Below are 65,262 nucleotides of genomic sequence, written 5' to 3' on the forward strand. Positions count from 1 at the left end.
CCATCTCACCTCCCATCACCCCCCTTCTCTCTCCATCATTGTACACTTGTCAGTGTGTCCCTACACTGGTGTACACAGTAAGATTGTCTGTATCAATACCTCTGTACACATAGTTTTACATAAATGAAATGTCTTGTTTGGAAAAATTAATAAAATGAATTAACTGAGATGATGCACATGATAATAAGCCCTGCATTCTTTCTATGCACACAAGCATTCACGGCACATGGGTTGAAAAAACAAATCCTTTTGTGTATACATTTTATGGATCTAATTATGCATCTGTTATCAACATAAAGTCATATTGGTTTACATACTTAATGCATCTTTGATCACAGTTTTTACAAACATTAGAGGTTGCTGAGGATTTATTTTTTCCCTGGAATTTGGGATTTTCAGATTTCAAAGAAGATGAGTGGAAAGTGGAATGATGGGGAAACTAATATGAAGATTCAGTTAGGTTTCATGAAACTAATATGAAGATTCAGTTAGGTTTCATGAAACTAATATGAAGATTCAGTTAGGTTTCATGAAACTAATATGGAGGTTCAGTTAGGTTTCATGAAACTAATATGGAGGTTCAATTAGGTTTGATGAAACTAAAGTGGAGGTTCAGTTAGGTTTGATGAAACTAATATGGAGACTCAGTTAGGTTTGATGAAACTAATATGAAGATTCAGTTAGGTTTGATGAAACTAATATGGAGGTTCAGTTAGGTTTGATGAAACTAATATGGAGGTTCAGTTAGGTTTGATGAAACTAATGTGGGGGTTCAGTTATGTCTGGGATTATTTCACAAGGCTGTTGGTATTCTACACTGGAATTCCTTCCACATGTATCAGTGTCAACCAGGCCTGACAGACACAGACACCTGCAGTGTTGGTCTTGAAATTTCAGCAACACTCCAAAACATGCATCCATGGAGTGGATGACCCTTGACTGAATGCTCCCAGTCTTCCCATTGGAGCCCCTAGCACATTCAACCCTGGGCAAGATATGGCCATGGGCCGAAAAATCCCACATCTGAAAAGGATTGAACCTCCTATTAGTCAGTCCACAAAGCTAACCACTTCACCACTTGTCAGTTCTTCATATTCATAGAAAACAAGATAATGTAAACTGTAAGCCAGATATATATGATCATATAAATTGAATGGTGTAAGTTTGGTATGTATTACAGAAGATGCACTATGATTATTGAATGTTTGAATATTAGGGGTTTTTTTTTCCCTTTTTGCAAGTGCATCTTTTTTTGTTTTTATCTGTATGTGTTTTTATTTTCAGCAAGAAAAATAAAGTATTCACTATGCATTGTTCATGTATTTAAGTTGCTAATAACTTTGATTGGTTTATTTGTCTCTTCTCCATCATCATCATCATCATCTTCTCTCTCTCTCTCTCTCTCTCTCTCTCTCTCTCTCTCCCTCTATGTATGTATGTATGCAAACAGGCATGCATGCATGTGTGTGTGTGTGTGTCACTGGGGTGCTGCACAGAACTGTTAACAAGTTTCCTCCAAGAATGTCGGTTGTGTTTCAAAGTCTTGATCTCTGATTTCAAAGACAGCATATCTTGCTTGTCAGGACTCATCGAGTCCGCTGAGTTCTTGCTCACTGTCAGGCCATCAGAGTCATCAGTGGTGATGGTTCATGATGGTTCTCTGAAAAAAATGTATGCATTCTATGGATTTCTACTGAACACAATACTTAAAGTATTTGAATTTGTTAAATCTCCAGTCTTTGATTTCAATCATAGAATAAATCAGGTGAATTCTTCTTATAACAAGAGAGGCAAGGCCTTCAAGACTCACTTGTGATACAATTTTTAAAAAATCCAAGCTTTTTATGTATTGAGTATAATTTCAAAATGTAATGTTTAAGATGAGAAAGATCAGTTTAAAGCAAATTAACTCCCCTAACATTAATTACAGAGTAATTTCCCTTATATACTATCTGCACCAAAACGTTTGCAAAATAAATAAAACTTCCATGCTTAGCAAAAGAAGTTCCTGTTTGAACAAAAAAAATGATAATAATGACTGCTCTTGTTGTTGGATCAGAATATCAGATCAAAGTGCCAAGTTTAGAGAATACAAAAAATATAAATATAACAGTAAATGCAGTTTGCATATAATTAGGCTTCGTTTTTTTTTTTTGGGGGGGGGGGGGGGTTGTGGGGTTTTTTTTTGTGCCCATCCCAGAGGTGCAATATTGTTTTAAACAAGATGACTGGAAAGAACTGTATTTTTCCTATTTTTATGCCTAATTTGGTGTCAACTGACAAAGTATTTGCAGAGAAAATGTCAATGTTAAAGTTTACCACGGACACACACACACACACACACACACACACACACACACACACAGACGACCGAACACCGGGTTAAAACATAGACTCACTTTGTTTACACAAGTGAGTCAAAAAAGCAACAAATGATTTAATTCAAGTCTCCATTCTGTATTATTTAATGCTTGTTAGGTGTCAAACTTTCTTCCATAAAGAAGGGATATCTCCTTGAGAAATATGCAAAATACACAAGTATGAATGGACATAATCAATGTTTCCAGTTCTGGCAGGTTAAATTTAAGTGAACACTTGTCAATTATCATACTGTCCAATGGCATTGCAGATTGTTGGAATACATGTGAAATATTTTATTCCAATCTCAGAGGAGGGTGAACGAATAAATAAAAAGGGGAAGAATTATGGAAAAGAAAAAATTATCTGTTCACTCCAGATTCTAACATATACGTTCTGGTATCGAGCAACATTTGCGGCATCAACCACTGGCCACTAGCAACCAAAGCAACTTGAACATTAGAAACACACAATGCAAGGTGGCGCCTGGTCACATGACAAAAGCGCATCACTTAAAATCTGGTTATATCTTTTCACACATGCACAAAATTGCTGGTAAAACAGGTTCCCGAATCTAGGATGCTGAAAAACTTAATAGAACTGAAAATGCGCAAAAGTCATTCGATCCTAAATGTTTTGATCTATTGCTCTCACAAACACATGCGATGCTACATATATGATTTTTTATTATCGATAACAATTAAAACGTACGTTTGTTACAGTATGAAAACATTCTGTAAACCACGTGATGTAAAATCGGGTTTTCATTCCATTCTCTTCCTGTCATAGCCATTGTTCAACATGCCCTTCAGTCTTCTCCTCACCCTTCGATCCTTCATCATCATGATCATCATCGAGTCATCCTCGATATACATCCTCTTTCCCTTTATCCTTCCACTGACGTTGAACGATATTTGTCAGATTCTGCCATCGTCCTGAAAAATCCTTTCGTCTCAGTGGCAGTGTAAAATATTTGAGGAACCTGTTGAGCAACCCTGTATCAAGAGCCCAGTACCAAGGAAACGCCCACCCACCCCCATTTTGAGTTTAAAATTGTTTGCTTATGAAATCAATATACTTTGTACCCCCCACCCCACCCCACACCCCTCTTTCACTATACAAAATAAAGAAAGAAAGAAAGAAAAAGGAGGAAAAATAATTGCCATGAGTTAAGTAATGGTAATTGCGTGTGCTATCTATAGCTGTGATTGTGTTGCATAAAATAAATAAATAAATAAATAATAATGCAGGTCTTTAGATCTAGAGAAACTGAATTTGGAAATGCCTGCAATGAGATGGTGAAAAATCAAGAGAGAATAATTATGTGTGTTTTGTTTCAGTAACTATTGACGGAGCTAGCGTTGTCCTCACTCACTCGATCTCAAACACAGAAACTTGTTTGTGGACATTTCCCACGTATCGCCGGAAAGGCCCGGGTGACTATTATCTTGATGCACACCATATATATGTGACCAACACAGTTATGAACAATCAACTTCGAAGTTATTGCAGCATCGAGGTCTTTATAACTGCCAAAAGCCCACGATCAATCATCATCACCACGAACCTGGACCTGACAAGACACAATTTAAAGCTACCTTCTGCTGTGTTCATTGTTTTCATGCGAAGCAACTTTCTGTAATTTATTATTATTTTTTTTTTTAATCATCAATCATTTCGCGAAATGTGTGTGTGTGAACAGAAAATGTACAAATACAATTCCCATTTCAAGTTTTAGGAATACGTGAAATCTAGATTTAATCTGGATTATAATACACACACACACACACACACACACACACACACACACACACACACATATATATATATATATATATATATATATATATATATATATATATATAAAAGGAACAACACATAAACTATGGGAAATGTTCATGTAAAGAATATTTTGGATCAGCGGTTCCCACTGCCATGCCGCGACTTTCTCAGTGAACATGAAAAGAACCAAGCAAAAGATCAGCTGCTCGCTGGAAACTTGAGGCTTGAGAGAGTCCAACGCCAGGCCGCCATATTCATTACCAGGGACTACAGAGCAAGGGATCCAGGCTGCGTGACCAAATGCTACAAAACCAAAATTTACCACTTTTAGAGGATTGTCGCAAAAATCATACGACTTACTTGTTGACAACCACAAGGAAAGTTCTTGACACCTGCAAGCAAGACCAGCAGAAGATTCAAGCCCACATCTTTTAAAGACCATAATACTGACAATATGGAAGAAAGAAGAAATTTCAACAACAGCAAGGGCTATGTCATTCCATTCTGCAGGACAGACCAGCCGTAAAGAACTCATTCGTGAAAACAATAGCGGAATGGAATCAGCTGGAGGACTGAAGGAGTTGTGACCGCAGGGACGACCGCAGCATTCAAGGCGGCCATCAAAAGACCCCTGCCAGCTCCTGTTTTCCATCGCAGATCGGATAATAGTAGTAGTAGTAGTAGTTTCGTTTGTTTGTTTTTCTGCTGTTGTTTTTTGTTGTTGTTGTTTGTTTGTTTGTTGTTGTGGTTTTTGTTGTTGTTGTTTTGTTTGTTTGTTTTGTTTTGCTATGTTTTGCATGCGCTCTCCCAAGTTCCGTTGCGGCGATGGCCATACTGGCCTCTGCGACGTATATATCCTGATCCTCGCTGTTACCACTTCGATCAATGTCCACTGCTTCTGAACTGGGAGCACAAAAGATCGGCATTCTTCGGGTTAGGAGTTGACTTACATCCTTAGACAGATTGATAAAATGAATCATGCGAGGAACTGTTTTCAGACTGGCTCTGAAAGAACAACAGATCGCCTGGCGGACAGAGTAGCCATGACAGCACTGTACCCCAGACCCCCCCCCCCTCCCCCGTCCCCACTCGATCCCCTTCCCTTTCCCTTCCGAAATTCGGCTGGCGTTCTCTCTCTCTCTCTCTCCCTCTCTAATCGGTTGTTTCCGCGTGTTTGTGTGCAGTGTGCGCGTGAGTGTGAGACCTTTTGAATATGTTTGAGGGGGTGGGTGTGCGTGTGCGCCGGTGCGTGCGTGCGTGATTGAGAGAGAGAAAGAGAGAGAGAGAGAACTGAATTGAATTGATTTGGTTTTATTTCTGAGGGCAGTAGAGTTAGCAAGACAATGTTTTCTTTTGTTTTTATTTTACTTTATTATTTTATTTTATAACCAGAGTTCGAAGGGGAAACACAGAGAGAGACACAGAGAGAATATTTCGGTTTCAGTGTAAAAATTAAGTTAATGTATTCCGGCATGATGAATGCATGATCTTTGAAGCCTATAGTAAAGAATACTCCATGATATATACACGGTAACAATATGCAGTATTCAGTGTGTCGGCTTGATTATAATCGACACAAATTTTCAATTATAACTGACAAACTGAATTGGAACGAAGCAGTTAACTTTATCTTAAAAAATACATTTAAAGAAAAGTTGTGGGCACCAACGAAATGAAGTGGAGTTAGCTGATATTTTCAATGTTTCGGTGCCGCTGTCGGAAACTTTACCGTTGGTCCAGTCACAATACAGAGAATCCAAGGACATCTCGATCTACCGTGGCATACAATTTATTCAGCAAAGCTATTTTCCCCTTCAAGACCTGACTAAGCGCGTTGGGTTACGCTGCTGGTCAGGCATCTGCTTAAGTAGCAGATGCGGTGTAACGTATATAGGTAGGTATATATATGGTTTTCTCCGAAGGCAGTGATGCCTCATTGAATAACTGAACTGAACTAACTTAAAACCCATTTCAGCTGGAAGCCTCCTTTACTTCTGCAGGATTCATTGACAAAACTATACAAGCATGTCCGAAACACGCAGAATGCGACAAGCTGAAACACTGGGTCGGTCTTTGCCACGGTGAAAATTGTCTGGATTTTTCTGCATTGTGCTGTGCTGTGTTGTGTTGTGTTGCGTTGCGTCACTGAGTTGCATTGCGTTGCACTGTTAACTTTCGCCACAACAGATTAATTTTAGCCTATCTATGTGAAATTCGGGTGCTCTCCCCAGAAAGAGTGCGTCGCCTCAGTGCTGGGACATCTTTTTTTCTTCTTTTTTTCTTTCTTTCTTTTTTAATTTTTTTTTTCTGCAGGCGTATTTGTTTTACTAATATCAAAGTTGATTTTCTACATAATTTTGCAAGTCAGAAGTGTTGTTTCCTGGCGTGGGTTCTTTTTTTTCTTCCCTATTATTTGCACCGTTTCAGTAGCATTACTCCCACGCTGCTCATTTAGATTCCTCCATACACGGCCACACCCGGGTTCGTCCGTCACAGTTCCAGCGTCGGCAGTCCGCAGGGAACCATTGATGTTAGGTCGCCAGGAGGCCACAAACCAGAGGAGACCCTGCACTGCTCCTGAGTCACTTCGGTGGTGTTCAGTGGTGCCTGTTCTGATTTAACTTACTTAGGACACCACCTACTAAGCCCCTACTAACGACCGAATAATGGCTTAGTCGCGGAGCCGGACTGAGTGAGCGTCCCTCCCAGAGTGGAGACTGGCGTGGGTTCTTTTTACCGATGCACTAAGTCAGTGCATGCTACACACCTCGTTTATGATGATTGCCTTTGACCTCTTTTTCTATTCTCCCATTTTTGTTATTTCCCCTTATTTGCTTGGTTGTTGTCACTATTGTTATTTATATTGTTTTGCTCTGCCTCTGTACCCGTCATCCTGTCATTGACATGTTTGGTTGTTTTTCTGTGACTCAAAAGAGTTAATAGGAATAAACTGATTCAATTGTTCATTGTTTGTTAGTGAACATCAGTTCAGAAGAAAACGAAAATTCAGACGCTGCACTTACGCCTGTGACTTTCATCTAGAGTTGTGTACAGCTGATGTACCGGCCTTAATTCCGGCAATGAAAACGTGACCAAGGTTTAAAAAACAAATCTTGCAGCAGTAGCTTCGAAAATAGGGAAAGCAGTAAAGGAGAAAACACATACACACGCACGGCACGCACGCACGCATGACACTCACGCGCACACACACACACACACACACACACTGTTAGAATGAATTAAACATAAGGCTTCAAGGTATGCTAGTGACACAATCGGTCCCCGAGTCCTTAAGCTCATCATCCCATGAAATATATGCATACCTCGATTCTTGTACATGCAGTAATTTCTCAATTTATTTTACGTTCACTCTGAAAATTATCATGTTCTTTGAAACATATATAGATTATTTTTTAGTGCGCGAAAATATATGATACAAAAAAACAAACAACGACAACAACAAAAATTACCTGTATACCTACTGCACCAACACTATTTGAGCGGATCCTTTGTTATTTGACTGTACAAATCTCACAACTCAACAGGGGGGGGTGTATCTGAGCACAAGATACAGCCATATTCACGCTGTTTTGTATGATTCCCAGCAAATTGTAACATCAGTTGCTGATGTGACATGCAACTATGTGGTATCTGGCTTGTGTATATATGGTGTACTGTCAATTAATATATATATATATATATATATATATATATATATATATATTTAATTGACAGTACACCATCACTCCACGGTTAGGTGTGTGTGTGTGTGTGTGTGTGTGTGCGCGCGCGCGCGCGCGCGCGCCGAGTTCCGGCGCGCGTGCGCGCTTTTTCTCAGTACACCCCCCCCCACCCTCACACATCCATTGTATATGTATGTATACACGTTATGAAAAAAATGAATGTGTACGTGTGTAAATCACCTTATAAATAACAAATCAGTGAGAATACTGTGTGTGTGTGTGTGTGTGTGTGTGTGTGTGTGTGTGTGTGTGTTGTTGTTTATTAATGTAATGTCTGTTCACTTAAGTGATCAGACGGAAAAAGGAGTGTGCAGTGTACTAGTGTTTATGTGTGTGGGAACGTATTCGGACTGTATACAATTACAAGTGTGACAAGAAATAGAAATTTAGAATGGAGAATGAAATTGGGGGATGGAAACAAACTAAGGAATCCAGCTAATTAGCCACAAAATCGTCCATCTGACCATAAAATCAACTAACTTGTAAAAACAGGTAAGAGCCAAATGTCAGAATACTTTATAAAGAGAGCCAGGTGGATATTATTGACAGAAATACATACACGACAGGTAAAATACAGTTCAAGAGGCCCAAGGTATATGTGGAGGTGGGGATAGGGGAGTCGGGGGAGGGGGGAGGGGCGGTGAGCGAATAATGAACGAGAAAGAGAAGTGAGAGAGAGAGAGAGAGAGAGAGAGAGAGAGAGAGAGAGAGAGAGACTCGGACAGACAGACGGGCAGAGGGAGAAAGAGATACAGACGGGTACTGTAGACTGACAGACAGAGGAAGAGACAAAGAGGCACACAGAGAGGGAGAGACAGTGAGAAACAGTCAGCGACACCAGAGAGAGACAAGACAAACTGTTTCATTTTGGATGCCAATAGTGTTTTTGTTTTCATCCAGTGTCCGCCCTATATAGGGCCCGTACTGCAAATAATAAAGGACAAAACCAAGGGTACGAAAACACGAGAGACAGACAGACAGTTGGAGATCAAGAGAAGGACAGACAGAGAGACAGACATAGACAGAGAGTAGAAAGACAGAGAGTTGGAAAGAGATAGGGTGAGACAAACAGAAGATTTGAGAGGGAGAGACAGAGAGACAGACAGAAACATAGACATAGATGCAGAAAGAGACAGAGAGAGATGGATAAAAGAGAGAGAAACAGAGAGAGAGAGACAAACTGAGGGTTGGAAAGAGAGAGAGGGTGGCAGACAGACAAGCAGACAGTCAGACAGACAGACAGACAAACAGACAGACAGAGGGTCAGAGAGATACGGATAGTTTATTCAATAAAGGCCATGGCCCCTCGTGAAGGGGGTATAGTGAACCAACATTCCAAAAAGAAAATCAACAATGACAACAGTAAATGATGAATTGCAAATGATCAACTATTAACTGGACAATACATAACTAATAATGATTAACTACATAATACTGCACTATTAATCCTGAAAGTAATGATATGGTTTTTACCAGATGGCAGCTGGGTCTCACATTCGTGTTCCGTTAGAGAAGCTGGTGTGTGGAAAGGTGAAAGGAGGGGCTATGGGTGGAGGGAGCTGAGGGAGGAGACAGAGTGGGTCAGAAATAGAAGTGAAGGAAGAATAAAAGTGATGGGAGAGGGAAAACTAAGCAGATGAGACAGCCAGGGAAGAGTTGCATCAGTGATACTCTCGCACTTTATTTCACACCGCTTGATGTCTTTTATTCTGTTACTGATTTTGATCGTTCAGGTTACACATTGTAAAGGTCATGACAAAACACTGTTCACTTCGGACAGAGACAGAACAGAGTATCTGAGTCTGAATGGTTTACTGATTAGACAAACCAACAGATAGACTTACAGACAGAGACAGGCAAACATAGACTTTCAAAAGATAATTTTGCTATAACTGAGGCCTTCAGACAAAAAACAACAACATCGAATACATACAAAATACATTTAAAAAAGGAAGGAAAAAAACAACAACAAAACAAAACAAAACAAACAAACAAACAACAACTACAACAATAACAAAACACACACACAAAAACACAAAACAAACAAACAAGCAAAATACAAAACAAACAAAAAACAAAACAAAAAAACAACAACAAAAAACAAACAAACAAACAACAACAAAAACACCCCGAAACTCGACTTCTTTCAACAGTCGACTCTGTTGATTCCGAATAATTATTTCATTCATTCACGGGACGCAACTCTGCCAGTCCTAATGTCGTTTGCCAACGGGACACAACTGTGTGTGTGTGTGTGTGTGTGTGTGTGTGTGTGTGTGTGTGTGTGTGTGTGTGTGTGTGTGTGTGTGTGAGAGAGAGAGAGAGAGAGAGAGAGAGAGAGAGAGAGAAAAGATTCATTCGCTTTTTTTTTTTTAACGCGCACGGTGCAGACACCCGAACATACTGATATCACAACTGAATTTGATTATGAATCAATTGAAATATTGCATGCTAGCGATAATTTTGTGTTTTTGGAACACATAATGTATATTATAAAGAAGGGGAAGGTGGTTTATAAGTATATGCTTTGATATGAAAGCGTGCTTCAGATGAGAAAATTGGTACTAACATTTTGACAGCATCCATATATGTAATCTGTGATTGTCAGCAGTTTCAAAACTTGCCGTTTCCATAAATTCCATGGAACTTTGAGATTCATAGATATTATGGCAATGATACTCGATCCTTCATATAGATTGAATGAATCAGATAAATGAAACCTCAATGAATGAAAGTGGGAGTGCAATTAACTATATAAAAATAAATATAACTTTATGAGTGGAAACGAAATCGGTCAGTTCATCACAAGCAGTATAAGTAGAAAGACCACTGGCCAGCTATATAAACATCGTGTGAATGAAAGCCGAGCACGCAATTCTTGTCAGTTCTTTCAATTCTTGTCATGAGTAACAAAAAAAGATATATTCTTAATACACACACACACACACACACACACACACACACACACACACACACACACAATATATCATACGTGTTCCTGTTTATTTGGAATTTGGAATTAGCCTTTGCTCCCACTTTAACGGCATACAGTAATATAGAATACAGAACTCACCATAAATGTTGACCTTGCCTGTAGACTTCTTTTCGAGTGCATGAAACATAAGACTTAGAAAGACCATCAAAACATGCATCTGTATTCAGCTGTGCTTGATTTTTTTTTTCCCCTGTGAGAAACGTGACCTTTAATTCAAAAACATCTTACAAGTTTTTGCCATGTTTGCGTAATTTCCAAAATCAGGAAACGGTGTTTCATTTTCATCAGAGCAGATTCAAAAGCAAGCAAGGAGCATATTAGGGTGTAAGTTTTGGCAAAAAATGGCCAAATGAGACAAGAAAAACACTGTTGCTAGGGTAACATGCCTACGCTCGGGTGCAAATTCCATGAATAGATGCTACAGCCTCGCTTGGGAAAAACGAGTTCGCCATGTTGGAATCCGAAGTTTGCCGAAAATTTCATGGCCTCTTCGTTTCAACTTGGTGAAGGAGTACTACGGGGTGGATTCTGTTCTTTGAATTTGAACTCCTGGAATAGTGTGTGACATAATCTGTGTGGATTTCTACTTCTGGTGGTGAAAATAGAGTTTTTATCGGAGGAAGACTCGGTTCAAACCAATCGTTTGCGCGCCATTCGTGTGTCCCAAAGCCATTTGGGTCAAGTTGACTCATGTTATCCATGTAAACTTTGGATTTTACACTGTTTCTTTGGATTATTTACCAAATTAACGTTCAAGACAAGATGCTTTTGAGGTGAGTTTGATCAACATTTTGTTTGGAAGCTTTGAATTCCGCTATCTTCTGTGAAATCGTTTCTTCTTTCCTCTCCTGATGACAAGGATTGGTCCTTTCGCACTCAATGGCATGAGTGATAACCGACCGCCCACTTAACAAGTTCGTCATGAATAATCTACTGTCGATGTTTCATTGTACTTACTAACACAAATACACTGATAGGGGAGGCTGTGTGTATAAGTGCTTTGCATTGAAAGTTTGAAAAATCTTTAATTCTTGTAAATAAGATTTACCTAACTGGTTTTGGCATTCGACTCGGTTCAGACTTGTCAGACCGTGCTACAGCACGATCGATTGAGTGGAAAGGGGATAAAACCAGAATGATCTCATACACATATCGTTTAATCACCATTGGGGAGTAAAATAGAGGGATGCGTATTGTTAAGAAAAATGCGATTGTGGCATTTGAATTAAGTGTAAGGTTAATGGGGTTTTGTAGAATAATTAGGCCTAATCGTCTGTGCTGTTGCGAAGCGTTTTCCATTTTGACGTTACATGCATGCGCAGAGCGCCATTCTTGGCCGCTTCCGTGTTTACTGGGTCACACGTCAGTGTTCTCGCAGTGCTGTTCCCATGCTGTCTTGACCCAAGACAAAAGGATGCGGCAACAACGCATGCGGTTTTCTTTTTCTGTCGTGTGTGTGTGTGTGTGTGTGTGTTTTGCTTTTGTACTGTTTTGTTTTATTGTTTATTTTTTTGTTTTTCTCGAAGAATGGAGAAAGGGCGTCCATCATTTGAAAAGACCGTCTAAATGAAATCTGAAAGCAAATAGATCTAGTATTTTCTTGTTTGGTTTAGTTTCGCGTGACTTTAATTCCGTGCATAAAGCCTAGTCTCTTAATGCACAGGTATCTGTTTACATCAATCTTTTTGTGTAATTTGGGACAAACAAACTATAGACACATCCAAGGACAGCAGTGTCTTGTTTCATAAGTCAAACTCAGAAACTTGTCACAGCACAAGTAATTGCTTATGTTTCAGTTATGACTTGGGTTTGTTAATACATAAGTCAAATTGTTTGTACCACTAACTCCTGTAAACACAGGTCAACAGGCATATATGCATACACACCAAATTGCCATTGTGAACAGAGGGAAAAGATTTTTACTGTCAATAAGATGGACAGCAGAAGTACAGTTCATGCATTTGCAAAACAAAATTTATCATATTTTTTAAAATATATTTATGGTATTTGGATCATTCTTTACAGCTGGTCAGTGATATAAATTACTCATTTCAGTGACAAAATAAAGGTAAACATCAGAACTATTTTCTTGCTTTGTGATTGATTGGATTGCTTAATTCATTTGTTGAGTATCAGTATCAGTAGCTCAAGGAGACATCACTGCATTCAGACAAATCCACATCTACACCACATCTGCCAAGCAGATGCCTCACCAGCAGCATAACCCAACATGCTTAGTCAGGCCTTGAGAAGAAAAAAAGTTCATATTTATATGTGAAAGAATGTTTGAATAGTGAATACTGAGCAATCATATCATTTGATTATTAAACACACAGTTTGGGGAAGTCTTTGCTACACAAACTCCTTTGGCAGGCCTCAGACATATTGTGGAGCAAAAAAGAACTCTTTGACTTGAACTTCATTCTTGACCCCATCTCCTTTCCCTACTCATGTGTGCCTCTACCTCAGTCTGTCTCAGACATTTCAGACTCTGTCAGTCTGTCCTCACATGCATGTGCTGCAAGCAAAAGTCTTTCCATTGTATTTCTTTAGTCATTAAACTTCTGAATAGCAGTCTGTATTATTTCGATCACAGATGACATTCCCCACTCAGTCTCAATGCTGTGTTTTGAATTGAATGCATGAATATTGTGTCCAAATTTATTATTGAAAACCAAGAAAACAATTGAAACAAAAAAACACAACAGATTTTGATGTTTGCCCAAGGTCATCAGATTCATCAGGCATATATAATGTATACAGTTTAACAACCACAGAAAGAAAATGGAACAGGTGACAATCTGAACAATGGGTCTCACCTGGGCTTGAAGAGAACTGTGTGTGTGTGTGTGTGTGTGTGTGTGTGTGTGTGTGTGTGTGTGTGTGATATTCACCAAGGTCACCAAGTTTCAAACCAGCCAAACTTGTGACTTTCCCCCAAAATGTAACTTCAGTAAATTGAACACACACACACACACACACACACACACACACACACACACACACACACTTTCTTCTTTCTTTTTTTGAGAAGCATAATTTTCCAAAACTTATGAAACTCTGCTATGTTGATATTTGTAAATCAGTGAGAAAGTGGACATTGCAAACTTAAGTAATTGGTATACATGTACACAGTCAAGTGATAATGATTCACACAAAATAAAAGCTGACCAAGTCACCCTCTTCCTTTTGGTTCACTTTATTGCTAGCAGTGTCAAGAAAGAGGCATGGCAGCTACTCAGTAGAAAATACACAAAATTGTACATCTTATACTTTGCCACTTCTTTTTGACACAAATCTGACAATGGTATTAATTAAAGAAAGAAGAAGACAAATGAAATAAAAGTTTTTCAACATTTTTGGCACACTTAAGATACTTATGATTTTTGAGATTATAATGAGATTCCTTACTCAGTTTTCTTTTAGTTTTTCCATCTGTAATCTATGCATGCATTATTATTAATGTATCACAGTTGTTACATTAGCAATAGATTTCATGTGTGCATGGTTACATAACCAAAATTTTAACATGTGAATTACATCTGTCTTGCAGTCATGAATCTCAGCGTGACTGGGTTTTCTGTTGTGTAGAGATTAGTGTTTCAATTTTTCATACTGTATGAGTCTGTCACTCAATATTTATACTACTTTGATAATTTGATTAGACCATTCTGCACAGTTTTGCATTTAATTGTTAAAATGATTGCAGACATGTTTGGTTATTCAAATTGTGACCACTCATTTTCCTCACCAACTGAAACATCCGTAATTTTTTTTATTATTTTTTTTTTTTTTATAGCATATCCATTTCTAGTAATTCTACAAAAGCAGCATGACATTTCATGAATTCAAAATTAAAGTAAGAATTAATAGTACTCTGTATCAGTTCTCAAGGCAGTGCCCCAGTGTTTGCTGTCATTGCCATTTCAGCCATAAGCAACTTTTTATTATGATTATATAATTGTCTGAAAGTAGTGAAAGCTTTGGTGGCAGTTTCACTTTCAGTTTTAAGAAGAAGTCAAAACATGCTGAGTGATCCGTATAGTCTGCTACACCACAACTTTTTTTCTTCTTTTTTTTCTGTTTCTAATCAGGATCATACACCTGACATGCACATGACAAACCCAAGAAACTGGTTAGACACTTGAGGTGGAACACCATGGTTATTGTTATTGTTAATCCTCTGTCAACAGATAAGATTCTGTTGAAAACCAATGTTTGTCCTGGAATGAAATCAGTCAAGCTGTCAACTGACCTTTCTGCCCAGATTTAAATGGATCAGATCCAAGATCTATGAGACAGTGACTCAGTGCTCATTCATTTAAAACACACCATAATTCTTGAGTGAAGTGTGTGTGTGTGTGTTTGAGGGGGTGGGTGTTGTTATATATATGTGTGTGTGTGTGTGTGTGTGTGTGTTGCTATCTGTAATAGCATATTATAGTGTAAACAATCTGTAAATAATATTGCAACATGATAATGATAATCTGTAATGATAATGAGAAGGAAAAAGCAATTGAGTGGTTAGCTTAAAGTGTTTGACTTTTAATCTGAGTGTCCTGGGTTCAAATCTTGGTAATGGTGCCTGGTAGGTAAAGGGTGGAGATTTTTCCGATCTGTCTCTAGTTTCATGTCAACATATTATATGCAGACCTGCTAGTGCCTGAACCCCTTCATGTGTATAAGTATGCAGAAGATCAAATAAGTAATAAGCACATAAAAGATCCTTGTCAGCGTTTGGTGGGTTATGGAAACAAGAACATACCCAGCATGCACACACCCAAAAATAGACTATGGCTGCCTACATGGTGGGGTAAATAAACAAAACAGTCACACATGTAAAATGTTACATATTTGTATCAGTGTATGAGAATGTTTTGTGTGTGACTGAAACCTGATTGAATGACACAGGATATAATGATGAGTGCCAAGTGGCAGCTGGCAGTCAGCTCTAACCAGGTAGGCAGCCTGTTGTGCAAATGACTCTGTTTATAAAGTGCTTAGTGCTTGGTCACTGGCTGAGGATAGGCTCTATATCATTCATATCATCAATTACCAAACTGCATGGATGAATGATGTTGATCAACTGGTACAAATCACATGTGATAAATTTGCCATTGAATTTGAAATAACAGTTATAAACAAAATTACAGTTATGTAATTCTTCAAAAAAAAATGACCTTTAGTATTGTCCTTCAGCAGACTGTGAGTTTAAAACTAAAAAAAAGAGACTCAGACTGTCTCAAATTTGATGCATTAAATTTAAAAGAACAAAATAATGATAGTTTTAAATCATAAAAAAAGGAGTTTAAAGACAGAAAGGAAGGAAGAACATCAGTCATTCAGTACGTGTACCTGTCTTGTGTACATGTGTGTATTGTATCTTGATGAGTTGATACTTGATCTTTTGTGTCTTGACAGCATGTATTATCACTCACTGACTCAGTGTTGCTAGCCAGTCTTCTGTTTCCTCTTCCTTAATCTGTGAAGAGCTACTGGGATGCTGCACTAAAGAACTGTTCACCAGATTCCTCTAGGCCTGTTGGTTGTGTGTAAGGCTGATATCTCTGAGAAATGGTTTTCCTTTGTCAGTTTTGTTGTTGTTGTTGTTGTCTTCATCTCCGTCATCCCCGGAGGATTCATTTGACAAGACCATTTGATCATGTTACTTGACAATACCACTACCAATGTGGTTTTTGTTTCTTAACCGATGTCAGCAGATCTACACACATGGTCCAGTATGCTGCTTGATGGTTTGGTGCACGTTCATGTGATAGGAACAGTGTTACTGTTAGGTGTATCTGCTGATTGGTATCATACGAAAACAGCACATTTCCATGGCTTGGATTCTTCTAAGTTGGTGAGTTCTTGCTTATTCAGTTATTGCCTGCTAGCTATTGATGTCATTGGTAAAGCAAAGGTTTTGGATGGTTCTTCCATGAATGTGTTGAAAGTGTGTAAGACTGGATCAGAGCAGTCCTGATAAACTCCAGATGGAACCACTCTTCAGTAGCACTGCTATTAGCATTATCAGTTGTGAGTACATGTTGCTTTTGAGTATGGTTTGTGGATAACTAGTGATTTCCTTATGTACCATGCCAGCATGATGTGTGGACCTCTTTAATTACATTCTTGTGTATTCACAGAAAAAAAGAGATAAAATGCACTTTAATTATGCTAATGTTATCTATGTCAGTACTTGTAAGTTGGGTTATATACTTATAAAAACATTATATACCCTGAAAACGAAGTACGGCTGCTCAAATGACAAAATTAAAATGGTCATGAATGTAAAAGTGTTTTTGTTAATTGTAGAACTTTGTATTTGGATGTATTTTGATGAGATATCAATTCTTCTTGAAAGGGTCACACTCTTGCATTTATAATGTAAGTGAAATAAACACAGAAATTGCCTAAGAATGGTGAAGAAACCTCTCAGATTCAAACGTGTGCAAAATGGAAGAGATTGCATTGTTTGTAACTGTTTTGAACACTAAATTCTGTATTTCTTGACATCAGGCAGCTCCGTTAAGCAGATGTTCCATGATGTGGATGATGGTTTCTTATGTACAGTGAAATGTACTGAAGCCATCCTCAGTTTGAAAAAGCCAAACCGGCACTGTATTCTGCAGCAGTTCACATTACAATACAATATTACAAACATTAACGCACATATTCATAAACGCTGATCAGTATCATTGTGTAAATGTACCTCTTTTTTTTTTTCTTGGCTTGTATATAAATTATATTATAAAAATTATGAATATTTATAGAACCTTAAAAGTGAAAGCCCTTTTAGAATGACTGGTTTTACGAAAAATTAATGTCAGGTGACTGATTCACTGCCACATCGGATCGATGGGTTATTTCAAAATTGTATACCTGCGTCAATGGCCAGTGACCGACACGAAACCTAAACCTTGCTCATGAAAAGGCTGTATCAAATAATAGTATTCCCACACAATGCAAAAGATTCTTAATTGTTTGGAGCAATTAGATCTAAGTGTCCTGGGCACAAAGCACTGTCTTGGCATCCTGTACCTGTGGTCTTATGCCATACTGTCATGGTGACATCAGTTTTTATAAATTTCCCCGAAGTTAGTGTGTTGTAAACTGGTGTCCTGTGTGGAACAGGCACAAGTGAAATGGGTGCATTAACATTGAAAAAAACAGCAAATCCTGTAGGACCCACAGGCTGCTGAAACAGGCAACAACATCAAACTGTCAAAGTTGAGCCCAGCAGACATGATCAAGTCAAGAATAGCATGTGCACATGAAAGCAACTTAGGCCAAAAGGCTACAAGACACTGGTACTAGTGGTGCACCACTGGCAAGCTTGATTGAACTAAAACTGAAAGACAGCTTGGGTCAGGGTACTCTCACCTTTGCCAGTAGTATGATTATGTGCATTATGATAAATCATAAAATTTTCGCAACAAATTTAACAATAGTATGTACTCACAATGACCCAAAGGCAAGCACAGATGCAGACCCTGAGACTGCGAACATGTTGCTCCAGGTCCTACAGTTCGTCTTCCAAAAATCAAAGTGCATGTTCTGACTGAGTGGTTGGTGATTCTGGAATATTCAGACTCATATCACTGTCAAATTGGTTAATGGTTATTTAACTTGAATAAGTAGTTAACTTAAATTTTAACAATTTAACTTTTTAAGTATGGGGGGGAAAAAAGAATGCAGAAGTTCTAGTTTTAGTTCTGTTGTTCTTTACTTCTTATTAACATTACTTACATTGTATTAACTTAATTAAGTGAAGAACACAAGAAACCCCAAGGACTTTGTCTCTCAATGCAATGTGAACCCTGGTACAACACCAGAAAGTGAACTTCACATACTATAGGATTGTTAAGTGAATCAGGACAGGGTGCTAATTGCTATACAGTTGGTTACCTAATGATGACTGAATATTTTTTTTTTTTTTTTTCTCAAGGCCTGAGTAAACGCTTTGGGTTACGCTGCTGGTCAGGCATCTGCTTGGCAGATGTGATGTAGCGTATATGGATTTGTCCGAACGCAGTGACGCCTCCTTGAGCTACTGATACTGATACTGATGACTGAACAGTGATCCTAGGCTACAGGTTTGCAGGCTTATCAATACAATAGAGCACAAACTGAAGATAGGACCCCAGCTGATCATTTCAGATACTGTTCACTCACACTCTCATCACTGCTCCAGGTTAAGTCAGTGAGGGAGGGAACAACATGCAAGACTTGCCCGCTTCATATTGGGCCTTTTAATCTCTGGCTGCCCAAGCTGTAAGCAGGTGCTGTTTTGCAGCATTTCTTTTCCTTTTTCTGCACTGTCTAAATGGCCAAACTTTCACACCACTCACCCTCAATGTCCCATCTATACCCACACCCTGGCACATCCTGTTGCAGTCTAGCACCAGTAGTCCACATACCTAGGAATTCATTTGAGTGCAGGACATTGGATGCTTTACTGATAGCTCTTGCAAATGACCGAAACTTTTTCAGTCAAATCAGTTCCTCGTCCAACCTTTTCTTCTTCTTTTTTTCTTTTTTTTTTTTTTTTTTTTTACCAGACACAACAGTCAGTGTATATGACCAAGATGAATCCATTTTTGTGGACTAATAAAAGCACAGCTAAAATTATTTTGAGCCACTCAGCCAGTATGAGTATGCATGCAGCTTATCGCTCATTCTGACAGTGTATTCTGCTCTCTGTTCTGATGTCAATGTCTATTCCAAAATTATGCCACCAAAGATTAAGCCAGTGAAATGAGGTTCTTTTAAATTTCAAATCTAATTAAGTTACAAGCTATTACTTTGGAAAAGTGCACTTGATTTATCTAGCTGGAAATGCAGAAGAAACTAGAGGACACATGTCTTGGCTTAAGGAAAATCAATAGGACATTTTGGAAGTCTGTCCGAAAGTATCTGAAATGAGCAGCTGCGGTTCTCTCTGCAGTCTTTGCTCTATTGCAGTGAGAAGTAAATAAACAAAGCAAACAAAAGTGATTTTTTTAAAAGTATATTTGATAAAATTTGTTAGAAATTTTATGTTGTAGATTAAAAACAACTAAAACTGTTGGTTTCCACCAAAAGAAGTGTGATGATGAGCACTTCTTCTGGGTGGACTGTAGAGCAAAAGTAAATTTAAAGAAAATGTGTCAGAACTTTGTGACAAGGATTCAAGAAGGGAAGCAACACACTTTTGCACAGTACAAAACAGATTGAAAGGAAAAACAAAGCATACCTTTTCTTTAACTTAAATTCAGCTCTGAGATCAATGGAATCCAGTATCCTGCTATCCATGTCCAGCAAAGCTCCACACATAATGACATACCCAGCTTCTTTCCTCCCAGACCTACATACTCAGGTTAGTGAGAACATGGTTTATGATGTTTGGTATCACACACTATCCCCATTTGAAAAGGCAGACTGAGAGACTGTCACACAGTGTCAGAAAGTAACCAGAGAGGAGTGTACAACTAAGTTATTAATAGAGATTAGATTAATGACCATTCTTATAGAATATAAAGATAGGCTGGAAAATGGAATCTTCAAGTGAAATTATAACCAATAGGAGTTAAAAGTGGTGTTTTTTTTTGTTGCAAAAAACCAAGATTGTCACACAAATTAATGGTGTATTATAAAACTTCTTCAGATTAGCTCATTGTCATGATTGTGATTGATGTTATATACAAAATCTGTTGTAAAGAATTTTTTAATAAACTTTATTGAAATTTGTATGCAGCATTTTAACTGACAGTTCAGCTAACTGCAAAAATGCAGAAACTACTATCCCCTTTAACTTAGTTTAAGAATGTTATGAATAACTCATATAATATTAGCAATTATATTTGTATCAGAACTTCGACTTGTGTTAAATTTGAATAAAATGATCACAAAAGTGTGCAAATAAAATATATCTGGAATGGCCAAAGGGGTAAAAAAAACTTTTGTTTCAGTTTCATCCATACACACTCTCAATTCTAATTTTTGGTAATCACCACCTTGAATTTTTATTTAACATGAAATTCAGTTCTATTTGAATAAATTAGAAACTGCTTTCCAGTGTTGGTACTTGGAAATTTTTAGTCTCATTACATGTGAGTGGTCACCTGTGTCAAAAACTGCTAAGATTAAAGTGTCAGGAGACACTGACAAATTAAGCTGCCTTTATCGAATTTTTGGCAACATGCATTCTCTCTCTCTCTCTCTCTCTGTTTGTCTGTCTGTCTCTTATATAAAATGTATTAAATATTGGCTAAAGTTGACTAGAATGAATGGAAACAGATATCCATTTAAAGCATATAAAATGTTATATAGTTTGGATAATAATGGTAAGAAGACTTGGGCAACGAGTGTTCGTCAGTGTTTAAATACATATGGCTTTGCATTTGTATGGGATAATCAAGGGGTGGAAGATATTGCAGGTTTCTTAAAGTGTTTCAGACAACGTATTATTGATTGCAGGTGGCAAGACTGGCATGATCATATACAAACTAGTGATAGATTCGCACAGTTTAGACTTTTTAAAACATCACATGTGATTGAGCCATACATTGAGTTAGGACTGAACAGATATATAAAATGTACACTGACAAAATTTAGATTTGGTATTTCTAGTATTGCTTCTCATAGTTTTAGGTATAGCATTCTAAATGAACCCATGTATACATGCCGATTATGCAGTTCGGGTAAAGAAGATGAATTGCATTTTTTGTTATGTTGCCCTGCTTTGTGTGACCTTAGACAAAAACTTATTCAACCGAAATATTATAGAGATCCGTCTAATTTTAGGTTCAGTTTACTCATGTCTTCAAGACAGGAATGTACTCTGCATAACTTGGCCATATATATATATGAAGGATTGAAGAGACTAAGTACAGTTATCTCGTGAATGTTGTTGAATATTTGTGTTGACTATTTTGGGTGATATAGTTGATATTGTGCTAACAATTTTTGGTTGATTTGAATTGTCTATTTACTGTGTCATGTCATTTTGTAATTATTATTTATCAATGATTCCCCCTTCAGTAAGGGGCTCTGGCCTTATCTGAATAAAACATTCGTTCGTTCGTTCGTTCGTTCGTTCTGTCTGTCTCTGTCTCTCTCTCTCTCTTCATTTGCCCATCGAGTGCCCCTGGATGGGGAAAAAATAGGTCTGTGTCATTGTAGGAATTGTCCTTTCACAGAATCGTAAAATTTGGGCAGCATGATCATTTTCCTTTCAGAAAAGTATTTTACATTCAGTAGTTTTGCTAGTAGATGCTGACCAAAAATCTGGTGACAAATAGTTGTCACAGATCATGAAAGAGGCTTGATACTGAAATGGTTGAAAAATGATATTAATTATTTTGGCATGCAACTAAGCAGCCTATATTAGTATATGAGTCATTATTTCAATATTTGCTTCTGGTAACTAAAAGGGGAACTAGCTGCCCAAATTTCAAATTGACGATATAGATGTTTAGATATATACAATTAGAGTGCTTAAAGGAAAGCAAAATAAATTGCTAAAGAAAAGATATTGACTGCTTCGTTTGTTTTACTGATACATGTCCTGAAAGATCACATGTGCTTAAAATGTAACCAGTGTTACAGAGTGACACCAATGAATCAGGAATTACTTAAATTTTGATGAAATAGAAATTATTGGATTGCCTATTGAGATAGATTGTGACAAGCATACATTAGCATATTTGACCCAGTCATTGCTGCATCTTGTGTTTAAGAGCCCCCTGATTCTTGTGACTCTGTAACACAGTTACACCTCTTTCAGAACATTTTCTTGCTGGTAGTTGGATGAAAAATTTATCATTAACGTGATGTATACTTTCTGCAAGTCCTTTAGAAAGAATACACAATGCTAGAAAGGGTAACTATGACTTTTCAAGTAAATAAATGGGTATGTGCTTGAGGTGAAACTGCGTTACGCATGACAAACACAAAGAAAAAGCAAAAGAAACATAGGAAGATTATATCCACAGGTCATTTATTCCAAGTCATATACAAAAATTCAGTGCAAAGCCTCCCTCTTCATCCCCCACATTTCAAAGCTCTTAAAAAGAAAAAAGAAAATTTTAAGATTTCTGAATTTCAGCTGGTACCATTATACCCAAGGTGACATATTATATTAGCCAGAAATCTGTTACTTATGTATCACACTCTCAAGAAAAGGCTTGCATTCACTCAGTTTACAAAGGAAAAAAAATTAGTGTGCTTTGTTAAATGGAGACAATGAATCTTTTGGAATCATCACATGCACATACACACACACACACACACACACACACACACACACACACACACACACACATTCATACAGAGGAAAATGAAAGTAAACTAAGGATTTACTCATTTAGGACAAGAGACTGATAAGTTTTCCGAACACCTCTCTCTCTCTCTCTCTGTTCCTGAAGTTGGATAACTGATTGTGACTAAAGTCAGATGGGCACGTCATACAATGATCAGTAATATATTGAATAAACTTGTCAGATTATTCTTGATTTAAACGTGGACATGAGTGAATTACTAATTAAATTGAATATGACCTAAAATGTCAAAATATTTAATAAGATAATCACAACATAATTCATATGTATTAATTTTTAGATTGGCAGCCAGTTGTCAGTAGACAGGTTGTGGTCTCAAGTTTGCATCCAGCCTCTTCTCGGTTCTGCCCTCTTACTCATCCCATCTCTCCCCTTTCATTATTACCTACCTGCCCCCATCCCACCTCTCCCCTTTCTTTATTCCATACCTCCCCCTCCTCCATCCTACCTCTGCTTTTTCTTTATAGTTTATTCCACCCCTCCCCCACCCCCTTCATCCACTTGCTCACCTTCTTGTGGTTCTCTTCATGCCCTTCATCATCAGTGGCAGTGGTCCTGGAAACCATGTATTTCCTCATGTTCCTCTCCTGTCTGCACCCTCCTCTTCAGTCTTCTCATTACCAATTACCATGTGTGTGCACTAAGTCCCAAGGTGATTGAAGTGCTTGTTTGTTTAACTGCTGCTGATTCTGAAGGGAAAGGTGACTTCATCAGCCAGGCAGGTGCTGTCAACTACATGACAACATTATGTCACTACGGTCATACAGTCACAGGACTTTATGGCATTCATTCCTAAACGCAGGTGACCTCTGGATCCACTCTGTTTACACATACCCAGATTCAAACGCTCCACTATTGGAAGCCGTTCTTTCTCTGTCTCTGGACCTTGTATTTGGAATGAACTTCCTTTCGCTTCGTCAGGTCTCCGCACTCAGCTCTTTCAAATCTAGCCTGAAAACCCACCTCTTCACAAGATAGCCTCCCTCCCTTGCCTCTTCCTTGTCTTCATTTTCTTCAGTTTTAGAGTTACGCATGCGTGTGAATGACTGGTGTGAAAGCACTTAGATTTGTCTCTGCAAAAGGTTCAGCGCTGTATAAATACTTTTATTATTATTATTATCATTATTATCTGTATCATTTTGTGTCTGTCAGCGTTATTATGAAAGGTGAGACAACTGTGTGTGTGTGTGTGTGTGTCTATGTGGCACAAACCCACCAGAATATGTTGAAAGTATCTGCAGCCTAAACCATCCTAACTAGTTAGGTTTGAGTTTTTGAAGTAGTTTAGGCAGCAGAAAATGTGTGTGTGTGTGTGTGTGTGTGTACAAAAATTAAGAAACCTGTTGTGAATCTTCAGCTGGACCAGAATAATTATTCTTAACTTCTTCTTCTTCTTCTTCTGCGTTCACTCGTATGCACACGAGTGGGCTTTTACGTGTATGACCATTTTTACCCCGCCATGTAGGCAGCCATACTCCGTTTTCGGGGGGGTGCATGCTGGGTATGTTCTTGTTTCCATAACCCACCGAACGCTGACATGGATTACAGGATCTTTAACGTGCGTATTTAATCTTCTGCTTGCATATACACACGAAGGGGGTTCAGGCACTAGCAGGTTTGCACATATGTTGACCTGGGAGATCGTAAAAATCTCCACCCTTTACCCACCAGGCGCCGTCACCGTGATTCGAACCCGGGACCCTCAGATTGACAGTCCAACGCTTTAACCACTCGGCTATTGCGCCCGTCGTTATTCTTAACTGTCTTTGGTTTGTTTTATTTTATTTATTTACTTATTTATGTTATCAAATATTCAAGGCAAAAGAACAAGTTCAGTAACTGGTATTTTTAATTGGTATTTTTTAATTAATAACACTGATTTATTTGCAATATTTTTTGTTTGTATTTTTATTTGTATTTCTTTTTATCACAATAGATTTCTCTGTGTGAAATTCAGGCTGCTCTCCCCAGGGAGAGCGCATCGCTACACTACAGCGCCACCCATTTTTTTGTAGAATTTTGCTAGGAACAATCCTTTTGTTGCCCTGGGTTCTTTTACGTGCGCTTAGTGCATGCTGCACACGGGACCTCGGTTTATCGTCTCATCTGAATGACTAGCGTCCAGACCACCACTCAAGTCTAGTGGAGGGGGAGAAAATATCGGCGGCTGAGCCGTGATTCAAACTAGTGCGTTCAGATTCTCTCGCTTCCTCGGTGGACGTGTTACCTCTTGGCATTGGGATTCTGTTGGTTTCCTGTTGAAGTCATCTGGAACATTCAAACACAGTTTGGAGCCTTTACTTTTGAGCTTTATTAAATAAATAAAAATAAATAAATAAAAATAAAAAAGAATCAGAGAGTCAGTGCTGTTAGTACTAATAACGCCACCTGATGGTTAAAGGGTGCCGATTTTTCCGATCTCCCAGGTCAACATATGTGCAGACTTGCTTGTGCCTGAAACCCCTTCATGTGTATACACATGCAGAAGATCAAATATGCACGTTAAAGATCTGTAAGTGTTATCCATGTCAGCATCCTGTGGGTTATGGAAACAAAAACATACCCCCAAAAACAGAATATGGCTGCCTACATGGCAGAGTAAATAAACAAAATGGTCATACACATAAAATGTAACATGTCTGTCTCAGTGTGTGTGTGTGTGTGTGTGTGTGTGTGTGTGTGACTGAAACCTGATTGAATGACACAGGAAATGAATGATGAGCACCCAGTGGCAGCTGTCAGTCAGCTCTGCCCAGGTAGGCAGCCTACATGCAAATGACCCAGCGTTTATAAAGTGCTTAGAACTCCGTCTCTGACCAAGGATAGGCACTAGTTAAGTATCCAAATCATTCATTCATTCATTTAAAAATGGAATGATTTTTAAAGAATTCATTGGTGGGTAAATGTTTTTTAAACATGGAAAGCCAATATCAGAGTAATTGTAAATTCTTTCTAAATTCTAGCAGTCAATGAAATATAATGAATAAAGTGTACATTTTCTTTCTTTTAACAGTATGGAAAAACATTAAATTGTGATGTGCAAACAAGAAATGGGGTCAGTCTGTAGTCTGTGATGGAGTTTCACTTCACTTTGATTACAGAGATTAGCGCAAAAAAAACATGATCAAATCTTTTTAGCTGTTGTTGATATATGATTGTTTTCTTGTTTTTGTTTTTTTAAAAGCAGTTAATTTCATTATGTTATTTATGAAGAGGTCATCTGCTGCCTTAGTAAGGGAAGAGTGTTTCATTTCCTGAATTCTCATTTATTTTTCAACTCTCCAGATCATCACATCTGAACAGTAACTATGACAGTATGACTATACTATGAGTATAACTCATACTCATAGTAGTACATTTTATTTCATTTTCCTGTGACAGGGATATATTCAAATTCATACTGTGGCTGAGGATACTTTCAAATTCATGCGGTACTGGAAACTGAATGAAAACAACACAAACTGTTGTAGTTTGCTCTTGTCTTGCCCTGTCACAATGACCGTCGTATTATAATTATATATATTTCAAGTGCAGCACACACAGTTGCTCAAATATTCACACATCAGCTCACATTTGTTCAGTAAGTTCATGACTGTGCAGACATCACATCATGAACAAATTATTAAATTATGTTGTGCTTTGCCAGATCTGTTTGGGTACACATTCAGACATTGTTAGACCTGTCTGAGTTCTGACCAATGAACATGTGGATAAGTTCCTCACTTCTTCATTCATTTGTGGTGTAATTGTGGCTGGCTGGTACTGTATTGTATTGCTTTTTATCTCAACAGATTTGTGTGTGTGTGAAATTCAGTCTGCTTTCCTCAGGGAGAGCTGTTGCCACAGTGCAGAGTCACCGTTTCTTTCCTTCCAGCAATTGCATTTGTTTTACTATCAAATGAATTTTGTACAGAAGTTTCCCAGGCCAACATGTTTGTTGCAGTGTGTTTGTTTACATGAACTAAGTGCATGCTGCACATGGGACAGCATTTCATCATTCCATCTGAATGATTGGTATCCAGACCACTAGTCAAGTTCTCAAGGAAGAGAAAATTCTTGTGAGTGTGGGATTCAGTCCTGTACACTCAGGTTCTCTCACTTCCTTGGCCATTGCCACAGGCCCACCATTCCACAGGGAAGCTTCAGGCAGTTCCTGGAGGTTTGGGGACGATCTGGGCGGCTTCAGTAAAAACAAGTACTGCTATTGCTCTTACTACAGTACTTCTACTAGTCTTGGTCTTAATTCTCATTCATTTCTATTCATAATAATAAATAATATGCACAAAATCAATACAGCTCTCACATACAGGATGCACACTAATTCAATATATGCTGAACAGTTACACTTTCTGTTTCAAGTAGGTGTCAGAGTGTGCTAAACATAGACCCCCCGGCCCCCACCCCCTTTTCTTTATCTGTCTCTCACACACATGCATGCTTGCACAACACACACACACACACACACACACACACACACACACACACACACACACACACACACAGAGAGAGAGAGAGAGAGAGAGAGTTTTAGTAGTAATAATAACTTACAAGCACAATAAGTCAATTGTGAAGATAAAATGATATTAGATTATGAAATAATAATGCTAAGATTTGAACTATCAAAAAAGTGTCGTACAAGACAGGTTGAAATTTTCTCTTGTGTCTTGTCCTCACCTGCACAATGATACTCGCCTGAGATATAACAGTTGTAAATGAAGAACCACATTTTTTGATGGATCATGAGTGATGAATGATATTTGTGTGTGTGTAAAATGATGACTTACAGTTACACTTGAATGTGATGTCTTCAGTTCAAGAGTGGTAGTTCAGTTGAAAAGGCACAATGTAATTGGAGTAACTCAGTGCATTCAAAACAGAACAGAAATATACATTATATAGTAAAATTAGGTACAGGTGCTGGAAGTTCATAAAATGTGATTGATCTGCCCTAAGGAGGAAAGTGGCAGAATTTAAGATTCTCAACTGCCAATACAGAGAGTCCTTGAGGGTGTGGGTTTGAATCCTGCTCTCGCCCTTTCTCCCAAGTTTGACTGGAAAATCAAACTGAGCATCTGGTCATTCAGATTCTTGAGACGATGAACCAAAGAACCCATGGCAATGAGAGTGTTGTCCTCTTGCAAAACTATGTAGAAGAATTGCACTCTGATTGGTACACATTTATAAGCATGCACTAAGGGATATTGCTGGTCAGGCATTTGCCTGGAAGATGTTGTGTAGTGCATGTATGGATATAAATCTGAACGCAGTGATGCCTCCTTAAGAAACTGAAACTGCACTGCCCTTGTGCAGTTAAGTTATGCTTAATCCTTTATAACTAATTTTGTTTTGCTGTTAAAATTGCCTGATTCCATTTAAGCTTATATCAGTGTGTCTCACATACTGTCACAGGACACACTTCAGAGACCAAAAATAATTGAACAAAAGTTCTGGTGCCATTTTTAGTGTTATCCCGCAGATATGATTATTGATGCATGACCGTTTGTGACTTTGAACTATTATGCTGAAATTGAAGTTCAGTACAATGCAAGGGTCCATAGAAAGAGAGGCGCCAATTCAGCATTTATATCTACATCATCAACAGAAACACCTACTCGCCCACCCAGAGAGAGAGAGAGAGAGAGAGAGAGAAAGAGAATGTCCCCTTCTGTCCCCTTCATCCGTTCTACCCTCCTCTCCTACCCATTCCCTCGCCCCCTTGGTTTGGTCTCCGGTCTCGGCGCCCTCAGGATGCAGTGGTTGCGGGTCGGGACGATCGATACAACTTGTGTGTGTCACTGTGTGTGTGTGTGTGTTGTGTGTGTCTGTGTGTGTGCTGTGTTGTGTATACGTGTGCGTATATTTTTTTTCTCCAGTTTTTCACAGGGGTGCAGGTGTTGTAGATCGAGTGCGTGGGTGGTTAAATGTGCTTTGTATTTCACGCGGGGTAGATTGACGGTGAATTTAGGGGTGTGTTTGTGTGTTGTGCGTGTGCGTGCGCGCGCGGTCGCGCACGTGCATGCGAAAAGGGAGTGTCCAGAATGAGACAGGCAAAGACAGACTTTGAGAGACAGAGACACCAAATGTGTGCGCGCCTTGGTGTGGTGTAGTGCGCGGGCATGCATGAGGTGCGTGTGTTCCTGCACCGGCCGCGTTCTTCGTTCTTGCTCGCCCTCTTGACAGAGTAACACCGTTTTGGTTTTCCCCAACTGCGCGTGCAGTTAGCTGTCTGCAGTCTTGCTGTCTGCATGCCACTCAGTCATCGATTGGATGCATGAAGCGGGGTGGGGGTTGGGAGAGTTGGGGAGCGAGTGGTGCTATAAAGAATTAAGCTAGAGACGGCTTGGTGGATGGAGGAAGGGAGAGCTATGATAGAGGAAGGGGAGTGGGGGGAGGAGGGGCGAGGGGTGGGTGGGAGAGCACCATCAGTCTGCAAATTAGTATAACCTCGCCATCATCACTTCAGGTGATATTGCAAACGGGCATTCGCTTCACCAATCCAGCGCTAACTGTGGGACAGTAGGACCTATTTGCACCATCAGACCGACAACACAACTGAAGACCAGGGTGAATGCTTCAGCCCCCTGTCCCTCCACTTTTTCCTTCCCCCATTCCTCCTCAGTCCACTTTCTTCTCCTCCCTCCCTGCCCAGTTTGGGCGATTTTGATCAAACTCGCATTGTTCAGACGCGAGCTTGGGTCGACAGCTGAGCCATGCAGTTACCCAACACGAGCATACATTATAAGAGAAAGGGGAAAGACGCGCACACAAACATGCACACGTACGTGACATTGACATTCACACACACACACACACACACACACACACATTAAAATAGGTATGTTGGGAATCTGTGAATTTAGGACGCTGGACGTTGTGTTTCAAGGTGGAGGGTGCGAGAAGGTGAACTAAGTATCAGTTTTGAAGTGAGGTGTCAGCATGTGAGCGTGTGTGTTTGTGTGTGCGCGCGCATGTGGACTATATGTATGTATGTATATATGTGTATATATATATATACATACATATATGTGTGTGTGTGTGTGTGTTTGTGTTCTCGCACAAGTCGCTGTGGAAAGGAAAGAAAGCAAGGGAGGGGGAATGCCATTGAGTATTATCAGACTTGCTGTTGCCCAAAGGAGCAAGGAATAAAACGATACGCGATATGTAAACTAGCGAAGTGAACAGCAGCAGACTTTATTAAGATCTCCTTCTATCGATCAGGTCGACAAACAGCAGCAGGCAGCGGGAGGATGTGGAAAAAAGGCAAGTGCTGCTACTAACGAAAATGTTATGTACGCTGCACGTCACGTGAGATCGTGCACCTCTTCTCTCCCTTTTTTTTTCTTTTTCCTCTCTTCCATTTCCCCGGTGAAGCAAGCAATGTTCAGCCAAAGGCTCATTGAGATCTCTAAGCGCGGCAGTCGAGAGTTGTTGCCATTCACTCCAGTCCGACATAAGTTACCGTTCAATCGCTGCCAACCGTTCATTCACACTTGCTCCGAGCTGGCGACACTGGGGGTTGCACCGCACGATACATTATTAATCGCTGTTGTGGAATGGCAGCGGGGAGGAGGGGTGTGTGTGTGTGTGTTGGGGGGAGGGGGTGCAAGATGCAAGAGGGATGAGGGTTAAAAAACCCCAGTTGTCAGGCGACGATTCACGCTGGCGTTCTGTTTTTTGACTTGGTGCAAGCGGCTACTGGTTGGATGCGTGCTCCCCAACAGAAGTTTGCATGATCATAATTTGATGTAAATTTATCCTGCCTGGCTCGGGGAGGAATGACCGGCCGCTCAGCGTGTCGCCCAATCCAAGCCGTTATCCGAAGGAAGGGGGGGGGGGGGGGGGATGGTGGGAGAGTGGGCAGGGAATGAAGTGAGGGGTTGGAGGAGGTGGTTGTGTCGTTCAGTTTTGCTTAGGTCAGCTCTGGTAGGTGGAAAAATCAATCCTGTCGCGCTGCCAAAAGTTACAAACATTCGGGCTCAAAAGAATCGTATAGTTTGTGTTGGTTGTTTGTGTCGTTGTGATCTGTTTGTATTGATTGTTAAACCCGATCGATTCCTTTGTTTTTATACACCTGCCAACACGCGCTAGACGCTGCCACACACCCTGCCCGGTGCAGAAGCGAAAGTCGGGCCGAGCTGTCGCTAGCTTGTTCGCTCGTTCACCTATCGGGCGACAAGGTGTTGTGGATGAGCGAAACGAGCCACAGTGTCAACCCACATTATCTACATGCCTATCTCTCGACTTGTCGGGGCATGGACCGCTGGGAGAGAAGACAGACAAGCGAGAGGCTAACTGCCACAAGCAGAGACTGGCCGAACTCGCCATGTCGGCCTCGCTACTATTCTTAGCCATGTCCCACAGCAACAGTCGCCATCTTTGCGATGGACGAACGCTGATTGGTGGAGCGGCGGTATCAAGGCCGGGTCGAGGTGAATCATTGCGTAGTTGCATGGGCCAGTCACATGACGTAAACAAAGCCACCTGGGTTTTCGCGTGGAAGGAAGGCGGGGTTGGCGTACCTACAACGTTTCCAACAAGAGAAGGACTAAAAAAAAAAGATGAAAAGATCGTGTCGCAAGCCGCCCACACTCCCTCACGCAACAAAGAAGGAGCAAATCTGAGACGACGGCTTTTGTTTCCAAAGCGGGTGCCTTGTCCCAAACATCACCACAGAGAACTAAATTTAACTGGGCAGTTGGGAAAGGGGTAGGGTTAGGGGGTAACGGGGATAGAGAGAGAGAGGGGGGGGGGGGAGCAGAGGACAGGGAAAGAGGGAAGGGTGTGTGGGGGTGGGGGGTGGGGGGGGGCTACATGACATATTAGTTAGATTAGTTGCTAAAAAATAGGTCACGACAGTATTCATTCAATAGCATCTCAGTGTTTTCTGTGTTCTTGGAAGAAAATCACTGTTCAGTCGCAACGTGGACTGCCTTTATTTTTCCTTCACATTGTACAATCGGGGATTAAAAAGAAATGTTTTTATCTTTCACCTTCTGTCTCTTTCTCTCTCTCTTTACACACACGCGCGCGCGCGCATGTGCGCACACACGCACACACACACACATGCACGCACAGTCACATATTCTCAGTGTGTGTACTACTAGTATGTGTGTACGTGTGTTAGAGTGTGTGTGTGTTTGCGCGCGCGCGCTCCGTCCTCCTCTTTCAGCCCACGTTCCCAGTCGTTCCTCAGAAATAATGCTTGTTATTGGACATGATGCATAACTTGATAAAAGTCTTTAAGGGCTTGTCACGATTATCTAGATAATCATAAAATACATTTTAACCTCGAACAATATTTTAGTTTTTGTTTATATATTTTATTCAAGAATAAGATTATTCTTTGTATGTGTTCTCAGTTATGAACAGAAATTTTATGCCAATAAACACAAGGACATAGAATCCATCAAAGTTTTACAAAACAGGGATTGAGTGGCGTGGCTGCAAGGGCTCCATTCGTTTGGTTGGAAACTTCGGGGACCCACGCCATCCCACAATGCTTCACTTTGTTTTGGTCTCGCCGCAAGGGAGACCATCGTTTGGTGCGACTTGGGTGTTCGAAGTTGACATCGACGCACATTGATAGTTAGGTTGAAATCCTTAGATTTGTTTGATTTCTGTGTTTAAAATGGGGTAGACTTCCACTGTCACCACGCAGTCATGGCAATTGCTAAGATTTCCAACGTTTTGCGAAGGTAAGTAAAGCGAGAGCGATCGAAACAAGGACAAGCCTCACTGGGTCCGTTTGGACTGGACGAAACTGAACTGTGGTCTGCAAGCTCGCACATGCTGTTTGTTGGTAAACAGTCGCAAGTTATTTAAGAAAACGCACCCAAGTGCTGATGTTTGCTCGATCTAGTCTGTCCGGGATATATCTACAAATGTTAAGCAAGCACAATTTTGATAATCTGGTCAGTGCGCAACGTGCAAGTTCTTTTTTTGGGTGTGCGTGTTCGTGTATGATGTTCCCACTCCCAGTTTACAGTGGGAGACATTACTTTGTGGGAGTGGTTTATGTTGTCATTTTCAGTTCTTTGTTCGTTCTTTCACTCGGCCAAATGTCTAGACAATGAACTCTGTACTCTGTCTCTTTCTGTGTCAGTCCCTCCCCCTCTCTCTGTCAGCCCCTCTCTCTGGTTGTCTTGGTGTGTGTGTTTAAACTGCTTTTTTTTTTTTTTTTTTTTTTTAATAATATATATTGTTTGTTACAACTGCTTTGTTGTCTGTATAAGTATAGGTCTAGATAGTACATCACAGCTCATAGCTTAACAGTGTGTAAAGCACACCATGTCAATTTACACACTTGCTAAGTTGCTTAAAGTATTGGACACCCTTTTTCAGACTTTCATAATCATACACTGCATTGGAGTTTGGTTAAGCAAATTCCTAATGCCTGTTCTGTCATGATTCAGTACAACATCAAGGACAAATAACCTGGTTTGGTCATTCTTGACAACAAACAAACACACACACACAGAGTCTGTCTCATAGATACCACATAATTATTTCTTTTCTTATAGTGTGCACCAGTCTCAGCCCAAACAGTTGTATTTCATATGAACAATTATGTGTACAACTGTAAGTGGTTGTAGTATAATTCAGTTTTGATTTGAAGTGCCTGTATGTGTCACTGTCCCAGTTGTTTCCTGAGATACACTGCTGTTATTGTAAAATATTAGACTTGGTTTGTTCCCTTTCTTGTTTGTTCTACTTTGTTTGATCTCTGCTGCTTTATTTGAGATGGTGAATACACAGCTGTGCATACCTGTAGTTCATTGTTGCAGCGTTACGTTGGTGATTGTTCATAATTTCAAGAAGTAGGAGTATGCATCATTGCGAATAATGAAATAACATTGAATTAAAAGAAGAAGTGATGAAATGGAATGAAGAATTCATTCTTTGACTTGAGTCACCGGAATCGGGCTTTATGTATTAAGATGTCAGTCTTAAGCATATGAAATTGAAATGGGATATTTAATAAATGAAAAAAATAAATGTCCCTATCTTTTCCTGAAATGTTTTCCTCATGGAGTTTGCTATTGTTTTCTTTTTAATGACTCATAATACAAATTGACCAGCAGGAAGCTGAAACCTGGCAGTTCTTTACTAAACATTTTCATAAGAAGCCAAGACAAAAAAGAAGTAGAACAAAGAAGAAGAAACAGTCTTCCACATATACAGTTCTTTGCACTGTCACTTTGTCAGACTTATTCATGATGCTTAAATTTTAAGCTATTTTTTTCTTCTTTAAAAAAAAAGAAAAAAGTTTGTTATTAATACTTTGCTTTTTTACATCATCGTTGATCATGGATTGTAATTTTTGTAAGCTTAAAATATATTCTCTTTGTCTTCTTGTTGCTTTTTTGAGTAGTTACTAATTTTCATTATATTTGCATACAGTGTGTGTGTGTGTGTGTGTCTTTCAAAAACATGCACGCATGCACGCACACATGCATGCGCATGCACATACACGCACACAGTCTCTGTCTCATCCCTTCTCTCTACATTGATGAAGCTCAGCCGCCAATATTTTCTCCCCCTCCACTAGACCTTGAGTAGTGGTCTGGATGCTAGTCATTCGGATGAGACGATAAACCAAAGTCCCGTTTGCAGCATGCACTTAGCGCACGTAAAAGAACCCATGGCAACAAAAGTGTTGTTCCTGGCACAATTCTGTAGAAAAATCCACTTCGATTGGAAAAACAAATAAAACTGCACACAGGAAAAACTATATATAAAAAAAAAAAATTAAAAAAATAAAATAAAAAAAATAAAAAGGGTGGTGCTGTAGTGTAGCGACACACTCTCCATGGGGAGAGCAGCCCAAATTTCACACAGATAAATCTGCTGTGATAAAAAGAAATACAAATACAAGTTATGTATTTGCATTCAATTTCTTATTGAAAGAGTTGGGGTGGGGATTGGAGGGGGTGGGGGTGTGGGGGGGCTCTTGCAAAACAATAAAGTCAGTTAAACTGACAAGAACTGAAGAACTTACATTTACATTATGACAACAACAACAACAAAAAAGGACTAAACAATTTCTGATAATGTGTCTGCAGAAATATAAACAAGAAATAGCTTAAACTGGTTAAAACCTTGGAAACTGATATATTTACAGTATCACGAAAACATGCTTTACAGTAACAAAGCAAGATTTCAAAATCAAAAACAAGTTTTCTTGGAGAAAACCAGATTTTAATTTTATTTGTTAAATGGGACCTCAGGTAAGTTGGTGAGTTTACATAACAGAATTAAGGTAACGATGGTTTGTCCAGTACTTTTTAATTAAAGCAAACAAATGTGTATATTCAGAAAAAGGTTTGTTTAAAATTAAATGTGATGCTATTTGAATATGATGTATCAAGTAGTCATGGAGGCCACCATTTTGTGTGAGGTTGTGACGTCACAAACACAGAGACTTCACTTCACTGGCTGGCTGTCTGCTGTCCTGATGGCTGACTCAGTTGTTTCACAAAGCCAGTAGACTTGTCAACACAACTTGTATGGAATAGTCGGCACAACATCTTCAAACACTTCCTCTGTAAAAATTTCAGTGATGCTGCTGGATCTTTAGAAAAATCACTCTGATTTTGAGATTGTTCGGAGCAATCACTGACGTATTGGTCTTCAAAAACTAGCAGTTAGTGTGACATGAATGATCTCTGTCTACTTTCAAGAGAACCTAACCCAGTATGGCTGCGCCCTGTGTTGTGCCAGGCTGATTGTTTAAATCAACTGGCACAGTTACAAATCTGTTCAGTTTAACTTTTAATGCATGGTTCTATAATTGTTTACCTATTTACCAGGTTTTTAGAGCATGAAGCTATTCCTTTCCACTATTGGACGCCATTCTTTCTCTGTCTCTGGACCTTGTATTTGGAATGAACTTCCTTTTTCGCTTTGTCAGTTCTCCGCACTCAGCTCTTTCAAGTCTGGCCTTAAAACCCACCTCTTCACAAGATAGCCTCCCTCCCCTACCTCTTCTTTGTCTTCAGTTTCTTCAGTTTTAGAGTTATGCATGCGTGTGAATGACTGGTATGAAAGCGCTCAGATTTGTCTCAGCACAAGATTCAGCACTATATAAATACTATTATTATTATTATTATTATACAGATTGTAACTTGATGGAATGCAAATTATCTCTGTGGCAGGTCCACTGTAGTTGTGACACAATGACCGAGCGGTGGCCACGAGCAGCGGGTGCCTGTGGGTAGTGGGGGCAGCCAGAAAGCAGCAGCCTCCAGGGGCAGGCCCCAGGGTTGGCAACCTAGTGCATGAAAGGTGGGCGCGGTGGGGGGCTCACGAGAATGGCGGAGGTGCTGCAAAAGCAGCAGCAGGACGCAGCCGCCGCTATGCAGAACCGCATCCCCAACAACTTCCGCGACCCAGCCGCTGCTCCCCTCCGCAAACTGTCTGTGGACCTCATCAAGACCTACAAGCACATCAATGAGGTCAGTAGTCATATCTTGTCCTTCCAGTTTCTCCCGTAAAAAAACTTTTTTTTGTTACATTCCATCGATGATTAAGACAAAGTTCTACTTTCATCATCTGACTTTCTGCAAATTTTCTGTCTTATGACTGAGTCCTTTGGTCAAAGATCTTTTGCATTCACCGCCCCTGTTAATATTGCCTTTAATTGATCTCCTACCTGCAACAGTGCGGGTGTGTGCTTGTTTCTGTTTTTCAGAGTGTGTTGTTGACAGTTGAGGTGTTGTGTTGAGGGGAAGGAGGGAGAGAGGGACATCTTTTTGAGCACCTGTTATAGTTGGGTTTTACATTGTTCGGGCATTGTAATGTACGTGATTGGTTTTGTATACATGTTGAAATTGATTTTTAGATGTTTACTGTGGACATTAGGTTAGTATGTATATGTGCACTTTTGATGCAATGTCTTGTCATAATTTGTCATGTTTGCTTCTTTAGTGTGTGTGTGTGTGTGTGTGTGTCTGTGGTAATACACTTTTGATGCAATGTCTTGTCATAATTTGTCATGTTTGCTTCTTTAGTGTGTGTGTGTGTGTGTCTGTGGTAAACTTTAACATCGACATTTTCTCTGCAAATACTTTGTCAGTTGACACCAAATTAGGCATAAAAATAGGAAAAATTCAGTTCTTTCCAGTCATCTTGTTTAAAACAATATTGCACCTCTGGGATGGGCACAAAAAAGAAAAAGAAAAAAGAAGCCAAATTGTATGCAAACTGCATTTACTGTTATATTTATTTTATTTTATTTTTTATTCTCAAAACTTGGCACTTTGATCTGATATTCTGACACAACAAGAGCAGTCATTATTATCATTTTTTGTTCAAACAGGAACTTCTTTTGCTAAGCATGTAAGTTTTATTTATTTTGCAAATGTTTTGGTGCAGATAGTAAAAAAGGGAAATTAATCTGTAATTAATGCAAGGGGACTTAATTTGCTTTAAACTGATCTTTCTCATCTTAAACATTACATTTTGAAATTATACTCAATACATAAAAAGCTTGTGCGTTTTACTCTCAGTGTACAGGGCTTTCACTATGTTCATTCGCCGAAGTGGTCTTTTTTGGAAAATACAAAAATCAGTACAACGAGTGGACTTTATAGATCTATTGGCTAAGCCCTGAAGGTCATGGGCAAAATTGAATTGCGTACACATATTTATACACATTCGAAGCACGTGCTCATATTCTTCGCGAACGCGAACGACGCTATTTTGTTTCAAGTTGTTGCCCTGCCCGTTCAATCCTATATTCAATCGACAATACACGATAACATGTGATGGAATGCCTCATCACTTACTGGATTATGCCCCTAACTGCCATAAAAATATCCATAGAATCAGTCGGAAATCACAGTTAAAAATAATAAACCATGAGAGTTAATACCCTTGAATTGATGAAACGCAAAAATTTCCAGTCTTGACTTTTCTCAAAATGAAGTCCTTTTCACTTCATACGACGTTTAGAAGTACTTGTACTTGGCTCTACATGTTATTAGTTTAACAAAATACTAAATTTTCATATCAACTTTAAAACTATAAAACTAGAATGAACATAAAAGAGAAATTGAATCGACCGTGTCGTACTACATTCCCGGCGGGTGTAACTAAGCTTGTACATCTAATGATCTATCTAGATCTAGAGAAAACGGCTAAATGTTGTAGTGTGATTGCGGCTCCTTTACTGCGGACTTAAAAAGAATTTTTTTAAAATTTTTATTGCCCTTAAATTTTTTTGAATGCCCAAGATACACCAGAATAATGTGATTTAAACAGCGTTCTCACTGTGAATACCACAATTGATTTATCGCCCTTTAAAAAAGTGTGTTCAAATATTAAATTTTAGAACGTCAGTTAAGGAGCCACGATAGTGTAATAGGTGAGACAGTTTCTTCTCACCCGAACACGCCGGGTTCGAATCTGGTTAGGACTTTTTTCTTTTTTCTTTTTTTTTCTTTTCTTTTTTTTTTTAACCCGAAGCTTTATAATAACAAATACAGAACACATTTTGATGATTAGATTTTTTTTTTTTTTTTTTTTAAGTGTATCACAAGTGAGTCTTGAAGGCCTTGCCTCTCTTGTTGGATGATATTTTTGGATTGGAACTATTGTAATTATAAAGTGTTTATTAGAGCAAAATCATTTGATTTGGTGCAGTATAAATGAATATTGTTAATACTATTAAGTATTAGTATTATTTATTATTATGATTATTATTATTGTTGTTGTTGTTGTTAGTGAGATCAATCTGTTAAACTTAAAAATTGATTGAGATTGTGTTTGTTGCCTCCAGTTCATATCAAATGCAAAATTTATCTTCTGTTTAACTTTAAGTAATAGTATTTGTCATACTAGGTCACATACATGTTTATGGAAATTCTGGTTCCATTATCTCTAAACCCTTCTTCAGGGAAAAATCTAGACCAGTCGTTTCAGTGACCAAAACTTTGGTCCTGTCAGCTAAGGTCCTAGTGACATGCTCCATTGCCCATGCCCCATAGCTCACATGTTTCTGACTCAAAGGATGGCTGTTGCTCAGTGCAGGCCAATATTGTCTGACGTTTTTATTCAGTTTCATTATAAATACAAATTCCAGTTGTGTTTTGGAGGCCTCATGATTCATTTTAAGCAGTCACTGGTCCCAAAACGTGATTTGGTCTTGGGGGCGCTGCACTGCTGAACACATACCAACATTCTCCTTTTTTTGCGGTCATGGGATTGGTCCTGATTTTTGGCATAGCTCCTCTCTGTCCACTCGGAGATGTTGTCTGCACACTTCTTTCACTGTCTACCTCACCTGCCTTTCCCTTGTTCTGTTCCCTGAAGAATGGTCTTAGAGAACCTGTTGGATCTTGTCACCTGGCCATACTATCTCATTCTTGTTTTCCTTTTTTTTTCTTTCTTTTTTTTTCACTGTGGTAAGTAGGTCTTCTTTCTGACCAATGTTCAGGTGGTTTTGCCGTCTTCATTTGGAATGTTGTCTTTGTAGGAGATGCTGTCCTGGAGCATCTCATTTCCACTGCTTGAATCCTTCTCTGAAGCTCTGCTGTGAGAGTCCAGGACTTGCATGCAGACAATTAACAGAAAATAGAAGAAACCATACAGAACTTCAGCTTTCTTTTGAGACTGATGTTCTTGTCTCTCCATATATGGGCTTCAGTCTTGCCAGAGGTGTTGCAGTCTGCACATCTCTTGCCAGTATTTTATTCTTGGACCCTTCTTCACTGATGATAGCACCAAGGTACTTAAACTGCTTCACTGTTTCCAGCTGTTGTCTGCTGGCATTTATCTTGGGTCTTGATTGGGTCTTTGCTGTTTGGCATGAGTTTTGTCGTCTTTGTGCTGATCTCACTTCTCCAGATCTGCTAGTTCTTCCTCACTGCCTGTCATCCCATCAATATCATCAGCAAATCAGAGCTGTTTGATGGTATTGATAAGCTTTTGGCTCATGTTGTATTTGTTAATGGTTACAGTGTATCATGCCACACACAGTCAAATGCCTTGTTAAAGTTGATGAAGACACGGTGGATGTTTTGTTATTTTTCACACAAAACATGAAAGTCGAAAATATGCTCTCTGGTGCTTCTCTCACTGTGGAACCCAGTTTGTTCTTTTGCAATGACGTCTTTTGCCTGTGATCTGTGTCTGTTCAGGATTACTTTGAGCATCACTTTGTGCTTGCATGTCTGATCATACTGGTAGTCCTGTAATTCTGGTATAGTTCTGAGTTGCATTTCTTGGGTAGAGTCCATGTTGTTGGCCATTGTCCAGTCTGCTAGATTTTGTTGCAGATTCTGGTAAGGACATCTGTCACTGCCTCTCCTCCTTTTGTTAGTCTAGTTGAGTAGTTCTATGTTGTCAGTGCCTGCTACTTTTCCATTCTTCAGTGAACTAATGGTTTTCTCCACTTCTTCAGTGTTGGAAAGTCATCATTGTCTGTTGACTCCTGGCTTGATTCTCCATTTGTGTGATGATTGTATAGCTCTCTGCAGTGTTCTCTTTCCTTCTGTGTTTTGTATCATGCTGACTCTGGACTGCCTCTGCTTTGTCATATCTTCAAAACTTGGAATGCCATCCTACTGTTGTTCTTGTTCAAACGGTATCTTTTATTTCATTGCACTGATCTTCAATCCAATCCTCCTCTACATTATTCATGCCTTTTCTGATCTTTTTGCTGACCTCTTTGTATTCTAATGTTTTTGTTGTATTTCTGGTATTCTTCATGTCTCTCATTTTGTCATACAAGCCTCCTCTGTGACCCAGGGCTGGGTTTCCAGACTGTGTTTTCCCAGCAATTCACAGGCTGCTTCAACAATACTGAAAGTGGTGGTCATGACTTCAACATCCTCATCAAGTGCCAGCAGTGGAGTAAACTTTCCTCCAATTGTTGCTCTGAAGGATTCACAGATGGAAGTATCCTGTCTCAGTGTCAGCCTGGTGCTTTGGGGTTTGTTGATCTTATGCTTGCCTTGGAGTTCATGACAGCAAGATCATGGTCACTTTCAATGTCTGCACCAGGGAACTTCCTATTTTTTGGTCTGTTGATGACCGACTGGAATCAGTGTTGCACTGGGATGTAATCAGTCTGTTGTGATAGGATCCTTCAGGTGTGTGCCATGACTAGCACTGTGAATACTTGTGTCACCCAGGAGTGTTGACCAGAATCATGTTGTTGCAGCTGGTAAACTCCAGTAGGCACAACCCTTTCTTGGTGGTTTCATTACAAGAGGGGGTGCAGAATTTCTACCAGTTTTATACTTAGAGAGTCAGTGCTAACCTTTGCTAGTTGTCAAGCCAAGCAGACTGGAAATTAGATGGCAGTATCTGAAATTAGTTGAAAAAAACAACAGTGAATGACAAGAAATCTGTACCCTTCGATACAATTTGCCGTTAGAATGTTTCTGGAAAGTGTCCTTGTCACTGGATACTTTTACAGTTTTAGTGGTGAACATCAGAGAAATTACACTGTTTTTAACTTTGAGATATATTTTTTATGAAATATACATTAAAAACAATTACAGAGAACTTTCTTCATTTCTTGGGACTCTGCCAACCTGCCCTCCCCTTTTACTGCTGTATAGTTATAGTTTTTTTCATCTTAAAGAAAGGCAGTGCCTATTTTGATGACAGTTGTTTTTCAACAACAACAAAAGAAAAATAGTATTACACTTTGTTCATCAGAGATAATGTTTTTGTTTTTGTTTTGTTTTTTCACATAAAAGAAATGCAGTGCTTAGATTATTAAAAGATTCTTTTTTCACAGTGACACACAACCCCAAACCTCCTTACCTCTCCATGACCCCCCCCCCCCCCCTCCCAATAAAGAAATAAAGCAGTGGTTGGTTTCTAATAAAGACAGATTGTTTTTTTTTCATCAAAAAGAAAAGAATGCTTGATTTGTCGACTTAAAAAAGATTTTTTTCACACAACCCCCCCCCCCCCAAAATAAAACAATGCTTAGTTTGTTAAATAACTTAAACTTTTAATTTTTACACCAAAAACAATAATAATGCTTAGTTTATAAAAGATTTTTTTCCCAGCAACTCTACAAGTTGCTGCTTGGTTAAATAAATTATAAAACATGTGAAAATTGAAGTATGAATTATGAAATTGAAAATGACATCTAAAAATGGGAACACAAGCAGCAAGTTTACAATAAATCATTAAATGCTTCATTCATCATATTAATCACTTGCATAGTTGACAGTTAAAGCTTTCTCTTTTTTTTCTTTTTTTTTTTTTTGCACAAAAGCCAGGTTGAAAAATTATAAAAATTGTATTTTGAATGTATAGATATTAGTTGTGATACTGCTTCCAGCAATTTTATTTTCTTAAATCAGCTGGCCATGGAACAGTGTAATGTCCTAGATTTGCCCTGTATATTGATCCAAATGATCAAACTTAAACAATGAATGATGATGATAATTCAAAGATTTTTTTCCTTGCCACAATGGAACTTAAGAACAGTCTTCATCTTGAAATTGAGTGTATAAATCAGTAATATTTATTCCAGAAATTCCTTACTTGCAGATTTATGTGAATCAACTTAATGATAACAGATAAGTCACAAGAACGTCACAACAAATCCATGAGCACAGCAAAAAGAAATCATCAGTCTAACTGTTGGTCAGTGAGTGTGTTGATGATGTCACCAGGTATACTATGCCAAGAAGAAGCGACGGGCCCAGGAGACAACACGAGGTGATGAGAGTGGCAACAAGAAGAATAAGGTGAACGCCCATGTCTTCAATGACGGTTATGATGATTCCAATCATGACTACATCATCACTCCTGGTGAAAAGTGGTTAGATCGCTACGAGATTGACTCCCTCATCGGCAAAGGTTCTTTTGGGCAGGTGAGTGACTGAGCCGTTGGAAACTGTTCAGTATTAGGTTTTGCACTGTCTAAGGGTATGAAGTAATGTTACAGACTGTAAGTGTAACTGCTTATAAAAATTAAAATGTGAGAGATTTTTTTAATTGTGAAATATACATTTTCTGTATTTCATGTATGATCTTTTCTTTTATTCTGTTGATATGTTGTTTGTGTGTGTGTGTCAGTGGCATGTAGTTTGGTATTTTTCTTTTCATAGATACACATTGTCTGTGAGATATCAGTTTTTGCATGGTGTCTATTTGTGTGAAAATTTGGCTGTCAGTGTTACCAGTCTGTGCCTTGAGGAAGAACCATCTCTGTGTTTAACATACATGATCTCTTTCTTCTGGAGGGCTGCTTCAGTCTCTTGACAGTTGATCACATCTTAGTGAAGACACACAGCCATCTCCCCACCCCCTCCCAACTCCCCAGCACACACCCCTTCCTCTCCCCCAGAAAGTTGGGAGTTGGGACGTTTTGTTTTCTGCATTTCGATGATGTATGACATTGGGGATGGTGAAGATGCTGCCAATAGGATCCATTTACTGATTTATGTTTTGAACTACTTGACAGGTTGTAAAAAACAAACAAACTAGTATTCTCATAAATTCTTGGCTACAGCTAGGCTGAGAGATGCACCCACCTGCAGTGTTGGTCAGGAAGTTTGAATAACATTCCTAAAAGCACATCTTCAGGTGAATGACCCTTGACTGTATGGTTTTAATCTTCCCATTTAATCCCATGGCACACTCAGCTGTGGGCAGGAGCTGGCCACTGGCTGAAAATTTTTCACCGCTGATTGAGCTTAAACCTGTGTCCTCCCAGTTGTCACTCCATTATGCTAACCACTTTCCCATGCCAGTAGGTTACAGCCATCCTCTTAGTTTTAGCAGGTTCTCAGTTTGATTTGGGCCCAGTGTACCAAACCATATGATAAATCATTATATGTGTTGTGGTTGGATGACTGCTGAACTCACTTCTCAGTTGCCCACCCCACTCATGAAGTAAGTTCTAGTCAGCAAGCTTCTGTTCCTCCAGACTGTGTGTCTGCCCTCGGTGAATACCCATGGACATTCTATAATTTGACCATGTTCAGTACGGAGTATGTTGTGCAGGCGATGTAACTTTTTTTTTTGTAAGCCTTTGACCATGTTCAGTATGAAGTGTGTTGTGCAGGCGATATAAGCCTATGACCATGTTCAGTATGAAGTGTGTTGTGCAGGCAATGTAAGCCGACCATGTTCAGTGCGGAGTGTGTTGTGCAGGCGATGTAAGCCTATGACCATGTTCAGTACGGAGTGTGTTGTGCAGGCGATGTAAGCCTATGACCATGTTCAGTACGGAGTGTGTTGTGCAGGCGGTGAAAGCCTGTAACCATGTTCAGTACACATGATGTGTGTTGTGTCAGGTAGTAGAAGCCTGTGGCGGTGTTCAGTACTGGCTGTGTGTTGTGCCACGTGGTAAAAGCCTGTGATCATTTTTTAGTACTTTCTTTTAGTACTGGCTTTGTGTTGTGTCAGGTGGTAAAAGCCTATGATCATCTTTAGTACGGACTCAGTGTGTGTTGTGTCAGGTGGTAAAAGCCTATGATCATCTTTAGTACGGACTCAGTGTGTGTTGTGTCAGGTGGTAAATCCTGTGACCATGTGAGTCACTCTGTGTGTTGTCTTAGGTGGTGAAAGCCAGTGACCATGTTCAGTATGTGTACACTATGTATGTGTTGTGTCAGGTGGTGAAAGCCTATGACCATGCAGACCAGGAGCATGTGGCCATCAAAATCATCAAGAACAAGAAGCCTTTCCTCAACCAGGCTCAGATTGAAGTCAAACTTCTGGAGCTTATGAATCGTCAGGATGCAGACAACAAGTATTATATAGGTAAGTTTTTGCATGCAGGTTGTCAGGGAAATGAATTCTGTATAATGCTAGCCAGCAGCATTTGATATATACACTGTGATCAGTTTTCATACCATTCATACTGAAAAAAGAACAAAAATGCAATCTTGCTTTTAGGCTGTTTGATTGAGGATAAAATACTTTTTTTAAGTGATCAAAATATCTTTTTTATGCGATTATGGTGTCTGAAAATACTGAACAATTGAATTTTGCTCACTGTTGATAAATTTCAGTTTCTTACCCGGTGTTTCCAGATATGAAATGAGTAAAGGCACATTTCCAGAGCATATTGCAGCCTTGGGTTTAAAAGAACAAGAAAAAGCATTGTTACATTTCATAAATTGTAATGCACTGATGGAGAAAGTACTTGTCTTCACTTTGACAGCACACCCAAACTTAAGGCTGTTCTTTTTTTTGTGTGTGTGTTTCAGTGAGGTTAAAACGGCACTTCATGTTCCGGAACCATCTATGTTTGGTGTTCGAGCTGCTCTCCTACAACCTCTATGATTTGTTACGAAACACAAACTTTCGAGGGGTGTCCCTCAACTTGACTCGTAAATTTGCTCAGCAGTTGTGCACAGCCTTGTTGTTCTTGGCCACGCCAGAAATGAACATTATTCACTGTGACCTGAAGCCAGAAAACATTCTGTTGTGTAATCCCAAGCGTAGTGCAATCAAAATTGTGGATTTTGGCAGTTCCTGTCAGTTGGGCCAGAGGGTGAGTTTGTCATGTGTGTGTCCATGTGTCTGTGTTTCTGCCTCTCCATGTATATCAGAATGCATGTATACATATGTGTGTGTGTTTGTGTGTGTGCAAGAGAGGTTTAGAGAACTTGAAAAGTGCATCATCTTGGTGAACAGGGTGTGTTTATGTGTGTGTGTGTGTGTGTGTACTCACTCGTGTGTGGAAATACAGAGCTGGGAGCATGTTTCATGAGTAGGCATATTGGGTGTTGTGATAATGAGGAGTTTGTGTGTGCATGCTTGTGTGTGTATTTATACGAAACTGACGTGTTTGAAAGTATGATTATGTACATATAATTATAAATAGTGGATGTGTGTGTATGTGTGTTTAGATGCCTGTAAGTTTATGTATATATATACACACATATGGTGTAAAACATGTTTATATGTACTAGAATGCACATGTTGTTAATATGCAGTTATTGTTTATTTCAGATAAATGTAAAATGAAAGAATGAGTAAAAATATATAGGAGGTTTGTGTGTCTAGATGCCTGTGTGTTTATCACTTTATGTAAAATGTTCATACATATTGTGTAAAAAAGCTATGAATTTAAACATGCTCAGTTGTTTTTTGTGTTTAGGTCAGATAAATGTAAAATTATAAGTAAATATTAAGATTGAAATTAAAACTTGTGACCTGATACAGAACAAAAGTTCATTCACCCCACACAATCCACTGATTGCTAAACCAGCACTGTGACAGCACTTAACACACTTGATTAAAGAGCACTGTGATGATAACACACTGAAACTGACCATACTGTCTCCAATGTTACCCCAGATCTACCAGTACATCCAGAGTCGGTTTTACCGTTCCCCGGAGGTGTTGCTGGGTGTGCCGTATGACCTGGCCATTGACATGTGGAGCCTGGGCTGTATTCTGGTGGAGATGCACACAGGGGAGCCCCTCTTTGCCGGATCCAACGAGGTAACTGTTAATGTCACAAGTTAAAGAAAGAACTGTTAATATCACAAGTTATAAAAAAAAAAAGAAACACTGACGTCAGTTACTGTTCTTTATGTGCAACTGGAAAACAAACAAAATAAAATTATTTATAATTTCATCACATGCTTGAACCTGTTTATATGTTGTTGTTCTGCTGTTAGGTGTGCATATGTTTTTTGCTTAAAATTGATTAAAACCTATACGACATGTATTATCACACTTTCTGGAAGGAATAACAATACATGAGTGGGAATAGAGGGGTAAGAAGGAAGAAAGGAGGGGGGGTAGGGGTGGGGGGGGGGCGTGGAGATGGGGAAGGGGAGGAAAAAAGGATAATGGGGAGAGAGGGGTTTAGGGGGGATTGGGGGGGGGGGGGGAAAGAAAGAGGGGGGAGAGGAGGGCAAGTGTAGGCAGAGAAAGGGAAGGTGGAAGAGAGGGGCTGTATGGTTTGGAAAGTTTCTGAATGATAATGGCCAATTTTCAAGGCATGAAACAAGTACAGGAAGACGAGCTTAAAGAGTTTAGAATTTTGCTTGAAAAAGAAAAGAACCAATAAAATATTACTTATATCGTGTGAATTTGAGTTAACAGTTGTTAATTTGTTAGTTTCACTGTTAATTTACTTTTGTAATTGTGACGGCTCATTGTCATGGTGGCTGTGTGATGGCTCACCATCATGGTGGCTGTGAATCATTTTACTGCATGCAAATTTAGTTTTTAAGAGTCACAAATTGCTACTTTCTATGGACAGTCTACAATGAATCAGCGCATATTCAAAAGAAACAAACTCTTGAGAGGTTTTGTGACTGGCGCATGAAATGTGTTAGGAATGTGTCACAACTTTTTAATTAAAAAAAAACCCAACAACATGAGAATATAGAACAAAAAAATGATATGGAACCTCTTGAATCTTAACTGGTAGGACAGTGTGCAGGTCTTTCTTTTCTGTGCGGTCACAATTTCATGGGATCCAACTTCAGTGCGTGCATGTGGAGTGTGTGCAGACTATGTGGCTGGTTTTCATCCTGCCCCAGAGTCCGTCACAGTTGTTTCATTGTGTGTGTGTGTGTCTGTTCTTGTATGCTTTGTGTCTGACTCACCTTGTGTCTCACTTACTTTTCGCTGTAAAGTGCATCAAGAGGTTTGAAAGCAATATATGAATCCTTTGTTATTGGATCATGAAGATACATAATCTCTGATATGCGTTTGGTGTGATGAGATTTTTAAAGTGTGATTACTTTCTGTGTATTTTTCAGTTTGACCAGATGATGAAGATAGTGGAGGTTCTGGGAGTGCCGCCTAGACATATTCTTGATCAGGCACAGAAGACACGCAAGTACTTCGACCTCTTGCCAGATGGGAACTACGCTCCCAAGAAACCTCGAGACAACAAGAAGGTGGGAAGTACTTTTTGTTGTTTTTATGGGGAGAGGTATGTTTGTTTGCAGTTCTTTTTTTCCCTTTCTATATTATATATTGTCTGCAAGTGTGTTTGTTTTACTGTTAAAGTGAACTTTTCTGCAGAATTTTGCCAAGGACAACTATTTTGTTACTGTGGTTCTTAAACATGCACTAAATGCGTGCTTGACGGTTTATTGTCTCCTCTGAATGACTAGCGTCCAGATCACTACTCAAGGTGTAGTAGAGGGGAAGTAAATTCTGGTGAGTGTGGGATTTGAACCCACATGCTCAAATTCTCTCACTTCCTTGGTGGGCGCATTACCACTTGGTCAACTAACTTGTTTGAATTTACTGATCAGATTACAGAGTTTAACACACACACACACACACACACACACACACACACACACACAAAAAGAAAAAAAAAAGAAGGATTTGCATTACTACTTCCCATCCCTGTAAAAAAAAGATTTGCCGGTAGGGTGGGGTTCATTAATGTCACAATATTATGTCATCAAAACATTGTGTTTTGTTTTAATGTGAGATCATAAAAGTCGTAAATGATAATAATATCATGTTATTATGTTAATAAGACTTACTATGACAGTTATTTCAAAAACATATCTTTAAAAAGCCCCCTCCCCCCTCCCCTGTGCAGCATGTCTTTTTTTGTGTGTATATGTTGTCGTTTTTTTTTCTACTTTTTGAATTTTATTTTATTTATTTTTACTCTACATACTTACTTGCCAGAATGGCAGTTATACAGAAGTGACTCACAGTCCATGCGGTCAACTGCACTGTAAGCAACAATGTCAACTATGCCATGTTGGTGTTTTCAGTACAAGTCTCCCTCCTCGAGGAAACTGCACGAAGTGATAGGAGCAGAGACAGGGGGACCCGGAGGTCGGCGCTCTGGAGAGCCAGGTCATACAGTAGCTGACTACCTCAAGTTCAAGGACTTGATCCTGCGCATGCTGGACTATGACCCCAAAACCAGGATCTCACCTTACTATGCCCTACAGCACAACTTCTTCAAGAAGACGTCAGACGAGAGCACCAACACCTCCAACAGTACCTCCACATCTCCCGCCATGGAGCAACGTACTGCCTCCAGTCCCTCAGGTAGGCAGGGTGGTCTCTGAATAGAAAAGAACATGAAACCTTGGGGTTTATAAAACACACAACAATACAAATAATGAATATTCAGTTCATTGTGCTTATTATCACAAAATTTATAGTCTTGATCACATTTATGTGTGTGTATGAGTAAATGCCTTTCTCTCTCTCCTCTCTCTCTCTGTGAAATTTAGGGCTGTTAACTTTCATTAGGAATTGGGGAGCCATATCTATATTTATATGACAGTCCTGATAATTTTGGCTTTTTGCAGTTTGCTGGAATGTAAGCAGTAATGTCAAACGTTTTTGCTTAATTCAAGTGCCAAATGATGCTCCAATTTCAATGTCTTACCTGCTGTTTATTCATAGTAAGTTAGCACACAACACGTACTGCACACACATCACCATCTGTCATTTAAGTTTGCGTGTATCCATTCTTATACATACTTCATGTGTGTGAATCATGTATGTATGGTCAGCACTGGATCTCATGTTTAGTTGTGATGTGAAATGGCCTGATCATCTTCAGTTGAGTGAAAGAACTGCATTGTGCAAGTGGAAGCAACCCAAAACTGACACAAAAGCACTGAAAGTAATCATGGTTGTTTCAGTCTTGTGAAAATGAATGTTCTGTTTGTGACTTGAAGAAAAGGAACACAATTTGTAATGATAACCATAATTAAAGTAAAGTTCCCCACAGGACATGGAGAGAAATTTGGAATACAAATATGATGTGGAAATATTGATGCAGTACTTAGAATGACTTTATCACCAAATGTACCGGGATCACAAGGAATATTGGGGGTGGGGAGGAGGGGGGGGGGAGGAATAGTACATAACAAGATACAAACATAAATCTAAAATCATACTTAAACACAGATACAGTAGAAATTAGGATACATACAAGTGCATATCAATAAAAAATATTATAAAAAAAACAAAAAAACTTGTGCATACTCGCACATGCATGCATTGCACACACACACACACACATTTGAACAGAAGCTGCATGTGGATGGGGCTGATGACTAGATCTTCAGGTAGATGGTTGTTGGTTGCACAATTCTATTTATTATACTGGATTTGTTCAAGAGACAGGGCATCATTGACTGCTTTGGGGAAAAATGGTCATAATGTGTGTGAACTTAGAGTAGTAATGTTCCCCTGTATGTTCATGGAATGTGTGTGAACTTACTGTTATTAATTTCCTCTATGTGTGCATGGAAAATACAAAATTGTGAGCAGCAACCAGGGCAGTGATGCTATCCAGTGTGTTTATGGGAATAATGAAACAGTGCTGATAGTAACGTTCTTATGTGGGTGGAGGTTATTGTGAAATTGTGATCATAGTGGTATGTTTTTGGAAATTGAAAAATTATACTTACAGTTGTAATGTTCCCCATGTCGTACCATTCTGACTGATGACACTCAAGCAAACACTCTGCAATAAACATGGTCCATGCCTGTTTTTAAGGACTTGCTGTTTTTAGTCCTTAATAATAAAAGACTTCAGAAATTTTCGCTCAGATTACTTACTAAAGCACTGTTTATTGTTTGTGTCAGTAATGAAGCAAGCACCAAAATGTTCCACCAGAATTAAAAGTTCAGAGAAAAATTGTATGAAAAAAAGATCCCAATTCCTAAAGGATTTTTTCTTACCAAAATTGTGGTTCTCACGCAAGGGGCTTAAACTGGATCTCTGAATAAGGTGCCTTTTTTCTGGGTTTCAGATGTGATTGTTTTAATTTTGTTTGGTGTTAGAAAGGTTTTGAGATTTTTAACAAATTTAAGATGAAATACCTTAATGATCCCCAAAATGAAATAGACTACAGCCCTATCATGAAAGACTGATTCTTTATAGTTGTTTTTTTTTTTGGGTGGGGGGGGAGACAACATTTTCACAGACATTACTGGATGCATGGTATCAGGGATATAGTGGCGATGGGCTGTAAGCCTCCTACTATGCCTGGATGTGATAGGACTGACTTGACTGGCACAGTGCCCCATCTGTGAACTGGGATGGCACTGGCAATGGTACTCCCACAGAAATTACTTTTGTTGTTGTTGTCATTCATTCTAATTCATTGGCATATACTGATATTGTACATCCTCAGGTGTTTTTTCTTTCCTTGTTGATGTTAGCAGTGTGACACGATGTTGTTTTTCTTGCAGTTGGGAGCACGTCAAGTGGGCGGGCAAGGTCGGACCCCATTCACCACCACCACCACCATGGTCAACACAATGCCCATTCTCACTCCACTTCGCACCCCCACCCCAATCTTCCAGCCACCATGGACTGTGAGAGCCCCTCCAGCGCCCATTCTCACCGTGTAACCGCCCCGCCCCCACCCGCCCACCAGGGCTCCCACTCCCACGGGGGTTGGGGGGAGGGGGGCAGTAGTGGGAATGGGGGTGTGCACTCTGGGCAGCAGTTCACCACACATCGCGGCCACCACCACCATCACCATGGGGGACACGTTTCGGGACCCCTGGCCCCCATCCAGTCCTCCACCACTTCCCTCTCCTCCACCTCCTCCTCTTCCTCCTCCGCCCTTCCCGGGCCCCAAAACCTGGGCATGCCAGGGCATGCCTACCCCCTTCCTGCCGACGCCTCACATCCCCACCCCCACCGCCCGGGGCAGCTTGGGGGGGCAGGGGGTCCACTGAGTGCTGCCAGCAGCGTGCCTGTGGATCTCAGCACCCTGCACCACCACCCAGGGTCCTCCACCACTCAGGGCCCTCACACCAGCCTGCAGGGCATTGAACCCCAGCTTGGTTCCCTCAGCATGCAGTTAGGGGGTTACCCCCAGTCATCATCAGCGGCCCAGTACAACCCGTTCCCCCAGCAGGGCTGGCCCCCCGCACCCAACTACCCCTACAGCCTTGGCCACCCCCACCCCTCCGTCCCCCAGACTCTGGGGTCCATCCCTCACGAGGGCGGCCCTCCCCCTCCCTCCAGCACGGGTCACAGTCGGACTGGTCCCGGGGAGCCTCATGGGGAAGAGTCGCCCATGATGGGCGTGTGTGTACAACAGAGTCCTGTGGCTAGCCACTGACACTGGGAATGTGGGAGGGAGGGATTTGGATGGGGGTGGGGATGGAGGAAAACGGGGGAGTGATGGATGTGTGTGGACATCAAGAGTTCTGTGCAAAGCTTTGCAGCCTTTTTGTGGGGTGGGTGGGTGGTGGAACAGCATGGGGGTGAGGGGGGAGGGATAAGAAGGGGGAGGATGGAGGGAGATGGTAAGAGAGGTGGTGGCGCTCATGGTTCTGTGAGTTTTAAGAGGAGGGATGGAAGAGTGATGAGTTATGTGTATGTATACCAGAGTCCTATAGAGAGTTATGGAGCCTTAAACATTGGTAAGGAGTGGGCATTGTGTGTGTGGTGTGCGTGTGTGCGTGCGCCTGTGCATGAGCATGCGTACAAACTTTGGGCAGCCATCGAACCTCTGCGATGAGAGATGGATGAAGTGTTTCAAAACAAAATGTCACATGGAAGGGTGATAGAACTGTGCTTACATACAAGAAACTCTGTGCCAACTTGTCCATTTCTGCCTTTCAAAATGACCCGGGGGAAAAAGAAGGGGGTGGAGATGATGTTGTGAAGGGACATGACCTTTTCCATGGAGACAGGTTGGCATGGTGTGCGTGTGTACCAGTGCTGAGGTGGGCTGTTGCATGATCGGAATGGTGTTGGTGGGGTGAGGACAACACTGAAGAGTGGTCTGAGGACAAGGGCTGACAGCAGGCTGTGGTGACTGTCACTGGTGAACTGTGGGCACAGTGGACAATGCCTGCTGGGACGGACAGGGTCTGGGTTTCAGTCTGGGAATTGCTCTTCATGGAGTCCATCACTGAGGACAGATGTGAACTTGTGTGGGCAGGACACACATCTTACCCCCGACATTGGGGGTGAAATCAGTCTGTGAAAACTGTAAACCTACCCTGTCTGGGTATCATCAGTCTGTGAAACATGCCAGCCTATTATTGAGATGCATCATCATCATCATCAGTTTGTGTGAAAACCTGCCTGTTGGGATTAGTAATCGTTGCCCTCAGTTTCTTCTGGGGGAAAAACCCTATTAGAGTATATCATCTTCAATTTCTGTGAAAAAAACAGCCTGTTGAGATAGCATAGTCACCCTCAGTCTCTGTGAAAAATCAGCCAGTAAACATTGTGCTCTCTGGACTGCTCTGGCCAGGTGTCAGTGTGTGTATGTGTGTGTGGGTATAGACATGGTGTGCGATGTTTGTGTCCATCATGCAAATTTGATGCTCTGACAGCTTCCTGTTCCTGGAATCATGTGAATTGGAAGATGTCGGATTCCAGATTGTTCGCCTTTCTAGAGGATTAGGAAGTAAACTGAGGGGGGGGGACGTGGGGGGGAGGGGGGGGTAAATCTTAACATGAAGTGTGGGCAGGGAAAGTGTGGGTGTTGTCAGGAGTGTGTGAACCTGTCAATGGTGTGGATGCTTCCTCCCTGTGCACAGAATGACTTTTAGAGGCAGAACATATTTTAATGCATCAAGAAGTGAATCAGAACTTCTTTTTTTTTTTTTTAATGTGCATATTATAATTCCAGGAATGTGATCTTAGTGGCAGTGTAGTATTTCATTCCAGAAGATAATTTGCAGTAATAAAGATGGTACAGGATGGTGGAAGGAACATAAAGTTAGTCAAAACAAATTCTACTGGCTAATGTCCCTCTTTGTTTCTTTTTTCTTTTTTAATAAAAAGAGAAAACACAGCTGTGTACAATATAGTTTTCTCATCACTTGGAGCTGCATACCAGCTTGTGGACATCAAATGAAGATTTGACAATATTTTTCATTTGCAAAATTTGACAAGAGTAACAAAAGGTTAAATGATATTTTTATTCCTATTTGTCAAAGCATCGTTTGCAGATGAAATTTTGATTCAGTTATGTCCCTTCTAATACAAGTCAGCCAGTACAGTTTTGCATTGGGACATTTTTATTGTTTGTGAAGAACTTTTTTTTCTTTTTTTAAAAAAATAATGTTAAATGCCATGATAGAACATAGATGTAGCTTTTACATTTATTTTCAGATTTTGATACAGTTTTAGCACAGTGAACCTGGTTACGTGGGGTTTTGCTGAGCAAACAATGATTTTTAAACAAGGGAAGTTAGGGTATTTTAAAACCAGTACATTTTTATCAGGAGTATGATTTGTAAGTTCATAGATTTTATGTAATAAGAAAAAGGGCGGAGGGGGGATGATATGAAACTGAATATGATTTTTTTTTTTTTTTTTTTTTTGAAATGAAACAAGATTTGGGAAAACTATGCTTTTTATTTTGATATTAAAGAGACATTGTATATAAACCAAGATACTGTTTTGTGTTGTTTATTCATGGATGTTGATGTCTTACGAACATGTTTGAATGACATTCTCTAGAACATGAGCAACATTGATTCTTGAAAGATGTTCACCTGACTGACATGTATGCTGAGAAGTGCAATCCTGTGTAAACATCATTGATGACCAGGTCCATACTGTCTCACCTGCAGTGTGCCAAACTTCACCACCTGTTCAAGCAGTTATATTTTCTTTCCTTTCTGGGTTGAATTTAAAGAAAATTTAGGGGTGAAAGTGAAAAACCTCAATGGAAGGACATAGTCTTACTGAGCAGAGGACAGAAATCCAAGAGGGAGGATTGGGTGGTGGGCAGAACAAAGTGAACCTCTCTGAATGCTGTTCAATGTCTCCCCAGCAGTTTTGTGTGACTGCAGTGCACATGTAAGCCAATGGTGGCCATTATGGTCACAATGTCCTCAAAGAATGAATGCCGCTCAGCACTTCTCCTTAGTTCACACACATCACGGTCACTACTTAAAGTTAAAGAGAAACCTTTTTGGAAAAAAAAAAGAAAAAAAAGCTCAGCATCAATCCAAACACAGCAGATTAACACACTTTACAGGTACTAGTAACAATTCATTAAAGGCTTAGAGACACATACCAAAAAAATGGGGTGTGTGGGGACAAGAATGGCACCATTCCAAAAAGATCACATATTTGGACGTAATGACACATTGCCACTTTGTCAAGGATCTAGACAGATGCTGAGCATCCTTTGGAATTATTTCTTTTTCTCATTTCTCAATGGATTTTAAAAATAATAAAATAATACCCAAACATGTCAGTGGCTCTTCAGTGTTCTCCCTGAGAACATGAGAAGCTGGCTGAAAAGTCCCAGAGGAGGAGCTGATAAAGAACTGTTTAACAAGGGATAAGTACTGTTACTCTTCTCTTTAAAAGACAAAGGCACACAGTTCTTGATTCTGAAGGCACAGTATCAGTTTCAAGGTGTCAAAGAGTGCAGACTGATCCATGTATATGCTACACCACATGTGTGTTAAATAAAATGAAATAAAAAGTAGATGCCTGACTTGATGATAAACCCAATAGATGCCTGACCTAGTGATAAACCCAATGTACTTGTGAAGCCTTAGTCTAGGTTTGTGTGAAACATTGAAATGAAATAAAGTGAATCAACAAATTAAGTAAAGACACTGAATTATTCATAATAAAACGAAACCTTTAGAAAGCAAATGGTTGACTACAAATGCTCAAAGGCATGAAAATCAGCTGGTGAGAATAACCAATGGAATCTTTTCCAATATTGAGTAACACTAACAGTAAAAATTATGGCCCTGCTCCTCACTTTAACTTTAAAAAAAATTAAGAACATCAGTTGGATGTAGATCTTTTCAACATTATCTAATACATCGATGTTAAAATACATTGCATTGTATATATATATTGCTGCATTGTATATGTATGTATGTATGTGTATATATATATATATATATATATATATATATATATATATATCAGTGTTAAAATACATTGCACTGTATATATATATATATATATATATATATATAATCCTGACATTCACCATGTCACAGGTAAAAATATGAAATCTTCTATGTGCCAGCACATATGTGTGACAGTTGAAAATATGTCGTCTTCTCTTCTTGACCATCCTGATAGTTGCACCTTCTTCCATGGGATATGCCTACACATTCATCATCTGACAAGTCGAAATATCTGTTGATGAAATATAATTTCTCATTATGTGACAGTCACATATAAAAATGTCTGTACATTGTCCTCACTCCTGTCATCCATGTGACAGAACACTCCTGTACATTGTCATCTCATCTATGTGACAGAACACTCCTGTACATTGTCATCTCATCCATGCAACAGTTAAAACACTTCTGTACATCATCATCATCTCATCCATGTGACAGTTAAAACACTTCTGTACATTGTCATCTCATCCATGTGACAGAACACTTCTGTACATCATCATCTCATCCATGTGACAGTTAGAACACTTCTGTACGTCGTCATCTTATCCATGTGACAGAACATTCCCGTACATTGTCATCTCATCCATGTGACAGTTAGAATACTTATGTACATTGTCATCTCATTCATGTGACAGAACACTTCTGTACATTGTCATCTCATCCATGTGACAGAACACTTCTGTACATTGTCATCTCATCCATGTGACAAAACACTTCTGTACATCATCATCCCATCCAAGTGACAGAACACTCCTGTACATTGTCATCTCATCCATGTGACAGAACTCTTCTGTACATTGTCATCTCATCCATGTGACAGTTAAAACACCTTTGTACATTGTCATCTCATCCATGTGACAGAACACTCCTGTACATTGTCATCTCATCCATGTGACAGAACACTCCTGTACATTGTCATCTCATCCATGTGACAAAACACTTCCGTGCATCATCATCTCGTCAGTGTGACAGTTAGAACACCCGGAATGACTCCTGAACATCATCATCTCATCCATATGACAGAACACTCCTGTACATTGTCATCTCATCCATGTGACAGAACACTCCTGTACATTGTCATCTCATCCATGTGACAGTTAAAACACTTATCCATGCAGAAGTTATAATTTTATGTCATTACACTTTAAAAATTTTCAATTTCTGCACCATATGGGTGCAATGGCTTACACATAATTATGGGTGACTGTTTGACCGTCGCATGGGTTCAGCAAGTGAGAGAAGAGGATAGAACTGAACATGAGATATAGAAATACAGAGCTATGTAAAAATGTAAAAGAAACATGGACGGGTAGCAGAAAAGGACATGTGTAAACACATGCTGTATGTACATGCACAAGCAATACCAACCAAACGAAACGTACACAAGAGAACGAACGAAAGAAAAGTACTCAACAGACTGTCAGTAGGTGGGGATAACAGCGTCCTGAATCATCTTGGATTCCACACGCGTCACAGTCTCCTGTGGGAGGATCCTGACGTAATGTCTGAAGGGTGTGTCGCAGTGTGACCAATCAGCGCTGTTTATGATGGCCTGCACTGGAATGTCGTGTAGCACAGCACAGCTGGTGGCTGTGGCACTTGTTGACCCCGGCCTCGTGCAGAATGTTAGTGATCCACCTTCTGACCGTTGCTAGTTTCACGGGTTTGAAGGTGAAAGGGGAAACAATGAGTTGTGAACCCTGTTGTTGATCCGCTGTCCGGCGCACGTATTCCGACACATTGGTGACAGGACACAAGTTTTTTGTTCTCACACACTTTGAGCTTGATCAGTGGAGATCTGTGAGATGGTCTGTCCGTCTTAGAACCGAAAGTCGCTTGCAACACCACACAACTGGAACTGACATGACACAGAGAACTATCCACCGAAAACAGAAGGAGATCACTCACTCTTAGCTGTGTGAGCAGCAAGCATGAACACGACCATGTAGGTCAGTTTACCCAAGGGTAGATGTTGTGCAGGGTGCCACTGGGCCAAATGCAACAATACAGTCCCAATATCCCAGGTTGGCACAACTTGTACAGAAGGGGGTCTTTTATTAAAAACACCTTTAAATGAACCTACACACTAGGGGATGCTTCCCTATAGGTACAGGTTTGTGTGCTTCTAAAATGGAAGAAATCGCTGAACGATGCACGTTAAGAGTCCTCCATGACAGTCCCTTATCAAACAGGTTCTAAAGGTACTGTAGCATCGTTTCTACAGAAACGGTAGCTGTGTCCAGAGACTGGTCGGCACAGAACTGCTGCCACTCACGCCACACAGCTTGGTATTGTTAACGGGTACTCCCACGCCAACTGCCCTCGAGCACCTCAAAGGCGGCCGATGGAAGGTGAAGCCCTGTGGCTGACCGCATATGGGCCATCTGTCAGCCTGAGAGCTTCCAGGTCCTTGACTGGCGGCCTGTTGCTGTGTTGGTCAGGAGATCCAACGACATCGGAATCCTGTGCGGCGTGTCGTATAGTGGCTCCATCATCATCGGCGTCCAAGGGGAGTCACTCCAGCAGGGGGCTATCAGTAGCATCCTGGAGTGAGTTTCCCTCAACTTGTTCACCACTGTCGGCACCAGAGTGGGCGGTGGGAAGGCATAGAGCAGGGGAAAGGTCCAGACTGGGTGAGGGCATCCACCGTGTACACCTGGCTGTCCCCCGTTGTAGGGACATGTATCGGCGAAGCTGTGCCGTCTCACTGGATGCGAAGAGGTCGATGTAGGGCCGGCCGAACTGGTGAAAGATTTTCTGGACCACACGAAGAGACAGGTGCCACTGCATGTCTTTGTCGCATGAAAGGGAGTCGGCTATGGTAATTGCCATTCTCTGTTGCGCCGACACCACAACAGAACACGGCAAGCCAGTCGGGAGAGAGTGAGAGACTTTGCCCCCCCCCCCCCCCCCCCCTCCTTCGCTAGGTACGCCACAGCTGTGCGGTTGTCTATTTGCGTACACACGCACTTCCCCGTCACTGTGTCCCGAAACTCCCTTGGGGCATACCACACAGCTTGATGTGTTGTCCCCCCCTCCACAGCCGACGTGGCAGTATCTGCACCTGTGGGACTGTGAGCGTCTGTGGGACTGTGAGAGTAGGGAAGGGACTGCACAACTCCTCACTAAAAAAAAGTCACCTGTGCTGGTCAGGCAACCAGGCTAATGTCAGAATGACGAGCTAGCCCTTCAACACCCAGCTTTCCCAAGCCCTGTGGCGATGGAGAAGTGGTAACGGGGACAGGCAGAGGATGCTGCTGGCAGTTCCTAGTCACGACTCTGCACGCAGGCGGCTGTGGGGTGATGGTCATCCGCTGTAGACTGGGGCAGATGCAGCGCCCGTATCCTCCGAGTGTCAGAGCAGCCCTTTTTAGGGACAGCACTGCTCTCTCCACATGGGGAAGGGGAGATAAAAGGATCCCCAAACAAAGCCTGCCTCACCTAGTACCTGGCAGGAAATTGCACCTACTTGGACATCCAACAACAGCGGTCAAAAACAAAAGAAAAGAACCAGGAGTCATACCCTGACTCTGGGTGTCTGGAATGTTCGCACCCTCTTAGACAGAGACGACAGACCAGAAAGACGCACAGCGTTCATTGCTAGAATGCTTGATCGCTACCAGGTGGACATAGCAGCCCTGAGCGAAACCAGGTTTGTGGGTGAAACCCAGCTGGAGGAAGTTGGAGAGGGCTACACCTTCTACTGCATTGGGAAGCCAGATGGCACCCCAAGAACCTCAGGCATGGGCTTTGCCTTACGAAGCAAACTTGCACGACAGCTTGACAGCCTTCCACGTGGGATAAATGGCAGGCTGATAACCCTGCGTCTGAAGCTGTCCAAGGGTCGCTTCGCCACAGTCATCAGCTGCTATGCCCCGATGATGACCAACCCTGATGACATCAAAGAAGCTTTCTATGAGGAGCTCAGCCGCACCATTTCAGCGGTAGACAGAAAGGACAGGCTGATCATCCTTGGGAATTTCAATGCCCGCGTTGGCATTGCCAAAAGTCCTAGGAAAGCATGGCACTGGCAAGTGCAACTCCAACGGACTGCTTTTGCTCTCGCTCTGCGCGCAGCATGAACTGACCATCACCAACACCCTCTTCCAACAAGCAGACAAGTACAAGAACACATGGATGCACCCCCGCTCCAAGCAATGGCACATGCTGGACTATGTGATTGTCCGGCAGAGGGACAGAGGTGATGTTTCCATTACACGCTGCATGAGAGGAGCAGTCTGTTGGTCGGACCATCGCCTGGTACGCAGCAAGATAAACATCAGACTTACACACAAGCTTCAACCAGCCAGGAAGAAACCCCCTAGGAAGCTGAACATCCACCGCCTCCCTATCACCAAGGACGTGCTGCAGCAGCAAATCCAAGTAGCTCTCCAAGAAATTCCTGCATCGACTGATGTAGAAGAGGTATGGAGCACTTCAGAGATGCTGCGTAGACAGCAGCAGCTGACACACTCGGCTTTGTACAGAGGAGCCACAAAGACTGGTTTGATGAGAACGACTCTGGAATCTCCAAGCTCCTGAACACACTGCATATACGGCATCAGGATCACATTTCCGATAAAGACTGCCAGAAGAAGGAGAACCAGTTCTTGCAAACCAAGCAACTCGTACAGAAGAGGCTGCGTGAAATGAAAAACACCTGGTGGGAGAGAAAGTCTGAAGAGCTTCAGTCCGCTGCTGATGCTCACGACATGAAGACCTTCCACGATGGTCTCCGAGCTGTGTATGGGCCGAGAGTCATAGGATCAACCCCTGTCCGAGCCTTGGACCAGACCACCCTCCTGACAGACAGGAAAGACATCCTTGACCGCTGGGCAGAGCACTTCAACACCCTCCTCAACAGGGACTCGTCCATATCTGACGAGGCAATTGCAGCCCTCCCACACCTACCAGCCAACGACTTGCTAGCTGCCCCTCCCACCAAAGTCGAGATCCAGAAGGCCCTGAAGCTGACAACGTCAGGAAAAGCACCAGGAGCAGATGGAATCCAGGCTGACATCTACAAGTATGGAGGTGAGGTGCTGACAGACAAGCTGACCGCCCTGTTCCAGTTTATCTGGGAGAGAGGGGAGATCCCCTAGGATTTCAAGGATACTTCTATTGTCCACATTTACAAACGGGAGACAAAACATCCTGCGATAACCACCGTGGAATTTCTCTCCTCTGCATTGCCGGCAAGATCTTCGCCCACATGATACTGAACAGACTGGTTGACCATGTCTCCAACACAGTCATCCCTGAAGCACAGTGTGGCTTCCGCTCAGGCAGGGGAACATGTGACATAGTGTTTGCCGTACACCAGATGCAAGAGAAGTGCCGTGAGCAGAACAAGGAGCTCCACATGGTCTTTGTAGACCTGACTAAGGCCTTCGACACGGTGAACTGTCATGGTCTGTGGAAGATCCTCCTAAAGTTCGGCTGCCCAGAGAGCCTAATCCAGCTGATTGCGTCATTCCATGATGGCATGCAGGCGAGAGTACAGGAAAATACTGACATGTCGGATCCGTTCCCTGTGGTAAATGGAGTGAAGCAGGGCTGCATCCTGGCACCCACACTGTTCTCCATTCTCTTCTCTGCCATGCTGATTGACACCTTCCAAGACTGTGACCAGGGCATCTACATTCAGTTTCGCACAGATGGCAAACCTTTCAACTTGCGGCAAGTCCACGCCAGGTCCAGGGTGTTTGAGGCACTGATGAGAGAGTTCCTCTTCGCTGATGACTGCGCGCTTGCTGCACACACCCATGAGGATATGCAGTTCTTTATGGACAGGTTCTCAACCTCCTGCAGGCGCTTTGGACTCACCATCAGCCTCAGCGAGACCGAGTCCATGCACCAACCAGCTAGCTCACAGAATGCCAGTGCCTTCCCCCCACCTGCAATCAAGATCAATGACACAGAGATCAAGTCAGTTGACAAGTTTTGCTACCTGGGCAGCACCCTATGCAGCAATGGAGCCCTTGATGCAGAAGTGACACTGCACATCGCCAAGGCCAGCTCCGCCTTTGGCAGACTCAACAACAGGCTGTGGAACAACAAAGGCATCAGGCTCAGCACCAAGATGAAAACCTACAGAGCTGTTGTGATGACCACCTTGTACTGCTGTGAAACATGGACGACGTATCGCCGTCACATTCAACAACTTGAGCAGTTTCACCAGAGATGCCTACAAAAGGTCCTCAGCATAAAGTGGCAAGACAGGGTCTCCAACCTCCAGATCCTACAGAGGAGCGGCCTGCCCAGCATCGAAAGCCTGCTGATCCAGTGCCAGCTATGCTGGACAGGACACATTGTCCGCATGACAGACAGCAGGATCCCAAAGATGCTTTTGTATGGCCAGCTGAAGGAAGGCCACCGTGAACTTGGAAGACCCTGCAAGCGCTTCAAGGACACCTTGAAGACAAACCTCAAAGCCTGTGACATAGACATCGCTTCCTGGGAAACTGATGCCCTTGACCGCTGTCGCTGGAGGATGCTGTGTTCTAGTGGCGAACTGCTGCTGGGGTACGAAGGCGGACTTCTCCATGTTGAGGGTAAACCCTGAACGGGTGCGCCTTGTGCTTCTGAGGTGTGACAAGGCCGCTGATCTGGTGCGGGCCACGAGTAGAATGTCGTCTAAGTAGATGACAATGCGCACCCCTTGTGCTCGTACGTAGTGAACAAATGGCCTGGTCACTCTGGTGAAGCAGTAGGGGCTGGATGACAGACCGAACGGCAGTGCTGTGTAGCAGAATGTTTGCCCTCTCCATATGAATTGGAGAAACCGCCTGTGCCTGACATGGATTGGGACATGGAAGTACGCATCTTTCATATCCAGACACACAGCCCATTCGCCTCGTTGTATCAGCTGGTGTACGTCCTTCAGCGTGGTCATGGAGAAGCCGGAGGCCTTGAAGAACTGGTTCAGGGGCTTTAAGTTGATGATGGGGCGGAGCTTTCCATCTTTCTTGGGAACAAGGAAAAGGTGGCTGTAAAACCCCACACCCCTGCCAACTCTCTTGATGGCTCCTTTTCGAAGCAAGGCTTTTATTTCCCGGTCCATCTGTTGTTGGTGTGCTGAGGACAGTTTGGTCTCCAAACGCTGGGCCGCCCGTGGTGACATCCCCAGACTGCCTGAAGGACGTGATTTCTGCTCAGGTTGCTGCATGTGCAGACAAGCGGCCTGCAACTTTTAGCTGTTGGTTGTCATGCCAACTTCGGACGCAGATTTTTTTGGCAGGTGGTCGTGTGAGCACCTCCTCTGCCTCTGCCGAACCGGCCCCTTTCCTGACTCGCCCCGTAGGGCTGACCACGAAAGGGCTGCCGATTAGACTGACGATGGCGGCTGTCATATGACGGGAAGGTCCTTTTTCGCGGCTGCCTGTCACGCTGCAGTGGTGTACTGGAGTCGCGCTGTCTTTGGTGGGGACGTGTAGGCGCAGGTCTGAAGGCTTCCCCCACGTCCCGTCGTTGTGTGATGGCCTGCACAACGCTACTGATGTCACCATCAAACAGAGAGGTGCCAGAAGGCTGGATCCGGTTGATGGCAGCCTTACCCTGCTGGTCGGCAACAGTGTCCAGGCACAGCTGACGACGATCTCTGCAGATGGTGGAGCTCTCTGCAGCCAGCACACGCAGGACATGGCCCAGAGGTGTTGCCACATCCTCACACAGTCGTTGCTCCACTTGACAGTATCTATAGGACCAAGGTACTTATAATCCTCCCCATGACATTATGAAAAAACGTATGTCTTATCATGGCTATGACAGTTAAATAATTATGCACTAATGTAGAAACAGTCAAGATTCTTATCTGGTGTCAGACTGATTGTTAAGATTGAACCAAGAGTTCGACTGAGACAGGAATGTACCAGAATGGATTTTGGTTCTGTTAAAGAAATTTTCATGGGCAATAACACCACACACACACACACTGTTCTAGACCTGATCCAGAGCATTGCGTGTGTAAAAGATGAGGGGTGGAATGAAAGTTGCTGCCCTTACGGAAGTTTGAAATGCCAGTGGTTAGGCATTCTCTTTTAGGAGGAATTATTAAGTTGATGAAAGGTTAAGAGCACTCGAACAGAAACGTTTATTAACAAAGGAAAGAAAAAAAAATCAATTGTGTAATATGAAATGGGGTCTGTTAACGTTGACATGTATACACGTGCTCTCGCATATATACACATACTCGTGTTCACACACATACACACACGCGCGCGCGCACACAGACACATATACACATGCACACGCGCGCGTGCACGCACGACGCATACCCCCCACCCCAACCTACACTCACAAGCACACCAGTCCAGAGGGAAACGTATTGGTGTGACAGGGGATCTGAAATCCAAAATATACAATCATGTATTATCTCATTCAGAGAGCACTCGGCGGCTCATATGGTCGTATTGCCATATCAAAAGATAAAGATGATGAGGAATATGCCCATAGATATTTATTCCCGACCATTCTTGATTCTGTATGATTTAACACGGGCGAACATTTATCGTTATTTTGGCAGAGACGTTCATTTTTGACTCACTTGTGTAAACAAAGCGAGTCTACGTTTTAACCCGGTGTTCAGTTGTCTGTGTGTGTGTGTGTGTGTGTGTGTCCGTGGTAAACTTTAACATTGACATTTTCTATGCAAATACTTTGTCAGTTGACACCAAATTAGGCATAAAAATAGGAAAAATTCAGTTCTTTCCAGTTATCTTGTTTAAAACAATATTGCACCTCTGGGATGGGCACAAAAAAAATAAAAAAGAAGCCAAATTATATGCAAACTGCATTTACTGTTATATCTATATTTTTTGTATTCTCTAAACTTGGCACTTTGATCTGATATTCTGACCCAACAACAAGAGCAGTCATTATTATCATTTTTTGTTCAAACAGGAACTTCTTTTGCTAAGCACGGAAGTTTTATTTATTTTGCAAACGTTTTGGTGCAGATAGTAAAAAAGGGTAATTAATCTGTAATTAATGCTAGGGGACTTAATTTGCTTTAAACTGATCTTTCTCATCTTAAACATTACATTTTGAAATTGTACTCAATACATAAAAAGCTTGTGTGTTTTACTCTCAGTGTACAGGGCTTTCACTATGTTCATTCGCCCAAGTGGTCTTTTTCGGAAAATACTAAAAAATCAGTACAATGAGTGGACTTTATAGATCTATTGGCTGAGCCCTGAAGGTCATGGGCAAAAATGAATTGCGTACACATATTTATACACATTCAAAGTGCGTGCTC

General features: G+C 40.9%; 3 protein-coding genes and 1 long non-coding RNA gene across 5 annotated transcripts in view; 3 read left to right on the top strand and 1 right to left on the bottom strand.

The window, feature by feature from the left end:
• The window catches only part of LOC143291697 (nephrin-like), a 156,407-nt gene extending 155,098 nt beyond the window's left edge, over nt 1-1,309 (top strand). Inside the window, exon 23 of the mRNA XM_076601718.1 lies at nt 1-1,309. This exon is cut by the window's left edge and continues 8,615 nt beyond it. The gene's annotated coding sequence lies outside the window, so the exon portion shown is untranslated.
• The window catches only part of LOC143291698 (uncharacterized), a 5,563-nt gene extending 4,254 nt beyond the window's left edge, over nt 1-1,309 (top strand). Inside the window, exon 2 of the long non-coding RNA XR_013056566.1 lies at nt 1-1,309. This exon is cut by the window's left edge and continues 920 nt beyond it. This is a non-coding gene — a long non-coding RNA (uncharacterized LOC143291698).
• A 10,027-nt stretch (nt 1,310-11,336) lies between these two features.
• Nucleotides 11,337-53,885, top strand: LOC143291699 (dual specificity tyrosine-phosphorylation-regulated kinase 1B-like). 2 transcript variants are annotated; one of them, XM_076601719.1, is made up of 9 exons: nt 11,337-11,651; nt 36,353-36,652; nt 42,839-43,039; nt 44,789-44,936; nt 45,386-45,672; nt 46,482-46,628; nt 47,903-48,043; nt 48,887-49,169; nt 51,336-53,885. In XM_076601719.1, the coding sequence occupies exons 2-9, from the start codon at nt 36,476-36,478 to the stop codon at nt 52,217-52,219; spliced, it is 2,268 nt and encodes a 755-aa protein (XP_076457834.1). In that variant the 5' UTR covers nt 11,337-11,651; nt 36,353-36,475; the 3' UTR covers nt 52,220-53,885. The 2 variants fall into 2 exon arrangements, with proteins under 2 accessions (XP_076457834.1, XP_076457835.1); XM_076601720.1 differs by lacking the exon at nt 11,337-11,651 and adding an exon at nt 32,732-32,893.
• LOC143291700 (uncharacterized) lies at nt 49,064-58,866 on the bottom strand. The gene is made up of 3 exons (XM_076601721.1): nt 57,389-58,866; nt 50,549-50,604; nt 49,064-49,185 (listed from the first exon to the last, which is right to left on the bottom strand). The coding sequence occupies exon 1, from the start codon at nt 58,836-58,838 to the stop codon at nt 58,521-58,523; it is 318 nt and encodes a 105-aa protein (XP_076457836.1). The 5' UTR covers nt 58,839-58,866; the 3' UTR covers nt 49,064-49,185; nt 50,549-50,604; nt 57,389-58,520.
• Nucleotides 58,867-65,262: the final 6,396 nt, after the last annotated feature.

The sequence above is a fragment of the Babylonia areolata genome, chromosome 17, assembly GCF_041734735.1.
Source record: "Babylonia areolata isolate BAREFJ2019XMU chromosome 17, ASM4173473v1, whole genome shotgun sequence".
NCBI classification, from domain to species: Eukaryota; Metazoa; Mollusca; class Gastropoda; order Neogastropoda; family Buccinidae; genus Babylonia; species Babylonia areolata.

Excerpts from the sequence above, each read along its gene's own strand:
- LOC143291699 (XM_076601719.1), top strand. The coding sequence starts at position 36,476 with ATGAAAGGTGGGCGCGGTGGGGGGCTCACGAGAATGGCGGAGGTGCTG. Across the intron at positions 44,937-45,385 it reads AGACAACAAGTATTATATAG|TGAGGTTAAAACGGCACTTC; the intron begins GTAAGTTTTTGC and ends TGTGTGTTTCAG. Across the intron at positions 49,170-51,335 it reads TACTGCCTCCAGTCCCTCAG|TTGGGAGCACGTCAAGTGGG; the intron begins GTAGGCAGGGTG and ends TTTTTCTTGCAG.
- LOC143291700 (XM_076601721.1), bottom strand. The coding sequence starts at position 58,838 with ATGGCAATTACCATAGCCGACTCCCTTTCATGCGACAAAGACATGCAG.